This window comes from Cricetulus griseus, chromosome 5, assembly GCF_003668045.3.
Source record: "Cricetulus griseus strain 17A/GY chromosome 5, alternate assembly CriGri-PICRH-1.0, whole genome shotgun sequence".
NCBI lineage: Eukaryota > Metazoa > Chordata > Mammalia > Rodentia > Cricetidae > Cricetulus > Cricetulus griseus.
In genome coordinates, this window is record NC_048598.1 from 170509651 (window position 1) to 170581545 (window position 71895).

Below are 71895 nucleotides of genomic sequence, written 5' to 3' on the forward strand. Positions count from 1 at the left end.
AGAATCTCATGTAGTTCAGGCTGATGCTGAGCTGATCTTCATACTTCTGTCTCCCAAGTGTTTGGAGTGCAGGTGTGCCATCATGCTCAGCTGATTAAAAATATTTTTTGATAAATGTGTGGTGGTTATAAAAAGTGTTAACATTAGAGAAAACTGGTTAAATTGTATATGGAACTGTATTTTGTAACTTTTCTGTGAGGAACTATTCTTTTTTTTGGGGGGGTGGGTTTTGGAGACAGGGTTTCTCTGTGTAGCTTTGGAAGCCTATCCTGGCACTCGATCTGGAGACCAGGCTGGCCTTGAACTCACAGAGATCCGCCTGCTTCTGCCTCCCGAGTGCTGGGATTAAAGGCGTGCGCCACCGGCTCGGAACTATTCTTTAAAATTAAAAGTTTATGGGGCTGAGAGATGGCTCTGTGGTTAAAAGCACTTATTGCTCTCATAGAGGGTTGGGGTTTGGTTACCAGCTTCCACATGGTGGTTCACAACCATCTGTAACTTCAGTTCCAAACGATCTGACACCCTTTTATGACTTCCATGGGTACCAAGCATGCACATGGTGTACATGCATTCATTCAGGCAAAACACTCATACAAACAAAATAAATCTGAAAGAAATAACAAATTTAAAAAATTGAGAGTTTTTTTTAAAGGCTTTAGTTTAATTATTTTGAGATTTACCAAGCTGCCTCAGTTAGGGCTTGTATTGCTGGCACAATGACCAAAATCAACTTTGAGAGGAAAAGGTTTAATTCACTTACAGTTCTACAGTATAGTTCATCATTGAAGGAAGTCCAGGGCAAGACCTCAAACAGGGCAGAAACCCAGCTCCCTCTCCCTCCCCTTCTTCCCTGCTCCACACTGACCCCCTATCCCATCCCCTCTCTGCTTCCCAGGAAGGGTGAAACCTTCCATGGGGGATCTTCAAAGTCTGTCATATCATTTGGAGCAGGGCCTAGCCCCTCCCCTGTGTGTCTAGGCTGAGAGTATCCTTCTATGTGGAATGGGTTCCCAAAGTCCATTCGTATACTAGGGGTAAATAATGATCCACTACCAGAGGCCCCATAGACTGCCCAGGCCTCCTAACTGACACTCACATTCAGGGGGTCTGGATCAGTCCTATACTGGTTTCCCAGCTATCAGTCTGGGGTCCATGAGCTCCCCCTTGTTCAGGTCAGCTGTTTTTGTGGGTTTCACCAGCCTGGTCTTGACCCCTTTGCTCATCACTCCTTCCTCTCTGCAACTGGATTCCAGAAGTTCAGCTCAGTGTTTAGCTGTGGGTGTGAGCTTCTGCTTCCATCAGCAACTGGATGAAGATTCTAGAATGGCATATAAGGTAGTCATCAACCTCATTATCGGGGAAGGGTATTTAAGGTAGCCTCTCCACTATTGCTTAGATTGTTAGTTGGGGTCATCCTTGTAGATTGCTGGACATTTCCCTAGTGCCAGATTTCTCTTTAAACCTATAATAGCTTCCTCTATTAAGGTATCTCTTTTCTTGCTCTCTTCTATTCTTCCCCTGACTCAATCTTCCTGCTCCCTCATGTCCTCCTCTCCCCTCCTCTTCCCTCCTTCTTTTTCTCCTAACTCCCTCTCCCCTCCCCTCTTGCTCCCAACTAGCTCTGGAGATCTTGTTCCCTTCCCCTTCTCTGGGGGACCATGTATTGTCTCTCTTAAGGTCCTCCTTGTTTCCTAGCTTCTCTGGCAGTGTGGATTGTAAGCTGGTAATCCTTTGCTCTATTTCTAAAACAGTGGTGTACATCTTTAATTCCAGAACTTGGGAGGCAGAGGCAGGAGGATCTCTGTGACTTCGATGCCAGCCTGGTCTATACATCCTGAGTTTGAGGAGAGTTGCCAGAACTATGTTGGGAGAGCCTGTCTCACTCTCCACCCCAGTCCCCCAAAAGAAAATGCATCATAGGCTTGTCCTTAAGCCAATCCACGTTCTTAATTGAGGTTTCTTTTCCAAATGACTGCACCTGTTGTCAAGCTGACATAAAACTAGCCAGAACACAAGCCCACTAAATCACTTTATTGTATAATTAAATGCACTAAAGGAAAGAAAAACTATTTGTATACACAAACAAAACTCAAGTAGGTTTTGAACTTGGTTCTAAAGCATTCAAAATACTTTTTAGAAAAAAGAAGAAAAGTATTAGTTGGGAATTAGTTACAAAGACTCAGAAATTTTGAGTACCCATCAAGAAAAACAAAAGTATATTCTAGCTACCCAATGATGTGATGTTTGTCTAAAGGTGGCATCTTTTCTGGCTTCTGAGCATCTCTAAATCCCAGTGACACTGTCTGGGAAATGTTCTGTATACAGCATACAGAAAGCAGAACAGTGACAAGTTATTTAGCATCTATATAGATCTATGATGCTACTTCAGATAGAGCAATTTGGCATTACAAGCATTATCTCTATATAACTGCCCTAACAAAAAAGAAATGGGCCAGTAGTTAAGTGCTCTTACTGCTCTTTGGGGGACCTAGGTTTGGTTCTCAGCACCCATGTAGCAGCTCACAGCCATCTGTATCCCCAGGTCCAGGGGATCTAACTTTTGACACACTCTTCTGGTCTCCACAGGCTCCTGAACACATGTAGTACATGTACACTAATGCAGGCTCATACACATACAAATAAATGAAAGAAATAAATACATCCTTTTCAAAAATTAAAATGAAAAGGAATACACCATGCCAAGAGTTCCTGGTCTTCTCCTCTGGTTTGAGGAAATGACCAGAATTGCAGCCATTGTAGAGTCACCAGCATCTTGAACAATTACACTTTCATTGAAATGCTACTGCTCAAACACTCTTGTTGTGGGAGCAGCTATCTTCTTAACTACTCAGATATAATTAATTGTCTGTGCCAGCCACTGTCAACTCCGTTCCAGGCAGCAGCACCAAACCATATGTGACTGAAGGCTTATGCTGCATTGTGGTTCTGTTCAGTCAGACCCTGCAAATGAGCCCTGACAAGTGACCGGATGATTCTGCTCACCTTAAGTTGTCTCTATATTAAAACTAATGGCACAGGGCCAATAAAGAGACCTCTACAATTCAATGATTACAATCTAACATCTAGATTAAATCTACATCTCCTGGGAAGCTGTAATAAGATCTTCCACTGGTAAGTTTGTACGAGCAGGAGAAAAAGAAGACAAAAGTAGGAGAGAGGAAATATAATTACAGCTCACAAGTTGATTAAGGCCCAGCCTATCTTAATTCCTGAGATAGGAAGGGAAAAAAAAAAAACCATCAAACAACAGCTACAATTTAAAAAAAAAAAGCAAGGGGGGGGGGTAGTGGAGGCACACGCCTTTAGTCCCCCAAAACAAAAAGCAAACAACAACAAAAAACCAGAGAACTGTAAAACCTGACTTGCTGATTTACACAATAAATTTAAAAAATTAGCTGAGGATGGTGATGTACACCTTTAATCCCAGCACTTAGGAGGCAGAGACAGGTGGATCTCTGCATTCAAGGCTATCCAGAGCAACACAGTGAGATCCTGACTCAAAAAAAAAAAAAAAAAAAAAAAAAAAAAAAAAAAAAAGAAAAAGAAAAAGGACCAAGGTCTGACTATGTTACCCTGGCTGGACTTCAACTCCTGAACTCAAATGATATCTTCTTCCTAACCCTGAATAGCTGGGACTAAGACAGATAAGACAGATACAGAAACCCACTACACTACATGTACAATATGTTCATTAAGTTTATATCTAAGATATTCCTTCTGATGGTCATTTTCCTAAAAATTAAAATAAATATTGTGAATGGGGCAATTTGGCTCCCTTGATCAAAATAACTGTCTGTTTTATAACCAACAGGACTACTGTCATGCCAGCGTTGACTGGCCATCTTGAATAGCCCATGGACCCCTTGACTCAATTATGCAAAGACTGTAGCAGATTGCACTGGTTCTTGGGGGCACAGCACCAGCCAGGGCTGTTTGAAATAGTTTATATCAAATTTTTTGTGACTTCAAGTCTCAGTGATCAGTCCTACAATCATTCCCACCATGACCAGACAGGGAGCTAAGAAACAAATCTATGATTGTCCTAAAGTGATGGGTATTCATTATTTAAAACAAGCAGGTGTGGTTTGTCCAGATAACTGGTTGTAATTGGAGGACATAGTTCTCAGGCTGTGTAAGAAGGACATTCAGGCCCACTCAGTGAGTTAGTGAGTCAGAAATGCTGCAGTGTGTTAATTCCCCCATACAACTGCTCTCAAGCGGCCTTGATGACTTTCAGCAGTGCAGGGTAAGATGGTGACACACAGGGAAAAAGCAGAGACAGAAGTAGTGGTTGCAAAATGACCCCAGCAGCAGTGCCAGGTACCCTGTGTCTAATAAGGTGGCAGAGGTACGAAGCTCTAGTGGTCCAGATGGTGACTGAGTCATTGAAGGGGATAGATAGCCAGGTAAGTCACAGCCAAAGCAGCTGAAAAGTTCAAAACATATCAAACAGGAAGAAGAAAGGCAGTGAAAGTAGAAAAAGGGAGGACCAGAGTAAAGAATAAAATGTAAGAGCCAGAGAAGAGAAGGAGTAGGCCCTGCTTACAAGAGTTCCAGAGGGCTGTTAGGTCTTCAGGGCTAAAGGTCTCACCCTGGGTCAAAGGGCAGCTGCCAGTTGAGAAACTCAGCTCTCTGGATTTACAAACTTAACACTTACAGGGTTAAATTCTGAGGACTGCAACACTAGAAGGTGCCACTTGCTGTTGCTTCTGCTGCTTAACATCAAGAGAAACAAATGCTGCAATGGACCAACCCCTCACCTGCTCCCTGCCTACAAGAATACAGTCAAACGAACCTTTGCCAACTGGTGACAGAACTAAAGGAATGAACCATGGGGTGCAAATTATTTTGGACCACTCAGCACCATTAAGGTACATCATTCTGAAATTGCATTGAGTCTACTTTGAATATTTTTTATATGAAGTTAAAGCTACATAATCCACTCCTCGGTGCCTATCCTGCAGGCCTCCGCAGAAAAAACTTAAAAAAAAAAAAAAGGCTTAAGGAAAAATGGGGACTGGAATACCCAGAAATAAAAGCAAGGGAGGAGAAAGTGTTAGCTTGGCAGCAAATGTCCACTAATAGTGGTTAGTTCTGATGGAATAATTCAATGACATTTAGTACATACAGGGAAGCACCTGGAAGCCGGTCCTTGGATCCTCTCGTCGCAGGCAAGGCTCTTTCTTTCTTTGCTGTTGGTTACCATGCTTGAGAACAGGCCACCATCCCAGCTCTCTAAAACTCACGGTATTGAGGAAGCCAGACAAGAGAAGACTAGGTTGGCCTCCCATTCAGGGGGAAAGAGGCAGTGTTACCTAAGGCAAATCATGAAAGAGGAGTTAACTTGAAAACAAAACAAAACAACAATGCGGGCCTAGACAGACCGGAATAGTAGATTCTGATACCTGGCAAGCCATGACTTCTTCAAACAGAGGTCTTTCTCCTACTCTGACTCCAACAACTCTTATCTGCATAACTGTTGGGTGAAACATCCTTTCAAGAACCCTTCCATAAGGCAGGTTCGCCGGCGGTCTGCTGTTTTGCCATAACTTGTTTTAAGGGTTCTTAACAGGAGCTGTGAAGTGCGGCGTTATCTGGTTCATGCTTCATAAACTGGTCCAAAAGCTGAGAGCGCGCAGAAGCGCAGTGAGACGGAGGCGGATTGCTCAACCACGCAAGGACATAGCAACAAGAACGCCGCTGGAGCGGCGGTTCGAGCTGCGCAGGCGCAGATGTTCCCCTCACCCCGCCCCCCGCGCGCTCGCGAAGACCGAAGCGAGGCTGGGCCTAGGCCGCGCGTGCGCTGTGGAGAAGGCGCTAGGGGCTGGGTTTCAGGGCAGGGGCGCGACGCAGGCATGGCTTCAAATGTTTACTTAGCTCGCCAGCGGTTCAGCCGGATGAGCCAGGTGCGGCCGGGGGAGGGCCAGCGCTTCCCAGCCGCCTCTCAGCCTCGTCTTCAGTGGCTCGCCCTCTCAGTCTCCTCAGTGACGCTCAACCGCCCCCGGGCCCGCCCCGCCCCAGGCCCCGCCCCACCCAGGTCCGGCTTGGCGCCCGCGGCCCCGCCTTCCCGTCCTCGCCGCCCAGCCAGCCGCTCCGGTAGCGCCGCTCCCCTCCTCCGCCCCGCTTCCTGACTCTTCTCCCTCCTTTCCTCAGAGGATGTCCGCCTTCCAGATCAACCTCAGCCCGCTCAAGGAGCCGCTCGGCTTCATCAAGGTCCTGGAGTGGGTGAGTGCGGCGGGCGACACGGACCCGGCCTGGCCCGGCCCGGCCCGGCGCGGCGCGAGGCGCCCTGCGCGGGGCGGAGATGGCGGCCGCCGAGCCGTGCGAACGGCTCTCTTTTCTCTCAGGCGCCACCGCCAGCCGCAAAGGAAGACAGGACTTCCTGCTGAGGTCCAACCGAAACCGAGCGCCCGGAGCTCGGGGCCCTCGGCGGGCGAGCCGACCTGCGCTGGCCCTGCGCTGGCGTTCGGGTTAAAAATAGCGTGGGTCAGGGACGCGGAGCAAGGCCCGCGCCCGGAACGCATCCCCGCGCCCGGCCCATTTAATACCCTGCGGACGTGGAGATTGTTTGTAGTTAACTTCTAGCGACATCCTGCTTGGGAAGTGAGCTTTCAGCCCTTTCCTGGCAAGCAGTCATTAACATCAAAGGAGACTTAGTGGTTCGACCTTGGCACTTGAAGTTAGTTTACCCAGCGCTGCGATTTCCCTTCACACTTCGCGGCCCACTGTCGTTCGGTGCTGGTTTAAGAATGTTAAGCGCTTGGCGTCTATTTGCCCACTGTGCATTCAGTAGGTTGTGCTTTTATAGCCAGTAACGTTTAACTCCACCATTGATTTTGACAATGGAAAAGAACGTGCCAGTTTCCTGCATGTGTTTTAATGTAGAGCTTCAAGTTTTCCGATGATGCGCTTGTTTTTCTACTTGCACTGTATGTCTCCAGTTTTATGGAAACTGGAATGGTGCTGGTTTCTTGCAAGTGTCGAAAGACACGTGACTTTTTTGTACAAACCTGTTTATAAGAAAGTTAATATTTTAATTCCAAAAGTAAAAATTATACGAGAGAAATCAAATTTAAATGTAAAAAAACCCACATTTAGTCTCATTGAAGGTTTAATTCAGTTTTAATAATTTAGATTTTTCACTTAAATGAAGAGGCAATGTTTTTTGTTGTATTTTGAAATTATCCTTAGGTTTCTTAAGGAATTTCTAGTTTCAGTTTGAAGGCTTTGAATAACCCAGGCAGTAATTTTGTAGTAAGACTATATTGTGTTAATGGTGTGAATATTTACCTAACAAATATTTGAGTGGGTATATTCCAGCACTGTGCTAAGCGCCAGCAAACAGGCATGAATAAATGATCTTTTTCCTCATGATCATTCAGGGATGGAGTGGAGTATACACAAAGACGCCATATGGTAAATTCCGTATCAAAGATACTTAAGTATAGTAGATGAAACAGGAGGGGATCATTGGGGAGAACTTTAAAGATTTAAAGAACATTTGAAGGAGGAATACTCAATCACTTCAGTGGGGGATATGGATTGGCTTTCTAGGCAAAAAAGATCTCATGTTCAGTAGGAGGAAAAGTTGAAGCAGTGTAGAGTTGTGTAAGTACTTGGTTGGAACATGGACATATTGGGCAAAAGTGCGGTTCTAGATGATTATGACAAGTAGATTTCAAAGCCCTGGCTCCTTCTAAGGTTAGACTTGAAAAACTGGTCTTTTGTGTACAAGATATCGACTGTTGGGTTGTATATGGAATAGTGTCCAGTGAAGCTACGACTTGAGGCAAATCATTGGATTTGTTAACAGTGTAAAAATGGCCAGACATGGATAGAGATCTGCTGCTTTAGAACTTATGTGTGCCTAAAATCAGTTGTTGTGAGGATGGAGATGTCTACAAGTTAGAATATATATAGAAGTAACAGTCTTGTGATGACTAGCATATTTCTGGCTTGGCTTGATAACAGCCTTTATTGTCCAAGTCCTTAAGAGGAAGAAGTCCTTAAGAGAAAGAGGACAATATTTGGATGGTTAATAAGGATATATTATTGGTAATCCCTTCAAATTGCAGTGTCCTCTATATAGGCAGTGGTGTATGTGAACCTGACTATTTAGAATACAAGTCAGCAAAGAAAGGAATGGTTAGGATGATGCAGAGAAACATCTTGACATCACTGTTAGAATTTCAAGTAAAGAATGCTCAATAATGTCAGGTGCCATGGATAACTTACGTAAAATAAGAGCCAAACCATGTCCCTTGTTTTTGGTGGTCAGGAGACTCTTGATGGCATTAGCAGGAGTAGTTTCAGTAAAATCAGAAACCACCAATGTAGGCTAGGTGGGTGGTTGTCTGGTAAGGTAATGGATTCAGTATTTAGGGACACATGAGAGAGTTGGTGTATTAGAAAGAAATATGAGCCGGGCAGTGGTGGCGCATGCCTTTAATCCCAGCACTTCAGAGGCAGAGGCAGGCGGATCTCTGTGAGTTCGAGGCCAGCCTGGTCTACAAAGCTACACAGAGAAATCCTGTCTCAAAAAACAAACAAAAAAAAAAAAGAAAAAGAAAGAAAACTGAAAACTAGTTTCAGTTGCTACTCATTTGTTTAAGTACTTTCTTTAGTGTCAGCCATTATAATTTGATATGCAACAAAAATCTTTGTGTTTTCCACTTCTGTTAAACGACTATTAAGGTTCAGGACTCAAGGTTTAAATATTTTTCCTGTTTCATCAAACACTTTTTTCTTTTAGCATTTTGAGGCAGTGTTTCTCTGCGTAGCCCTGAGTGCCCTGGAACTCACTCTGTAGACCAGGCTGGCCTCAAACTCAAAGACCTGCCTGCCTCTGCCTCCTGAGTGTTGGGATTAAAGGTGTGTGACACCACTGCCTGCGCACCAGACATTTCTTTTTCCTTTCTTTTTCTTTCTTTTTCTTTCTTTTTTCTTTTTGTATTTTGTTTTTCAAGACAGGGTTTCTCTGTATGGCTTTGGAGCCTATCCTGAAACTCACTCTGTAGACCAGGCTGACCTCAAACTCACAGAGATCTACCTGTCTCTGCCTCCCGAGTGCTGGGATCAAAGGCGTGTGCCACAGACATTTCTTAAGTGAACCTTTTTTCCCCCCAAGCTGCTAATACTGCTGATTTTTACTAAAGCCAGCAGTTTTACCCATCAGTCTATTTGCTTAATCAGTGCAAGTGTCAACATACTAGACTAAATAAAGTAATTTGACCTTTTGTAGGTTTCTGGATGAGACTTGGAAACTCAAGGGGTCTGCAAGCTGAGGTTAATGTTGTACTATAAGAAAAACATTGTTGGGAATCAGAAACAGAATAGAGTAAAAGCCTCTGTGGGTGTGACGTAGATATGAGCACTTCAAAGGTAGGCAGGGAGACTCGGGAATTGGCTCGGTGGGGGAAGTGCTTGCTGCAGAAACTGAGGACCTGAGTTTAGATGCCCATCAGGCATACATCAGTAATCTTGGTTCTGTGGGAAGGAGACAGGTGGGGCTCACTGGCCAGCCGATCCAGCAGAAATAAGTTCCAGGTTAAGTGAGAACAACAGAAGATGCTTCCCATTGGCCTGTGGCCCCAACGTGGGCACACACAAGTTAGTGCACACACTTAAGAAAAAGCAAAACCACCTAACAACTAAGGCCTGGCCAGTCTCCCTGCTGGGGAAGGGGGGCATACTTAAGCTTGTATCAAATACCCTGAAATGTACGAAGAAAACCAATTTTTATTTAACTCAAATTTTCTCAGTGGCTACTAGTGCTACTAGTTCTCCATAGTAAAACAGACTCATGTCAACCCAGCCAACCAAATCAACAATGAAGATGCTGATTTACTCCAAAGGTCATGTAAGTAATTGAAAAGTCTGAGAATTATTATTTATCACATGTGGTCAGAGGATGGTGTGCAGGAGTTGGGTCTCTTTCTTTCATGTGGATCTGGCGATGGAATTCATCATGAGGCTTAGTGGCCACCATCTTAAGCAGCTGAACCACTGGCCCTGAAAATGATTTTAAAGTAAATATGTTTATATTCCTTGGGGATTTACAGCTCTGTACTCAACCAAACATGTTTAAGAGTAAAGATGACACAAAATGCTTTCAACATAATGACTAAGATTCAGATAAGACTTCTAGCTATTTCAGCTATGTCTGGGAAATCTACATCCTGAAGGACTATGGAACTGTTAGCAGAGGCTTATGTGGTTGTGCTGTAGAAGTGGAGAGAGGGGAAAAGAAGCACTTTGATACTGATTTCATTGCTCATTCCATGATAGTAACTTGAAATGTCAGTGCTCTAAACATTTCAATTGATTCTTTCAAAATACTAGGCATGAAGAATTTAATTTAAGTAGATAACTTTGGTTTAATGGTGACATTAAATAGCAGTGAAGATCCTATTAACTAGAAGTGCTTTATTTCAGCACCCATAAATTAGGATGAATTCCACCATTTCCCAGTAGAATTCTGAGAATAAGATATATGGGTAGGAGATAATATTGTGACTCTGGCTATAGGATAGATAATTTACTGAAAATACCAGGTGTCCCCAAGTTTTTCCTGCATGAACTTTTATCAGTGTAAACATTTTTGCACAAAGTCCCTTTCTTCATCTGTAATTTGGGTGTACATTTTAATGTTAGTGCTTTAAGGGATATTGTACATTGAGAGAAAATTTACATATATTTTGTTTTCTTTAGCTTGATTTTTGAGGTAGGGTCTCATGTAGCCCAGGCTGGTCTCAGACTTGCTTTGTAGCCAAGGCTGGCCTTGAACTCCTTGAATTCCAATACCTGAATGCTGGAATTTTACATATATACCATCATACCCGGCTCATATCTTTAAATTCTCATTTATGTTATATTGCAATAATTTCCTTTTCTCCTAACTTCTAATTTGATAAAGAAGAATCTTTTTATCTTACATTGTGGCTTCCAGTCCTCTTTTGTACATGAATGCATTATCAATCAATATATCTTAGCAGACAGGTTCAAACTACTGATTCATTTTGTAAGGTTCGTTTGGTTACACTGTTTTATTCCATTGACCTGTCTAGACGGGGATAGGCACACTGGAATATATAGACACTAAAAATGAGAAAATAAGTGAGGTTATTTCTCTGGTCTTCCAGGTGTGGGATTCAGAACATTGTTAGTCTGCTGCATCCACATTTGACCTTCTTAACATACAGGCCCAGCAATAACCTTCTCATTCAGTCAAAAACTATATGAATAGGAGTTTAAATGTTTTAGAAAATTCCATGTTTGTGCTTTCATTCTTCTTGGGTAGCTGGTAATGGGCAAGGAATTAGTGACATTTATTATAGACTGCAGTGCGGGCTGTCATGTTCATAGAACACCCAGGTAAAGTGAAGGAATACAACAAACTGTTTAAAAGGAAAAAATAGTATTATTACCAAGTTTAATGTGCATCCTTTAGATTCAGACTTGGGGGAGAGGCAGTCTGGAAAGCGCGTGTCCTGTTGTGAATGTCACTTCTGTTCTGTATGATTGCTTCTCTATGAGAGTGTGATTCTGATGTTGCATTATTATGCTCAGGAATAGTAGGAAACCCAGTTTTTATGTGCAGCATCCGACTTTAATGATAAATTCACATTTTAAAAATAAATACTGAAAGAATTATACAAATCTACTCATAGATCAGGTTTTACTGGTGGGCAGCTAGTATATAACTTACTGTTTTGGTGGGATTTTGTTTGTTTTGTTTTTTGTTATACAGCGCCAGTTGGCCTGGAACTTGTGCAGCTAAGACTGGCCTCAAACTCAAATCCACCTTCCTAAGTGCTGGAATTAAAGTTGTGTGCCCCAACTTCTAGCTAGTATATAGCTTCTAATCTTGACCAGACATTCTGTACAAAAATAAAATAAAATAATAGAGAGTGTGTGAGTTGCTTATATGGTTACTCAAAAAATTATTTTAGGTATTTCAGTTATTATAAATGTGTGCCTTGTTGTTTTATTTCTGGGTAAGATGAATATAAGAATTGCTAGCATGAAAGCAACACTTGATAGGACAATACAATACTCCTAATTTCTGTATTAAGAAACTAAGGGTGTTTTGTTTTGTTTTTGTTATGTAACAAAATACACAGAAAATGCTAGTGGTAGAGTTAATTTGGAATGGATTAATGTCTGTAGCAGTCCAGGAGAATAATGGTTGAAATAGGTGAAGCTTTAAAAAAGAAATGGGGGGGGGGCAACAACTAAGACGTAAATGCTGGTGTGTTTCAGAAATAGTAAAAACTACAATGGTGATTGCAGTACCTGGCAACATAGTTCAGCTAAATCTAGAAAGAAAAAGTTGTGGCTGCATTAGCCATGCCATTTATGCCAAATTTGGCAAGCATTTTGTTTGTTTTTTAAATACAGACTTGAAAAGCATTGGAGGACTTCCTTTAAACCAGATTACATGATCAGATTGCTATTTCAGATTAGTGTGACATCATCTCTAAAGTAACTTTGTCCAAAAAACAAAACAAAAACATACAAGTTACAGAGTAATTTAATGTTGAATTAGCCATAAAGGTGGAATTAATCCAGTGTATCATCTTTGTTTTTTCTTTTTGTTGTTGAAACAGTCTTGTGACCGAGAAGTTCCTGTGTAGCCGAGGATAACCTTGACCTTCTGATTCCCCCCTTAACCCCCAAAATGCTAGAATTACAGGAATGCACCACTACATTCAGTTTATGCAGTACTGGGGATTAAAGCCAGGGTTAGTGCATGCTGGGCAAACTCCTGATCTTGTGTCACCTTGCTACACAAGCTAGAGTCATCTGAGTGGAGTGATTGATGGAGGGACCAGCCCATGGTGGATGGTACTGTAAGAAGGCAGGCTGAGCAATCCATGGGGAGCACACCAGTAAACAGCACTTCTCCAGTATCTCTGCATCAGCTCCTGCCTCTAAGATCCTTTTCTCTTTGAGTTCCTATCCTGACTTCCTTTGATGATAAACAGCAGTGTGGAAGTATACACCGAATAATCCCTTTTCTCCCCAACTTGCTTTTTAGTCGTGGTGTTTTGGTGCAGCAATGAAAACTCGGAACTAAGATAACAACTGACTCCATTCCCAGCCCCAGTGTATATATTTTTATATTAAATCTTTGAATCTGTGGTGTATTTTACACTTACAGTGTGTCATAGTTTAGATGGCAACATTCACAGTTCAGCAGGCAACATTCACAGTTCAGCAACCATTGGTGACTATTTTATTGGCTGCTGTAGCTTTAGAGCCCTCATAATGGAAGATTGGAATGAGATAAGAAACAGGAAGTTTGTTGAGTGAGTCCAGTGAGAACCGGTAAGGGCCTAAACAGTATGCAGCTAAAAAAAAAAAAAAAAGTGGTTCTAGACTAGATAGCACATAGGAAGTGGAGACAGAAAGATGCAGTTATGTGAGCTGAAGGCCAGCTTCATCTACAGAGTGAGACTTTATCTTTAAAAACTTTTTTAAAGTTTTACATTCTGTATAATATTACGCAACCTGATTTTTTTTTAATTTGGTATTAGGTTTCTGCAGCACCTGTATTGATGTCACTAGCTATAGTTCTTGTATTTTTTCCTCTGGTTTGTTTGTTTGTTTGTTTGTTTGTTTGTTTGAATGAGGAGCTGGAGAGATGGCTCAGCTATTAAGAGAACTTGTTCTTAAAAAGGACCGGGTTTGAGGGCACTGCAAGAGGGCAGGGTAGTAACTAGAGTATCTCTTCTGATATGTAACTTTTCATTGTAAGAACATACTGCTACAATCAGTTTTCCTGTTGCTTTTCCCTCCCACAGTGTTGCTGTGAACAGTCATAGAGAAGTCTCAGTACATGAGAAAGGGTCTCCTCTTAGATCATTGAATTATTGGCTCCTTTGCTGTGGACAGTCATAGAGAAGTCTCAGTGCATGAGATCTTTGAACTATTGGCTTCTTTGCAAGCATTTTACAGGCCATTTCACCTACTTTGTAGTTTGTGCTATATTCAAAAGCTGACTTCTGATTTTAAATTTTCTTCTGTAGTTGAAATTGACTATCTTTTAAAAAGTATTAAATTCTACATGGTCACAGATTTTCTTTTTTAAAAGCTTTTTCATTTAACTTGTGGCTCATTTGAAGGATGTACTGAGTAGCCATTTACCAGTTTTCTATTACTATATAGTAAACTGCCCCAGCATAGCAATTAAAACAGCAAATATTTATTATCTCACCTTTCTGTGTCAGCTATTCGATGGGGTTGTACTAATCTCACAGCCTCCAGCTCCCTCATGACTGCCAGCCTCCATGGCTCCACTTCTAAACTCGGTCATGTGGTTGTAGGCAGGTCTTGGTCCCGTGCCCTTTTCAGTCTCTAAAATGTGCCTGAGAGGGTTGCGGGTATAGTGGTGGAGCACTTGACCTAGCACGCTCAAGTCTTGGGTTCCATCCCTAGCATGTGGCATGGGAGACACTCATGCTGGATATAGCGGCTCACACCTGTGCCTCCAATGCTCAAGGAAGATCACCGTGAGCTCCAGGCCACCCTGGGCTAGACTATGAGACCCTTTCTCAAAAGCAAACAGCACAAAAGTTGTCTGAGCTTCTGGAAGTAGTCAGAATACAAAAGAAACATAACTTGGGGGTGGGAGAGTTGTTTACTTGTTTTAGTAAACTTGTTTAGTTTACTTGTATCTCAGCTGGCCAAGAACTCACTGTGTAGCCAAAGGTGTCCTTCGATTTATGGTCCTCCTGCCTCTGCCTCCCAAGTGATGGTATCACAGGTATGCCCCCTTGTGTTTCAGTGTTGGGGATCAAGCCCAGGGTTTCTTTGCATGGTAGGCAAGCTATATCTACAGGCTAGAAATACCAGTCCTATTATGAAGTAATCTTAGAAGGAACCTGTGTCTTCCACTATATTCACTACTTGGTATAGTTAAAACTCTTGATGGAAATTATGCCATCTGGATATAACTTGTGGTCACCACAGTCCTTTCTCAGTGATGTGCAGTGGCAACTCTGTCACTTAAAAATTTGCCAGACTTGCCAGGTGATGGTGGTGCATGCCTTTAATCCCAGCACAGAGACAGGAGGATCTCTGAGTTTGAGGCCAACCTGGTCTACACAGCAAGTTCCAGGATAGGCTCCAAACATACAGAGAAACCCTGCCTTAAAAAACAATAAATGAGTGAATGAATGAATGAATGAATGAATGAAAACTAACTTAAGGTTAGACTCAGTTCTTGCTTTTTCTCCTACTGTATACATTCTGAGAGACTATTCATATTCCTTGGTACCTATGGAATCTTAACAGATCTCAAACTGTATGTAGACATTGCCTCAGGTTCTTCAGGTCTTGTGTGTGTGTGTGTGTGTGTGTGTGTGTGTGTGTGTGTGTGTGTGTATTTCTTTGGAGAAACCTTTGATTATTATGATACTGATTATGTCCTGTAAAACTCAATAACCCAGGATGACTCATGAGAAGCAATGTCTAGTGTGTTAGTTTTCCATTATTTAACAATATAATGAGAGTAATCCACCTAAAACAAGAAACTGTTTTAGATTCACAGTTTCAGTGGTTTTGGTCCATGGTTGCCTATCTCAGTCACAGTATAACAACTTTACTTGAGAACAACCCAGAAGCAGAAAGAAACAGATAGGGCCAGGTTCCAAATATTTCTTTGAAAAGAGTGACTTTCCTTTTAGTAAGGCCCCACTTCCTAAAGGTTCTCCCACTTCTCATCATGCCATAGGCTGGCAGCATGTCCTGGTATCTAGGGAACACTCAGCCTAACTGTAGCATCCCATATTTAACACTGTAGGCTTTGATATGAATTGTCCACAGAAATGTTTCTACTGCTTGATGTGTGTAGCTTTCAGCAGAGAGACTCACATCGCTTTAGTTTTCTATTCTAGGGAAGAACAAATGGTAAGAATGGTACCTAGGCAATCTTAAATGTGAGGAAGGAGAATTAGAACAATGTACATAGAGTTAGTGTTAGAGGTGGGCTGTAAAGGAGGACTGTCTACAAAGATTACATGCCGGAGTGAACATGTGTTACAGGCAGAGGAAATAGCCAATGAAGAACCTGAAGGAGTTGTTGTAGTGACCAGGCAGCAGATATGTAATGTGTAGAAAGTTAAGGTAAAGGAAAAAAAAGTAGCAATGTATGAGAAGTTAGATATAAAGTAAAGGTTATTTGAGAACTGAGCTATTTGAGGGCTTTGAGCAGAGGGAATGCATTCTGCCTTCTGTGTGGGTTTAAGCTGCAGGGCTGTTATATAGGTAGTGCACTGAAGCTCGGGCAAAGAAGGAATCAGGAATAGAGGCCCTTAGTGCAGAATCCAGCCAAGAGGTGATGTGACAGTCATTTAGATTAGGAGGAGGTGGTAAGTAGATTCCACATGTATTTTGAAAATAAGAACTGTTGACATTTACTGAATTATTGATTTTTCAGATATGATAGCACCCAAAACAAAGCATTTTTGTTGTGGAAAAATTTAGAAGACAAAAAGAAATTAAATCTTGTATCTTGTGTTGCACTGAAAATTTCTGGGTTTTACCCTCTTTGGGTGTAGATATGGAAACATATATAGTGTATATATGAACAGAGTCTATGTGTAATGAGCATGTTGCTGTGTTATTAAAAAGTCTATTTTAGTAATTAAAAGTTTATTCTGTTGTATAAACAAATTCTAGTTTATGTGACTCTCTGGCAATACTTATGATGCTTCTGGGTTTGTCTGTTACAAATATAATTTAAGGAAGCATTATTATATTTTTAAGCATATGCTTAGTCACGAAAACAATTTCGAACTACTTTTTGAAACCAAGAAACACATGGAAGGAATGTATCATAAGTTAATGAAGTAGGGTAGAACCTCTTCCTGTATAACCTCTTGTTCACTGGTGACCTGAGCCCAAAGCAAAAATACCTTCTATTTACTCCTGTTTATAATTTGATAAAGATTTCTTTGCTCTTTTTTGTTGTTTGTTTTGAGGCAGTGTCTCTATTATCTCTGGCTGTCCTAGAACTCTTTTGAGTCTGTGTAGACCAGACTGGCCTTGAACGTAAAGCAATCCAGTGCCTCTGCCACCATGCCCAGCAAGTTTTCTCTGAATTTCATATTGTATGGGTTAGTGTATTCTATATTATACTTGGGAAAACAGAATGACATTTGTACATTTTTTAATGTTTTTAATGTATGGCTAGCAATTTCTAGAACACTTGTGAGCCAACTTTAATGATCTGTGTACTTTAATGACCTTTGTTTGGGTGCAGTAATGCTTTTTTTCTTTTTCTTTTTTTTCTTTTTTTCTCCTCATTTTATGTAGTTTGCTTCCATCTTTGCTTTTGCCACCTGTGGCGGATTTAAGGGCAAAACAGAAATTCAAGTGAATTGTCCTCCTAAAGTTGGTGACAATAAGACAGTTACAGCTACTTTTGGTTATCCATTCAGGTGAGTTGTTTTTAATTATTGAACAACTAACTGTTATTAACTTCATATTTAGTCACTAGGGTTTCTAACAACTAGCCTGGACACAGGGGCAGAGGCCTGTACTCTGAGCAGTCACAACACTTGGGAAGTCAAGGCAGGATGATGTTCTGAAACAATTTGTAGAGCAGACCCTTCCTCAACTCTCACATGCATCATGCATGCACTTAGACATAGTCTCCAGCGTTTCCTCCTGGAAGGTGGTAGAATAGTTTAGATTTGCATCTTCACTTGTGAGTTTTACTCAGACTATGGTATAGACCAGTGCCTGTCTGCAGACTTTTTTCTGGTGTCTGATGGAGAAAATGTACAAAGGGGAGTATATTCATTACTTCCTAGTTGCTGAGACCAAATCCCTGACAGAAATGAGAGAGTGAAGAATTGCTTCAGCCCACAGTTTCGTGAGGCAATACCATGTTAAATTGGCCTCACGAACTTGGGTAGAAAATCATGGTAGTGAAAATTTGTGGCAAAGGTGGTTCTTCAACTCATGATGAAGCAAGCCTCTAGCAAAGCCCCTTTCTAATGTTTCCAGAACCTGCCATAATAGTGTCACTGGGAGCCAAGGATTCATTACATGAGCTTATGTGAGATATTTCATATTAAAATCGTAACAGAAAGGCCAGGTGTGGCGTTACATGCCTTTTATCTCAGCACTCAGGAAGCAGAAGCAGGTTGGGTCTCAATGGGTTTGAGGACTGCCACAGTCTACATAACAAGTTCCAGGATAGCCAGGACAACAGAGAGAGGAGAGAGAGGGAAAGGGAGAGGGGAGGGAGAGGATACCAAATGGCAGCCGAAAGCAAATATTTAGAAACTTACGGTACTATGACATTGTCTTGACATTCTGTCAAGAAATGGAGGAAATGGAACTGTTCTATTAATGAGCTACTCTACTAACAAGAAGCAAACTTAATTTATCAAGATACACATTTCTCATATTTCTGCAGTTACTGAACAAATAGTATTTTATGTCATTTTAAGACATACAAAGGTATACTTGTTTCTCAGTTATAAGACCATATTTATTTTATTTTTAAAGGAAAATAAGCAGTAGCAAGCGTCTTCTGTTCTAAAGTCTATTGACGTATATCTATGTCCAAAATAGGAATCCTCTGCTTAGCTTTGCTTGACTTGATCTCTCAAAGACTCCATTTTCTGTCCAGTAAATTGGAAATATAATCTCTTTTTTTTAAAGATTTTATTTATTATGTGTACAACATTCTGCTTCCATGTATATCTGCACACCAGAAGAGAGCACCAGATCTCATAACGGATGGTTGTGAGCCACCATGTGGTTGCTGGGAATTGAACTCAGGACCTCAGGAAGAACAGTCAGTGCTCTTAACCTCTGAGCTATCTCTCCAGCCTGGAAATATAATCTCTTAAGGATGTTTGATAATTAAAAACTTTTTGAGGCAAGATTTCACTGTGTAGCCCTGGTTGGTCGGGAACTTGTTGTGTAGACCAGGCTGGTCCAAGAACTCCTAGAGCTCTGCCTTTCTTTTCCTGAGTGCTAGGACTAAAGACCTGCTCTACTGTGCTCTGCAAATAAAATATTACATTAAAGGTCTGAATATCCTGAGAGCTTACTAATCATCAAAGCTTTTTTATCGCTTATCCATTCATTTTGTTACAGTAGTCATCATCTTTAATTAATGACAGTTGGGTTTATAATTTACAAATGGGTAAGTGTAAGGCAATGTGACTTTTGCTTTAGCAGCTAATTAATCAAGGGTTAAAATAGGAATCATGGGGCTGGAGAGATGGCTCAGCAGTTAAGAGCAGTAGCTGCTCTTTCTGAAGACCTAGGTTCAATTCCCAGCACCCACACATGGCTCACAATTGTCTGAACTCTAGTTCTAGAGGATCTGATGCCTTCCTCTGGCCTCTGCAGACATGAGGCATACAGGTGGCTCACAGACACTGATGCAGGCAAAACATCCACACATAAATTAAAAATTAAAACTGGATCTCCAGGTTGGTTGAAAGTATCTTTAAAAGAAAAAAAAAAAAAAAAAAAAAGGAAGAAGGGTATCATCGTTAACTGGTTCTCCTAGAACTAGTGACAAACATCCGCCTCCTAGAGTAGAAATGGGAGTGGTAAAAGACTTTTTTATTTTCCCTTCTAATAAGATATGTTTATATTGCAGGAAGATAATGTCTAAATGTTAAAACTGTTTGACTCCATTTACATTCAACCTGTCATAAACCTATTACTGAATAAATTTATGGGTATATATAGTATAAAATTTTACCTTTTTAAAAAAGAAAACATTTTTAGTGTATCTGGGGAATAAATTTTGAAATGTCAGTATTCTGCTAAAGTATTTCTCTGTTAGAGTCCAGTGATCCATTTATTGATTTAGGTCTTCTTTTAATAGGTTGAATCATGCATTCTTTCATCCGCCTCCAGATGTCAATGTGTGTGATGTGAAGTGGGAAGACCACGTCCTCATAGGTGACTACTCTTCTTCCGCACAGTTCTACGTCACATTTGCAGTCTTTGTGTTCTTGTACTGCATTGCTGCCCTTCTGCTCTATGTGGGTTACACCAACCTCTACCGGGATAGCCGAAAACTTCCCATGATCGTAAGTCATCATTCTATATCTCTATACGAAGACAATGTCTGTAAGTGTAAGCAAAGTTATGTTTGTAAGTAAATAGAGGATTTCCTACTAGAAATCCAAATTACTCACATAAGTGTGTTTGACATAGGAGGGCTTTCTTCAGTTACTAAGTTTAATCCAGTTTTCATAACCTGTTTAATACTTCAGAGAGTTGATCTTGTTTTTTTATAAACCTGGAAACCCTCGAATATTTGATAAATTGTTAATTTTTTTTTTTTTTCTTCGAGACAGGGTTTCTCTGTGTAGCTTTGGAGCCTATCCTGGCACTCGCTCTGGAAACCAGGCTGGCCTCGAACTCACAGAGATCCACCTGCCTCTGCCTCCCGAGTGCTGGGATTAAAGGTGTGGGCCACCAACACCTGGCTGAGGAATTGTTAAATTTTAAGGAGCCAAAGGTTAAGAAATTATTATCTTTAATTTAAAAAATCGCGGGTCATACTAGTCTCATTTCTACTTGTTACCTTTTTTCTCTTTCCTCAAAACTCCTTTTATGCCACTACCATTTTTTAGTGAGCTTAGTTTTCTTTATCAGCAAAGTATGGCCCAAATATCAAGTCTGACTTTTTTAAATAGAATGTTGTTTAGCTCTACCGACTCTTTATGCATTTTACAGCTGCTTTTATGCTAAACTCTGACCCAGATAAGTCTTACATTCCTTATCACTGGTATCAGCAAGTTACATTTGATCTTTTGAGATGCCAACAAATGATTTGGATTTGAAATCCTGATACCTTTCTTAGAGCTTCAGATTCTACTGATCTAGAAAGAAAATAATCTTTGAGATTAAGGGACTACATGTCCTTCCTGGATTATCAGTGGCAAGACCAGAGAAAGCCATGGTTTTATGTTCCACCTCCACTACAAAGTAGTAACTTAAAGTCAGTGGTGGTGTGGAGGTTCTTCTGATGCTAGTCATGTGTGTCTATGAAAAAGCACTGACATCTTCAAAGAATTGTGAATTTACCTTAAAGAGAAGGCTGATTTAATATGAAGGAACTGTTAATATAAGTTATATTTACCAATTTATTTTTAACTTTTGCTGCTTGGATCATAAGAATGTAAATGGTGAGTAAAGAACAAAAAAATTTTTATCATGTATGTTTCCTTTTTCATGTGTCTGGAAAAATATAGAAACCTAGTTTTCATAAAGTATTTCTGACTATTACATTTTTAAAGTGTTTATTCATTACAAATTAAGAATCTATAGCTTTGAATATTTCAAGCTTTGCCTTAAAAAATCACTAGTTTGATCATACTGATAATATTTTTTTAATTTGTTTGTTTGCTTATTTGTTTTGTTCTGCTTTTCAAGACAGGGTTTCTCTGTGTAGTTGTGGCTGTCCTGGAACTTGCTCCTTAGAACAGACAGGCCTCAGACTCAAAGAGATCCACCTGCCTCTGCTTCCCAAGTGCTGGGGAAAATTCTTTGGTTTTTTTTTTTTTTTTTTTTGTGTGTGTGTGTGTGTGTGTGTGTGTGTGTGTGTGTGTGTTTTGCATTTTGTCGTTATACCAACAAATTCCTTTTTACTAAATAAAACAATGATCCCTTTCTTGTTTTTTATCTAATAATTTAAAAATTATTACACTTAGGTCAGTATTAAGATATAGTTTGTAGCTGGGAAGTGTTAACGGCACGCCTTTAATCCCAACACTTGGGAGGCAGAGACAGGTGGATCAATGTGAGTTCAAGGCCACCCTGGTCTACAAAGTGAGTTCCAGGCAGGGCAGTCAGGACTGTTACACAGAGAAACCCTGTCTCGAGAAAAAAAATAATAAATAAATAAAAGTTTATAGAGAGCTTTCTTTATGATAAACTAAAACAATCTAGTTGTATAGCATTTAGGATAACTAGCTGAAGATAACCTTGAACCTTCTGGTCCTTCTGCCTCTGTAAAATGTGTTTCTTTTTTATAAAAGTAAAATCTAGGAGCTAGAGAAATGGCTCAACAGTTAAGAGCATGTACTGTTCTTCTAGAGGGCCTGAGTTCAGTTTCCAGCAACCATGTTAGGAGGCTCACACTTATCCATAGCTCCAGCTCCAGTGGGATCTAGTACCCTCTATTGGCCTCCCCTACTCTCCCTAGACACACACACTTTAAAGTAATAAAAGTAAATTTTTATGTACTCAAATTTTAAATATAACATTGACTTTTAGGAACTGTTGATTAACAAGGATAAGTTTGCTGTTAATTAACTTTATTCTCAATTTTGTACTAAAGTGTTTTAAGTATTTCAGTTTTAGATTTTTCAGACTAGGTTTTTTTTTATATAGTACTTTTTTGGTTTTTCTTTTTTTTTTTTTTCAATATTTACAGTCCTCTTTATTTAATACAACAAACACATAACGTACAAAAAGAAACAGAAAACACTCATGTAAAAGACCCTGTCACAAAGGATCAACAGGAAACATCTATTCTGAATCAAATAAGGCTCTTATTTCAAAATGGTTTTTTGTTTTTTTGGTTTTTCAAGACAGGGCTTTCTCTGTGTAGCTTTGGAGCCTATCCTGGCACTCGCTCTGGAAACCAGGCTGGCCTTGAACTCACAGATATCCGCCTGCCTCTGCCTCCTGAGTGCTGGGATTAAAGGCGTGTGTCACCAACACTCGGCTATATAGTACTTTTTGTGTTAAGTAGCAGATGATTTAATGGTGCAACAAATCAGGAGTACCAAAAGTAAAACACAGAAAAAAAGGATTTCCAAATTCTAAAATCTTTTGTGCATCATAATTTTACTTATTGGTTGGAGCCCAGAAGCTCCAGGTAGCCGCATTGCATGCCTCTATGTAGAACAGTTCACATAGACTGCTGTATGACTAGAGTCTAAGAGGACCAGTATAATTTAAAGGAACCACAGTAATCTCTTTCACACATTTCTTCCATCAGAGTTTATTTTGTACACCATATTTAGAAAAGTTCTGGCTTTTGAAATATGTGAATCTGTGCTTTAATCTAATTATAAGCAAAATAGGTTTAAAGAGCATAACCTGAGGACTGGGAAGAGGGCTGAGCTCACATGGAAGTACAGATGCACAACCCCAGGACTTCAGGGTATGGAGCTCACTGACCAGGCAGTCTAGCCAAATTCAGTGAGAAGCCCTGTCAGAGAATAGAGGACAGCTGTGGCAGACACTCAGACACCATGTATATGCACATATACAAAAAATAAGCATAACCAGAAGAAAAGTAGATGTTTTAGCCAAGAATTCAAAAAGAAGAAAATAACTGAAAATTAAGAAATTTGGCATGTTTTGGTCAAAGCTATAACTTTAACATTGAGGGAATTTTTTTAGTGTGACATTTTATTAGGTTTCCAAAAAGCAAAAAGTTCTTAGGAAATGTCTATTTGCAGCAAAAGTAGAGCAGAGGAGAGTGTTCCCATGATGCACAGAATGTCAACTACAGTATTTTTTCTGATGGACACATTTTAGAAGGACCAGGAGCAATGGAGGGCTCAAATGCAAATACCCATGCTTGGTCCTTTTTGTTTGTTTGTTTTGTTTTTGTCCTCTAAAGACAAATACTTATTCACTGTATGACTATGGTAAGATAACTAAAATCTTTCAAATTTGTAACATTTATTTCTGTATGTGTGCATGTGAGTACCGTGTGTGTGTGCATGTGAGTACACATGTGTGTGCATGCACAGGCAGTGGTGCACACGTGAAGGTCAGAGGACAACAGGTCTGTTGTTTTCTTCCACTTTATCTGTTGTGCCTGCAAGGGTCTGTTGTTTTCTTCCACTTTATCTGTTGTGCCAGCTCCCTGGTCCACGATAACTAAAATTTAATTTCATTGCTTTTTAAAACATTTCTTCAGTGATAAGATTTCTGGGTTTGGATTAACTGGTTTGGGGCTAACTTTGCTGTTGGTGTACATGAGCTAATGCTTTGATGTAGCTAGCCTATATGCTTAGAGGACTGTCAGAGCTATAAAGTTGGTGTCATTCCTTTTTAGTTCATTTATTCACAGGAAGACCAAATAAGGTGAGACTTAATATAAGCTTCACACTACACAGATTCATACAAAGTGTGTAGGTCTTTGTGACCAGTCCAATGGACAATATTTTAGTTTTCCAGCAGAAAAGATTAGGTAAGGGGATTTTTCTTTCTTTCTTTGTCTTGTTATTTCTATAAGAAAATATCCAAAATATTAAAACCTTCATGTTTATTTTTGGAAATTAATAATTAACAGGATTTAGTAGGAAACTAATGAGGTTCAAAAGGTACTCTTACATCTTTTTGTTAATAAACTGAATGTTGATTAAATTTTTGTAGTAATTTTTTATTTTTTTGAAATCATAATTACATCATTTCTCCTCTTCCCTTTCCTCCCTCCACCTCTCCCATTTGCCCCCTCTCTCTCTCAAATTCGTGGCCTCTTTTTCTCTGATTGTTATTATATTTTTCCTAAATACATAAAGAGAACTTGCTCATTTCATCTAATGTTGCTTGTATGTGGATAATTTCAGGACTGACCACTTGGTATTGGATAACCAACCAGGTGTCTCTTCATTGGGAAGACTGTTTCTCCTACTGTGAGCATCCTTAGTTGTCTGTAACTCTCTGTCTATGCTTGAGACCTCCTGAGCTCTTCTCCTTCCATAATCATTTGTCTATTGGTGTCATCCTTGTTCAAATCTTTAGGCAGCCATGTTGAAAGACTTCATGGGTGTAGTTTCTCTGACATTTCTAGGAGGCATGCTCTCACAGCAAACCTCCTGTTCCTCTGGCTCTTACAGTCTTTCTGTCTCCTCTTCTGCAGATCCATGAGCCTTGGATGCAAGAGCTTTGTTATAGATGGATTGGTTGTGCTTTTCTGTGATGGCCTCTCCCTGTTGTAAAGAAAAGTTGCCTTATCTGTGGGTATAGAGGTAGACATGTAGAACATAGTTAGGGATTGTGCTGGTTTATTTAGTAAAGTGGCAGTTGTAGGTTTCCTTCAAGATCCATGATTTCGCTAGCTCTGGATAGTTGTCCAGGCTTCCTGTACCAGGCATGATTTCCCTCTTGTTGAGGAGGCCTTACATACAATTAAATAGTTGTTGGTTTCTGCCATGGTGTGCATGGCATGGTCACTGTGATTCATAGGCATCGTAGCTGAATAGGACTATTGGTTGTTCCCTCCCTTGAAAGTGGAGCCTTCTGGTATCATGAAAGCTAGTCCTCAGGGAGGAGGCTTTCAGGTCAGATCCTCTGCTCCTCTTGCTCAGGTCCTCTGGGTTCTGTGTCAGAAATGCACAGTGTATTCAGCAATAGGAACTTACCTTGCATCTCTAGGGGCAGCCATGGGCAAGAGCAATAGCCTGTAAAGTTTGGGGGGGGATCTCTTGGACAATGCTGACCACAACACGTAGGCCTGGTGTTGGGGTTTCTGTTAGCAGTGGCTCTTGGCTCTTGAGGGGAACATTGTTGGCCTAGATGGGAAATTTTCATTTAAAGTGTGTGTGTGTGTGTGTGTGTGTGTGTACACTTATGTATTGTGTGTAATTTTATGTAGTTAGATAATAATATGGTTCCGTATAACCAGATATCCTTGTTATTTAGCTTTCTCCCTTCCCTAACTAAAGCCCCCATAATTTTTTAAATTTTGTATGTATAGGTATTTTGCTGGCATGTGTCTGTGCACCAGATGCATGTAGGGCCCACAGAGACTAGAAGAGGGTGTCAGATCCCCAGAAACTGGAATAATAGGAAGTTAGGAGCCACCATATAGGTGCTGGGAATTGAACTTGGGTCCTCTAGAATAGCCAGTGCTCTTAACCATTGAGCCATTTCTTCGGCCCCTAGTGAATATTCTTAAAATTCATAGTCATGAACTTGGTTGTGTTTTTTTTGGAGTGGGGGCGTTGTTGTTCTTGTTGTTGTTTGTTGTTAACCACTTCGTTAATCCATCTTTTTATCTGAACATAGGAGGAAGTAGGGTGACAAGGGAGTTTATATTAGAATGTCAATAATTGAAGTAATGGTGGGAGTGAAATGGCAGCTAAAAGAGAAAGATGGTAGGGTTGGTTTATAGATCTAAGCTGGGCCAAAGACTTTTGCAATTGGCATGCTCAAGAAAGATTATGGGAAGAAAAACTCTGACCTGGTGGTGTACACCTTTAATTCCTAGCACTTTAATTCCCACGAAGCAGAGGCAGTTGGTTTTTTGAGAGTTCAAGGCCAGCCTGGTTTACATATCCAGTTCCAGGTCAGCCAATGCTACATTGTAAGACTGTGTCTCAGAAAAACAAAGCAAAAAGATTGTGGAGAAATGCACTTATTGTTGACAATAGGGTAAAGTATGACTCTCAGAGTATGGCTAAGATTATGGTGACAATTTAGAAAACTTTGCCTTTTTACATGAAAAGTCGACTTTGGGGCTAAAGAGATGGCTCGGTGGATGAAAGCACTTATGAAAACCAGAGGATCTGAGTAAAATTTGGGCATGGACATGTGTGCCTGTAATTTCAGTGTTAGGTGCAGAGATGATAGGTAGATCCTGGGGCTTGCTGGCTACACAGCCTGTCTGAAATGGTGAGCCTCAGCTTCGGTGAAGGACCCTGTCTCAAAAGATAGGGTAGAGAACAACAGAGAAGATAGTTAACCTACTTTCTGTTCTCTATGTATGCACGTAGGCACGCACACATATACCAAATTTAAAATTGTTTTAAGAAGGAACATCCAGCCATTCTTGCAAGAAGATTGCCTCAAAAATAAATAAAATTTTAAGTTGTGGTCTTTTAAGGAGATGATTAAGTCTTACTGTATCTCTGGCATGGTACTAGAAACAGTAAACACCAATGGTGTTTAGACAGAATCCTAATATTGCTTAGGATTCTTAGGAAAAGTGCTGCTTTTAAATTGATTGCTCACTACCTGGTGTTTGTTTTTGCCCTAGGACTTTATTATTACTCTTGTTGCCACTTTTTTATGGTTGGTGAGTTCCTCGGCCTGGGCTAAAGCTCTTACAGATATTAAAATAGCTACCGGACACAGTATTATTGGCCAACTTGAGCCTTGTCGGTTAACAGGAGTGTCATGTCACTTTGGTTCTGTGACTAGTATGGGATCCCTCAATGTATCTGTGGTAAGTATCCTATGCTTGCAAAGTTTCATTTACTAAAACATTTAAAAAAGTAACTTTCAATAATCAATAAATTGATTCTTATTTTACTGAGCTACTTGGGTTCTAATCAGGACACACACACGCGCACACACACACACACACACACACACACACACACACACACACGCACGCACGCACGCACGCACACGTGGATCGTATGACATGTAACCAAGATTAAAGGACACTAATAATGATAACTTTTATTGAAGTGGTGTATTTGAAGGTACTCAGCCACTCTGAGAGGAATATGAAAAGCAGTGTTGTTAGCGTTGTTGTACTGCTGAGAAACATGTTTTATACCTCTAAGGAGGCACAGCTTTTGAACCAGATCTGACTTTGTACCTGTTCTCTTAAGTCTGGTTTACTTAGAGTACATAAAATTAAAGTTTCTTAAATCTGTAAAATTTAGTATATGTGATTCATGAAATACTTTTCTACTATTTCATCAAACTGAAGTTGTCAATAATGTTGAATATATTCTATTTTGGAAGGTGTTTTCCAGGAAATACTTTTCAATAAGATAAAGTCAGTATTGCTTTATAAAGCAGTTTACCCACATTCTTGATAATAACCCATAATGTAAAAGTCAGTCCTTGGACTTTTTATCGACAGGCAGTACTGTGATTGGGACAATTTCAGAAAAATGCTGTGTGCACTTACACAAAAAAACGTAAAGCATTTGCTGTTTAGTCACATAGTTCCTCAGCTTCTACCCCATTCTTCCTTCATAAGTCACCATCACTGATTGATAAAAAGGACCTTGTTAAATGAAGGGGGTAGGTTTGTCTAGTCCTGTGTGTTGATCATAGCAGGGTGTAAAATAAAACCCTGGAATAGCAGAGGGAAGGAGATAAGGTTCAAACCATTCCAAATGGAAGAAAAGTGAAAACCTTGAGAGATGCAGACTCAGCTTCCTATTGACCTTCTTTACCCTGAGTACCAAAGTCTAAATTCAAAGTAATAAAGGAGTTACCACTTTTCTCAAATGTAATTCTATGTGCAGAAGTAAAGGTTTTCAATTTTTGTTGTTTTATGTTACAGATTTAGAGGGTTAGCATGTTGGGTATAGTAAGTCATTATACATCCAAAAGTTGTACAATGGACTGTATGTGTAGACTTTTTTTAATTCTACTTTGTAGTTTAAAGCAAACATTAGATTTTTATATTTGTTTCCCTCTTTCATAGATCTTTGGCTTTCTGAATATGATACTTTGGGGAGGAAATGCTTGGTTTGTGTACAAGGAGACCAGCTTGCATAGTCCATCAAATGCGTCAGCTTCCCACAGCCAAGGAGGCATCCCAACCCCTTCTGGAATGTAATTAAGTGGGGAATATACTGTATGAATGTGTGCTATACTGTGCCTTGTTGCCAACATCTTGAGAAGCATTATTGTTTCTAATAAAAAGTAATGGCTTTTTCAGTAAATTGGTGGGTTTAAAATTTTGCTGCTTTTCTATATAAAACTTGCTTTTTCTAGAAACATGAGATGTAAATGTGTTTTTACATGTAAGTTTGAACATTCAGGATCCTGTTATGAGATGATACTTATTTTTAAATCAACAGTAATTTCACTAAGTTACCTTCTAAAATGTTTACACCTTAAGCCTTACCATAAACCTTCATTCAGAAAAGTTATGTCATATCATAATATAGGAAGAATGAGTTTGGAATATACACTACTGTTTGCTTCTATGCATCATATCCTTAAGGCTTGGCTTGTTTTAAGAAAACCTTGATTGCATAAATTGTATTTAGAAAAAAATTAGTACAAATTTTATATCTGAATATTGTTCATGTTAAAAGTTTTTGAATTGAGAAGACTGGGTATATATTTTGTTTCTCTTTTTCTAAATGACCTGCTGTACTTATTAGGTATACTAAAATTGTCTTAGGAGCAAGGACTTGAAAATTGTAACATGTGTAGAGTTAACTCTACACTTCTGTTGCCTGAGGTGTATTCATTATTTCTGGTGGTTTCTTGGGCTTGCTATGTTAGAAACCACGGTTCCCACAATAGCTTTATAGATGTGGGCATTCTCAATGATGCTTCTTTGCTATCCTTGTTCATGCTAAGAAAAAGCTACCTTTTTTCTTCCAGACCCTGTTTAGAGGGTTACTAAAAATTAAGGTTGCTTTTTACTTTTGAAACATTTAACATTATTTAGTCAATGAAGTTGCTTCTCCTGAGTTTAACATTGATATTGTGAAAATAAATGCAGTTCAGATTTCCTATTTCTTAATATTCATTCGTACTTCACAAAAGGATGACTAAGGAATTATGCTCATAAAGGAACCCAGTAAGCTGTACTGTGTGTGTGTGCTGTCCATATGCACACATTTGGGTATGTTCAGACTACAGTGCTTTTTGTTCCTCGGCTTTTGTCGTACAGGGATCCAGATTTCCTATTCTCACAAGATGATGTTTGTATGCGGAGCACATCTTGAGATAGTGCCTTATTTTTATTGCTTTATTCATGGTGAAGTGTCTGTGTAAGAATGTATGTTTAATACAGCAAACAATAAAGAAGTTAAATACAGAGTGCCCAGTTGTTATGTCACAGTAAAGTCTCCCCCTGAAGGTGTGAGCATCACAGAATGGAACTGGTTTTCAAAGCAGGAGGTAGAATTCCAATAGTGTTTTAGTGTTTCATTCTCATTAGAAAACATTTAAACTCTTAGATTGTTTTTCTGGTAAAAGTTTTCTAATTGATCACTCAAATAACAAAGATTACTGATTGAGAAGTTACAGTTTCTGCAGCTGCTTATACAGCACACTGAGAACACTGCTTGTCTTGCATACATGAGGGTTTTAATCCCCTGCACTACACATAACCCAGCTGTGGCAGCCCAAGCCTCTAATCTCAGCACTCCAGTTAAGGTCATCCTTGGCTACCTGGGGAGTCAAAGGCCAGGCTAAAATGTGTGAGTCAGGTCCATTCATTTGCTCATTTCTCTCTCTCTCTCTCTCTCTCTCTCTCTCTCTCTCTCTCTCTCTCTCTCCCCTCTCTCTCTCTCTCCCCCTTCCTGTCTGTCTGTCTGTCTCTGTCTCTCTTTGTGTGTGTATGCCTCTGTCTCTCATCTATCTCTTCTTACCTCCTGCTTCCCTTCCTCCTGCTCTTCCCACCCCCACCCCCGGGAGCCAAACTGCGTGGGCTTGAATCTAGCCTTGGCCATTCACTAGCTGGCTAACAAGATGAAGTACCCTTTCTACCTCTGTATCTGAAAACATGGAAATGTGTACTGACCTTGGGCTGGAGAGATGGCTTAGGGGTTAGGAGCACTGGCTGCTCTTTCAGAGGACTGGTTTCAATTCTCAGCACCCACATGACAACTAGTAGCCAACTATAACTTCAAGGGGATCCAATGTCATTTTCTGGCTTCCACAGGCACTTGCCATGTACACAGACATACACACGCAGGCAAAACACTCATATACATCTTTTTTTTTTTTTTTTTTTAGTGGACTTCAAAAAGTATATGAAAAAAAGGAAATGGCAATGAAACCATGTTCATTCAGTACATCATAAGTTCTTTGTAAATGTTAGCTATGTCTAAGACTGTTAGACATAGGAGGTTGGAGAAGCAGGAAGAACTTCAATCATACAAACCTCTTCCTTTGTAGTGTTTACAGTTTGATTTAACTAGTCCAAGTGTTTGACTGTTTGTTTTTCTGTTGGTAGTAGATATTGATAAGGTAAGGTAAGGTCTATTGAAATTAGAGTGAACTTGGAAAGGGCTCCTATGATCCCCTCCCCTCCACACTGCTTTTCAGTGAACATTACAGAGACAATTCTTAGGACAAACTCAGTAGAAGCTCTCACTTCCCAGAGATAGGCTGCAGATAGCTGTTTAGAAACAGACTCATTGCCAGTGTGTGTGTGGGGTGGGGGGGTGTGATTTTAATTTCACATGAACAAAGATCATTTTCAGTCTGTAAAAGGTAAGGGCAGCAGTACATGATATTTTATGTTTTGGGCATAATTATAAGTTTTTATATAATATTTCCAAAAGAAGGTAAATGTATAAAGTCATATATAAGTTTCTTTATATGCACCAGACTTTTAAAAGAAAAAAAATATTAAAGAAGAGCCTTTTCCCTACTGAGATACAGTTGATACAGAAAGGTCAGGAATGAATATTCTTACCAATACTTGATGCTGCCAGGAAGTGAGAATTTCTTCCTGTGGATGTAATCAGTGCCCCATGTCATCTTAGTAGTAACTCCATGGCATTTACATAGGCTGCACTTTACTTTTCCCATCTGTGCCTTGTATTTTTACTGGGTTTTTGTCATATGAGTTTGTTCATTTCGATGGTATGTAACTATCTTCCTCGTGGTTTTGGCCATAGTGAAATCATGTATTCTTGTATACATTTTAGGATCAGCTTGTCAAGTTCCTAAACACCTTTGTAGGGTTGCATCTGTAAAGAATTGCATTGGATTTATAAATCCATTTGTGGAGAACTGTCAAGTTTATAATGCCATGATTTTGTATTTATAAGCATGGTATGTTTCTGCACTTACTATATCTAATATGCTTTTCAATAAAGTTTTTTTTGTTGTTGTTTTCCATGTAAAGACAAAATTATACTTAGCCTCAGAAATGTTCACGCTATTTACATAATTAGATTGTGTTCTGAATTGAGTTGCAATTGTTTGTTGCTGTTATTCATAAACACATGTGTATTTTTACCTACTCATTAATAGAAGTTGGCAGGTTTTCACACTTTGAATTTTTCTTAGAGAATTAAATTTTATTTATTTTGTTTTTTTTTTCTTTTTATTATTATTATTAATTCAAGTTAGGGAACAGGCTTGTTTCACATGTAAGACCCCTCTCCCTCTCCCTCCCCTCACCCCCATTCCTTCTCCCCCACTTCCAACCTACCCCCCACCCCATCCACCCACCACTCCCCAGGCAGGGTAGGGCCCCCAACAGGGGCTCCACCAAGTCCACCAAATCTTCCTGTGCTGGGCCTAGGCCCCTCTTGAATTTTTAATATGTAAATTTTTCTGGTATTTAACATATTATGTTTGGAAGTTAGACTAGACATTCTAATGGTATTGTCAAAATATTTTAAAAGTAGAAAATATATTTACTGATGGGAGATGTTTATATGCATATATGTTTCTCTTATTGGTTGATGAATAAAACACTGGTCAATAGAGGCAGGAAGATAGACAGGGTTAGGAGACTAGGAGAATGCTGGAAAAAGGAAGGCAGAGAGAGGCTGCAGGGAGATGCCCTGTAGAAACTGAAGATAGAAAGTGCTAGGTGTTCTCCAGTAAGATAAGGCCATGTAGAAATGCATAGATTAATAGTTATGGGTTAATAATTAAGACAGAACTAACCAATAAGAAGCCCTAGCCATTGGCTAATAGTTTATAATTTAATATAGCGTCTGTGTGCTTTTTGGGGGCTGAAGAGCGACAGGACCTGGAGGGACAGAAACCTCCATCTTCAATTTACCTGACACTGATAACTATTTCTGTGCAGCACTTGTCACCACATACTTATACTGTTGTATATTGGTTCTGTAGTAACATAAACTCTGATTAGCATCAATTGTTTCTTTGTATAATTGATCCCTCAGTGGGAAATACTAGATGGATTAAACTGGTCACAGTAAGAATGGTCGTATGAGTTTCTTATGTTGAAATTTGTTTGGCTTTTCTTGGATAAGAATAGCATTTAGAGCCAGGCAGTGGGGCACACACCTTTAATCTTAGCACTTCAGAGGCAGAGGCAGGTATAATCTTAGAGTTCAAGGCCAGCCTGGTCTACAAAGTAAGTTACAGGACGGCCAAGGTTATACAAAGAAACCCTGTCTGGAAAAACAAAAAAAGAATGGCATTTATAGTTGATAAATAAACATGTCTGAGGTACACAATTTAATATAGAAATGCATCTGGTGAAGCTCATCACATCTAGATAATGAACCAATATCAGTTACTGCTTAGAGTGTCCCCTACCCTTCCGACCTATGCACTCCAGCCACTGTTGTCACTGGGTATTTTCTAGTATTTTATGTAAATGAGTTCATCTTAATACGCAATATGTTTTTTTTATTTCTGAGTGATCTGTGTTTGAATTTCCACAACTTGCCTATGTGCCTATTGTTGGTGAATAGGCTGCTGGAACTTTGGGCTAATGACTGTTTATAAACATTCATGAGTCCTTTCCCTAGGAGCAGTGCTACACGCCTACAACCTCAGGACTTGGGAGGCTAAGGCAGAAGGATCGTGAGTTGGAAGAAAGACCGGACTACATAATGAAACCATACTTAAAAGGGGAAAACACCAAAATGACAAAAAAAAAAAAAAAAAAAATGTTAGCGATGGCACACAATTTAGACACCACATTCAGGAGGCAGAAGAAAGCAGATCTTGCTGAATTCAAGTCCATCCTGGTCTACATAGTGAGTTCAAGATCAGCCAGGGCTACATAGTATGCCAGCTAGCTGTCACAATCCAGAAGCTTCAGAGAGGAGGAGCCTCAACTGAGCAAATGTTTTTATAAGATCTAGTCCTAAGTCACTAATTTTCTTAATTAGAGATTGATGGGGAGGGCCCAGTCTTTTGTGGTTGGGGCCACCCCTGGGCTGATGGTCCTGGGTTCTATAAAAAAAAATAGACTGAGTAAGCTATGGGGAGTAAGCCAGTAAGCAGCACTCCTCCATGGCTCTATATCAGCTCCTGTCTACAGGTTTCTGTCCTGCTTGAGTTTGAGTTCCTGTCCTGACTTCTTTGATGATGAACAGTGATATGGAAGTATAAACCAAATAGATCCTTTCTCCCTAACTTGCTTTTTGGTCATGGTGTTTTATCACAGCAATAAAAACTAACTAGGACACATAGTGAGACCCTGTCTCAAACAATTTTTTTTTTAAAAAAGCTGTGTACATACTATAATATCTACCTGGACAGGGTGCATATCTGTCATTCCATCATTTAGGAAGTAGATGTAGACAGTAGTTTCTGTCCCACGTCCCAAATAAACACATGGAGGCTCAATGGATCAGGCTTCTTATTGGCTAGGTCTCTCTTAATTATTAAACCATTTCTATCCTGTGTATCTCCAAATGGTCTTGGCTTAATGGTGTTGTCCAGACATCTGGCTCCCTTGACAGTTATTTGGCATCTCGCCTGAGACTCACTCTCTGCCTTCCTCTTCCCAGCTTTCTCCTAGTCTGGTAACCCTGCCTCTATTTCCTGCCTGACTATTGGCCAAAACAGCTTTATTCATCAACCAGTAAGAGAAACATATTCACAGCATACAGAAGGACATCCCCCATTAGGTAGAGGCAAGGGAATTGGGTTAAAGTTACATACCAACTTCCCAATCTCTCTCTCTCTCCCTCTCTCTCTCTCTCTCTCTCTCTCTCTCTCTCTCTCTCTCTCTCTCTCTCCACCCCCTTTCCCTCCTCCCTCCATCCCTCCCTCCCTTCCTCCATTCCTGCTTCTCTCTATCATACAAACACACAAATAGGGCTGGAGAGGTGGCTCAGCAGTTAAGAACATCTCTGTTTCCAGCATCTGAATAAGCCATCTAGTCCCGTTGCAATGCCCTGATTCTGGCTTCTATGGGCACTACACATGCATACATGTGGACATACATACATGTGGACACAACACATCTGTAATTTTTTTAATATTTTAAAAGGAAAGGCTACTAGTAAACAGTTGGATCATATGATAGTGACATTTGAACTTGAGAAGCTGCCAAAGTGGTTGTATCTGAGACTAGTTTCTTTACATCAATAGGTAGCATGGTCAGAATTTGGACTTGGAGATGTTTTAGTAAGTGTGTGGTAGTGCCATTGTGATTCTAATTCTGAAAGTAAATCTATTGGATTTTTCTTCTTTTTTGTTTTTTTTTTTTTTGATTTTTGGTTTTGGTTTTTTGGAGACAGGGTTTCTCGCTGTGGAGCTTATCTGGCACTTGCTCTATATACCAGGCTGGCCTGGTACTCACAGAGATCCTCCTGCCTCTGCCTCCCTAGTGCTGGGATTAAAGGTGTGTACCACTTCAGCCTCATTTTGTCTTTCAAACAACAGATTTAATTGTTTTGAGCTGGGAACTTTTAATTTAATCATATTTTCCTATAGGTTTATTTTTGATGTGCCTATAAAATCTTGAATAATCCAAGCTCTCAGATCTCTCTTGGAGTTGACAGTTTGAGTTTTACATCCAGGAATCTACATGTTAATAAGTTCCACAAACAGCTTGCATGCCTTCAAGCTTGAGAACCAGCAGTGTCTGTTGATAAAAGGTGCCACAGAGATCCTTTACTTTGGGATCTTTTACTTAACAGTTAGCGGGCTCTGCTAGCTAACCAAAAGAAGTCATATGTTGGCTGTATACCAACATAGAGGTATTCTGAACAGTTTTATACCGCTTACTGAAGCAATTTAACTGCCTCAGTCATTTTGCAGTGCTTACTGGTCACTATCAGAACTTGAGATCTCAGAATGTGACTAGTGTCTCAATTTCTGACCCGTCTAGTCCCTGTGGTCTACATTACACTTCATTCCCCTGCTTCCAGGCTGCTTCACCCAATCGTCCCTGAAGTTTTTCAGCTGACATTTCCCCCTGCAACTGTTGACTGATTCCTTATTTCTCTCTGCCTCTTCTCATCATCTCTCACTTGCTCCTCTACCTAGTAAATAGCCAAGAGTAAGTTGGGCAGTGTAATGCTCTGTTCACCTCCACACTTATCTTATAGTAAAAGCCCAGCCAGCCGTCATTGTGTCAGCCCCGATCTATGTGAAGGCTGCTGAGCCCTGCTGTGCCATTCTGTGATTCTGCCAGGGCTCCTTAGAAGTCCTGTGGCAGCTCTTACCCATTCTTCACCATGAACCCGAATGGGAAGAATTACAAACTGAATTAAAACAGGAATTTGTTGTCTCACAGGTTTGAAGCCAAGAGATTAAAACCTGTATTCTTCTGAATTAAAGGTGTCGGGGAGCTCACACGCCCCTCAGAGAATGAGGAAGAGTCCCTGTGTCTTTTTCAAGTGGTTACTGGCTTCCAGGGCTAGCAGCCACTCCCTCCCATTCTCTACCACTCTTCCCTTCACCTTATGTGTATGTACAGATCTCCCTTTGTTCACCTGGGTTATGGTTTCTTCGGACAGGGTCTTGCTACTTAGACCAGACAAGCCTGAAATGTAGTGTGTAGCTCAGGCTTCCTTTCAACATGGTCTTCCTGTTGAGCCTCCTGGGTGCTGAGCTTACAGGCCTGTATTGCCATGCCCAGCTTACCTTGGCCTTTTTGTTATAAGTATTAACTATAATGATGTAATTTCCATTTATTCCCTTTCTCTTAAAGACAATTTTGAAGGCATCATAGACTACTGGATAGACACTTCATCACATCCACAGAGATTATTTCCAAAAAAGGTAGCATTTGAAAGTTCCTAGGGTAAAAAATTGTCATTTTAAGGGTGACCAAATGTCCTAATTGTACTATTCAAATACTTTTGTTGTGGAATATATATATGTGTGTGTGTGTGTGTATGTATGTATGTATGTATGTATGTATGTATGTATGTATAGCAGAGGACTCAGTCTGAAGTCTTGCTGCTCCTACAGAGACCTGAATTAGGCTCCCAGCATCCATTGTGGACAGCTCAAAACCCTGCACTTCACTCCAGGTGCAGGGGGTTCAACATCCTCTTCTGACCTCTATGGGCACACACATGTGACACGTGTACACACACACACACACACACACACACACACACACACACACACACAGGGAGGGGGAAGGGTGCACGTGTGCAAGTAAGTAAAATCTTTAAAAATACACGAGAACATTCATGTACAGTTCTCGGGCTGACATTGCCTGTTCTGAGTAGTGTCTTCTCTTCCCTTGTCGTTTTTTTGTTTTTTGGGGTTTTGTTTTGTTTTGTTTTGTTTTACTGCCTTAACACATCAGTGGATGTTGACTTCTGAAATTTATCTTTAAAAATTTTATTTGCTGTTTTTAAAAATATATGTTGGTAGATTTAGCTGTACTGTTGGTCCTCACAGATGGTGTTTCATTATAAATATGTGTCTTCATGTATCTGTCCTATTGACAGTATCTGAGATGTTGGAAACTTCTGCTGCTATGAAGCAATGCGCTGGGGATGCTGAGCTATAGAAACATTAAGGTTGCCAAACAGGTTCTCAAAATAGTTATGACAGTGCACTTCTTCTCAGCTGGATGAGGGGAGTCATTATTTCCTGGCTTGATTTTGCTAATTTGGTGAATATGAGATGTCTCATGCTGGTTTTTTCTTGATTATGACTGAGTGAATGAGCTCAAACATTGTCTTTTTTTCCCCTTTTCTTTTTCAGCCTAGAGTTTGAAACCAGGGTTATAAGCATACTAGGCAAGTCATTTGCACCCCTGCCTTACACATCTTGCTCAGTTTCTTTCTGTAGAATCACTGTTTTTTTGTTGTTTTTTCCTACTGTAACTAGGCAGTAAACTCAGTGACTTGTTCTTCTAGATTTATCTGAATATTTATATTTATTCATATCTCTGTCGTCTGCCCCCAGACTCATGCCATAAGCCAAGAAGTGTTTGCCCTTATTTACAACTCTGGGATACTTTATTTATGATTGGGATATTTTTGTTCCTTGAAGTATGTAATGGGACTCACTAGTCTACTGCAGCCTGAAATTCTCTCTGTGGGAAAGTAGCTTCTGGACAGCTGCTGCATTCTTAAGCCGCACTTTGCAGATATTCCTGCATGGCGAGTATTCACACTTACTAGAATGGAGTTCCTGTCTCTTAATTGTATTCTGGTATCTGCAGCTATGTTCCTTTCATTTCTACCATTTCATCTTTATTAGTTCTTCTGGTATGCTTTTTCTCCCTCTTTTTTGAAATGTTACTTAGCACATTTTTTTGCAACTTGTCTTTTCCTATTAACATGTATGTTCGAGATTTTTAAATTGCCAAAACTTTCACTTTATCCCACAAGTTTGGTGCCATGCTTTATCATAGTTCAAAATGTAGTTTCCTGTTATAATTCTTTAATCTTACGTGGATAAAAGTGTTTCAGATAAGAGTGTTTGCCTGTGTGTATGTATGTGTACCAATTGTGTGATATTCTCATAAAGGCCTGGAACTACAGTTACAAATGGCTATGAGCCACCATGTAGGTGCTAGGAACTGAATGTAGGTCCTTGGTAAAAGCAGCAAGTGTTCTAAACTTCTGAGACAACTACTCAGCCACCCATTGTTTTTTCTTTATCACAATTCTGCAATCAAGTAGTAATGTTTCCAAGCTTATGGGACTACTGAAGTAACGATGTTGTGATCTCTGCAATATCCAGTCTCCTGAAATTCTGTGAGTTTTGGGGAGACTAGTTATAAGTCACAATTTTAACAACTGTTACATACCACATGGCATAACCATCAATGACCACACCTATGACAGAGCACATAGTCTAGGTGTACAGTGTCACACACAGTTCAGATTTGTTTAAGTATGTTCTGATGTTTGCATAATGAAGAGATTGTCTTCCAGTGCATCTCTCTGAAAAGGTCCCTGCCGTTAAGTGACTCATACCTTGTATTTCATGAGTATGGATGAGAATACTCAAGCCCCTCAATCTATTTGCAGGGTATAGCAGGTTACTGATTTTGTGGTTTAAATCTTTTAAATTTGTGATAAAGTGCTTATAAGGTGAGGATACTATAAGTTAATAACACTGAGAACAAGATTCCTCACTTTGGCGTTTGCCTCAGTTTCTTAAATCTGGAGCAGAGGTCTATATCTTTAGTAAGATTTGAGGGGCTTGGGGTAATGTCCTGGTAACTTCTTTTTCTCCTGTCTGTTTAGATTTTTGGTTAGAGTCCCAAGGGTCTCTGAGAAATATCCACTTTAATTCTATTTTCTCTCTAGAAATTGGATAAATCCAAGTCATTGATTTGTTGCTGAATCTATCAACTGGGTTTTGGTAAGTTTTCATTTCTGAAATTTCCATTGCTTTCCCAATATTTTCTATTTTGTTTTCTGAGACTCTGTTTTCCCTTTGCTTGAAGCATAATTAATATCTTAGCAAGCATGTTATATGATTGGTTTGCTGTAATAGTTTAGTAGACATGTTACATGATTGGTTTGCTATAATAGCTTAGTAGGCATGTTACATGATTGGTTTGCCAGGCTCACTAGATAACTCTGACATCAGAAGCACTGTGTCATCTATTGTGATTTTCCTTTGGTGGAAGGTCAAACTGCCCAATTGCTGCCATGCTCCCTGCCATGGTGGTCATAGACTCACCCCCTGAAACTGTAAACAAGCCACCAATTCAGTGCTTTCTTGTGTTAGTTGCCTTCATCTTTGTGTCTCTTTACAGAGTTAGGGAGTTTGAGACCCCCTAGGAAAAGACCATGTACTCACTCCAGGTTAAATTAGTTAAATTTATTTATTCTGCTGGCAGTCAGCAACCTTTGAGCCAAATTAGAACCTGTCACATGAAGAGGGGTGAGGGAAGGAGTTTTAAGACCATGAGTATCGGTCCGTGGTAGCTTGCCATGGCAATGGGCAGTGGCGATGTGGTCTCAGAACAGGAGGATTCGGTGCTGTTCCGGCGTGGCACAGGCCACAGTGATGATTCTGGCATCTGCATTGATCAAAGCTAGAAGAAAACCTGCTAAGAAGAATAAAAACCAAAAGAAGAATGCCACAACTCCCTTGAAACAGTGGAAAGTTGGTGACAAATGTTCTGCCGTTTGGTCAGAAGACGGCTGTATTTATCCAGCTACCATTACTTCCATTGATTTTAAAAGAGAAACCTGTGTTGTAGTTTATACTGGATATGGAAACAGAGAGGAGCAAAGTCTATCTGATCTGCTTTCCCCAACCTGAGAAGTAGCTAATAATATAGAACAGAGCACTCAAGAGAATGAAAATCAGGCTTCAACAGACGACAGTGAAAACTCCTCCAGATCTCTCAGAAGTAAACCACACGGCAAGTCCAAAGCTGCTCCATGGAACTCATTTCTTCCTCCCCCACCCCCAATGCCAGGGTCAGGATTGGGACCAGGAAAGCCAGGTCTCAGATTCAATGGCCCACCACCGCCACCTCCCCTCTTCTTGCCAAGTTGGATGCTTACGTTTCCTTCCGGACTACCAATAATTCCTCCACCCCCTCCCATATCCCCAGATTGTCTGGATGGCACTGATGCCCTTGGAAGTATGTTGATCTCTTGGTACATGAGTGGCTATCATACAGGCTATTACATGGGTTTCAGACAAAATAAAAAAGAAGGAAAGTGCTCACATACAAATTAAGCAGTTCAGATTTCTCCCAAGGAGATGGTGTGTTAGTGTCCCTGGTCGATATGAACAGAAGTCTCACCGTCATCTTATGGACTCTAAGCTGAGTGGGGTCATCACCAGTGTTTTCCCGTGCTGGGGTCCATGCCTAACTCACCAGTGGGGTGTGTTTAGAACACGATCACTGACCGAACGGTGGAAATGTGTGTGTATGGAAGTCAGTCTGCCAAAACTGTGGCTGAGAACAGCTGTAGAATTGTAACTTTCTTAGTATGTTGAGATTTTTATTAATGCCTTTACAAATAAAAGAAAGTCCTTTTTGGAAAAAAAAAAAAAAAAAAGACCATGAGTATCTGCACAAGCAAGCCAAGAGCTGTTCTGCTCTGCTAAGATTATGTAGTCAAGGTAACCTAAAATAGTCCTCGAATGTCTGCAAAAGCAGATTACAGAAGCCAAAAAAAAAAAAAAAAAAAAAAAAAAAGCAGTAACAACTAAATGGTCACAAGTGTTCACAAGTGTACATGTTTAGGCAGGGGTCAAGGAGTAGAAGTTATCTTTCAGGGGCTAGAGTCAGCAACAAAGGGCTAGAGGTACCAAAATGGATGCTGAGCATAAGATAGGGCTTCATTAGTCATTAAGACATCAATAAGAAGTAAGACACCGGGGTTCCTCCATCTATACATACATACATACATACATATATACATACATACATACATACATACATATTGACTTTTTCCCCCTCAGCAGAAGAAGTAAGAAGTATAGTTTCTCTGACTTTTGGGGACAAGTCCTCCCTCTTCTTGCTGAGTCAAGTTTCTGCCAAGCTGTATACTCAGCAAGCAGAGGAAGACTTGGTAAAGAAAGTGTGTCTTTGTCTCTCAGTCTTTGTTTCCCCCTGCTCAGCATAAAGCTACTAGAAAAACCATCTAAGTGTAGAAACAGTTTTGACACAAAATTTCCTTTTCCAGGAAAAAAGAAGGAAAGTGCTCACATACAAATTAAGCAGTTCAGATTAACCAAGGAGATGGTGTGTTGGTGTCCCTGGTCGATATGAACAGAAGTCTCACCGTCATCTTATGGACTCTAAGCTGAGTGGGGTCATCACCAGTGTTTTCCCGTGCTGGGGTCCATGCCTAACTCACCAGTTATTTCAAATGGCAAAATAGTCTATGTGTAGTTTCATTTTAAATGAGAAGCTGTCTTCATGCTCCTAGCTTTATGCAATACATAAGTTTAAATCGAGTGCAGAAAGTCAGTGTTGGCCTGGCAGCCACATGATCCCCAAAGCAGAAGTCCATCCAGACTCCCAATCCAACCCCATTTAGCCTGCCCATTTAGGCCACACACCACACCCTGAATCAGAACACGGAATGTCTCTACGCTGTCTCTGGGAGAGAGCGAGAAGCAGACTGTAATGTGACAACTCTCAGTTGTAGAACCTAGCTTCTCTATCCTCTTTGTCAAACACCCTATGCGGACCTAAACTGTGATGTGAAACTTTCTGTCACCCCAAAATGTAATGTGAAAAATAAAAGACCCAGAGACAGATACTGGGGTTCAAGATGAAGATCAGGGAAGCAAAGCAGCGGGCCACTAGCTCTCAGAACTTCTAGCTCAGACTGAAAGGGCTGATCCACACACGAGTTCTTCACCAAGTCTCAAACTGCTGCCTGTCCTCAGTGTGACCAGAGAATGAGTCCCTCATACTGACTACTAGCTCCTGTCTTTTATACCCCTCTAGTGCTGGGATTAAAGATGTGAGTTATAATTCTCTTTTAGACTGATTCAATCTTGTGTAGATCTGAGTGGCCTTGGACTCAGAGATCTGTCTACCTTTTAATCCCTAGTCCTAAGATTAAAGGTTTGTACCACCACCTCCTAGCTTCTGACTGCTGGGATTAAAGGTGTGTATCACCACTGCCTGATCTCTATAGCTTAAGGCTGATCTCTATAGCCTGAGGCTGACTTTGCTTTTTGAATCCTCAAGCAAGCTTTAATAAATCATAAATAATATATCACTACACCAAAAAGCTATAAAATCAGTATGACAATTTCTCAGGAAAATGGGAATCAGTCTACCTCAAGATCCAGCAATTCCACCCTTGGGCATATACACAAAGAATGTGTATTCATACAATAAGGACATATGTTCAACTGTGTTCATGGCAGCATTATTTGTAATAGCCAGAACTTGGAAGCAACCTAGAAGAATGGATAGAGGAAATATGGTACATTTACACAATGGAATACTACTCAGCAGAAAAAAACAATGGAATCTTGAAATTCGCAGGCAAATGGATAGAACTAGAAGAAATCATCCTGAGTGAGGTAACCCAGTCACAAAAAGACAAAAATGGTATGTACTCACTCATATGATTTTTAGACATAGAGCAAAGGATTACCAGTCTACAAATCCACACCACCAGAGGAGCTAGAATACCAGGAGGACCCCAAGAGAAGATTGCATAGTTCCTCAAAGAACAGGAGGGGGACAAGAACCCCTGACCAAAGTGGGAGCATGGTGAGGGGGAAGGAGGTGGGAAAGGAAGAAGGGGAGGGGGAGGAGAACAAGAGGACTGAGGCAGGTGAGGAATAGAGGAGGGCAAGAAAGGAGATGCCTGAAAGAGGGAGACAGTACAGATATGGAGAGAGGTCTGGCACGGGGGAAATGTTAGGGGATCCACAGGGATGACCCCAACTAAGAATCTAGGCAGTGGTGGCAAGGATGCCATTGATGCCCTTCCCCTATAATGAGATTGGTGTCTACCCTGGTAAAGCAGAAACAGTCACCTACAGCTAAACACTGAGCCATACTCCTGGAATCCAGTTGCGGAAAGGGAGGAGGGGTGAGCAAAGGAGCCAAGATGGTGCTGGAGAAACCCTCAGAAACAGTTGATCTGACCTAGTGAGAGCGTGGAGACCCTAGTCATAAAGCTGGGGAAACAGCATTGGACCCAACCAAGCCCTCTGAATGTGGGTGCCAGCTAGGAGGCCAAGACAGTCTATGGGACCTCTTACAGTAGAGCCAGTGATTATCCCTAAGACACAAATGGACGTTGGGAGCCCATTCCCTATGCAGGGATATTATTGTAGCCCAGATACAGCAAGGAGGGCCTGGGCCCTCCCCCAAATGATATGATGGACTTTGAAGGTCCCCCGTGGAGAACCTCACTATCCCTTGGGAGGAGTTGGAGATGGATTGGGGGGTTTGGTGGAGAACAGGGGAGGATGAGGGAATTGGGGGATGGATATGTAAATATGAGTGCCTCTAAAGTAAAAACAAAAACAAAAACAGACCTTTCCTTGGGTGATTGGTCTGAGATCCCTGACAGAGGTGCAGTGAGATATTCTGTAAAGGCTGGTCACCTTGCTCCATCCCTCTTTATCGCCCCATCTCTCATCCTCCGAATGAAGGATCTCTCTTAAGTTTTAAAAGGAAGCTGCTCCCTTCTAAGGCCCCCTTAAGTTTAGGTCTTTCTATATTAATTATATTGCTCCCATCCCACCTTGAGGCCTCTCATCAAAGGGAAGTGTGTCGGCCTCCTCTGCAAGCCAACAGTTGTTACTGTGTGTGCATGTGTGTGAGTGTGTGTGTGTGTATGTGAGTGTGTGTATGTGAGCGAGTGTGTGAGTGAGTGTGTGTGTGTCTGTGTGTGTCTGTGTATGTGTGTGTATCCACACACACGGACCATGTTCCTTCTAACACACTATAAATTTTAAATTAGCAAGGAAGACTTTATTTCTTTTCCAATAACAGAAAGTTGTTTGTATCATATTAGCCAAATGCCTTACTGTTTTGAAAAAAAAATAAATGAAGAAGTCCCCCCAGGCATTTATACCCTCCTCACATGGTGGGTCCAGAGGTTGACTCTGTCATCTCCTCTGAGACAGTGAGTGCTGATAGAACTAGGAGTGAGAACCACTGTGTTTGTTTGAAAATGTTGGTTATTATCCTTAGGAAGGGCAATTTCAATGGGATTTTAGGGACAGTGTCCTAATTAGAGTAGCACAAGAAAGAATAATTGGGTGAGGGTAATGTGAGCACATGTGGATGATTCTTCAGGAACACTCTGCTGTGGGGGAGCAGGGACCTGGAGTGGAGCATTTTGTTTTGTAAGCTGAAAACAATTGATGGAAAAACCTTGCTGATAGGGGAGGAAAGGCGGGAGCCCTAAACCTGAGGGAGAGCACATGTCATCCTTATATGAGGACACTGTTTCTGTATGTCTGTGCACATCTGTGTGCCTTTGTGTGGGGGAAACGGCATGTGTATGTGAATGTGAAGACTAGATGGTTGATGCCCTGTGTCTTCCTCAGGTACTGTCCACACTGAAACTGAAGTTCACTGATTCTTTTCGGCTGTCTGGACAGCAAGCCCCTAAGACCCTTCCAGTCTCTGCTTCCCTCAGCTGGCATTACAATCATACTCTAGTGCACCCGGCATTTTTACATGAGTGTGGGGGTAGAACTGAGATCCTCATGCCTAATCAGCTGTCTCACCAGCTCTGCCAAAAACAGAATTTTTAAAGACGTTAGATTAAGTAGAAAAGAATGTTTTCTTTAGTTGCAACTGTGTTCTAACAATGAGCAAGATCGCCTCATGAGAATGAGTAGGAGGGGGCAATATACATGGCAGGAGGACAGGAGAAGCACGATGTTCACATTAAAAGGCTCTGCTAAGCATGGTGGATACTTGTAATCCCAGCACATGGGAGGTGGAGGCGTCAGGATCTGAAGTCCAATGTCAGTAGGCTATAGCAAGGCCCTGTCTCAAAAAGCAAACGACTGGGAAGGAGCTTGCTTAGAGCCATTGTGCTGGTCTTGAGAAGAGGATTGTTCTAGCTAATACAACAGGACAAGAAAAAAAAAAAACATGCAAAAGGAGAAACTAAGATATTGGTATTAGTAGATAACAAGTGTCCAAGTAGGAGATTCAAGATGAGCTTTAAACACCGGAAGTAACTTAGAAAGTGGGATGGAAGATAAATGTACCAAACTACACAAGCAATTATTATAAAAGATTTCAAGACAGGTTGTGGACTAGAAGCCACCACTGTGAGAGCCAGCAAAGAAGTCAGATGAGAAGAAAACAGACTATCCCAAGGGGAAAAGGAAGGAAGGGCTTTAGAAATGAAAAGTTAGTGATAGAGCAGCTGAATGCAAAACTACACACTGAAACATAAGCCAAGCTAGGCACAGCCCCAGCCATGCAGCTCCCTGGGTGGTGGGGAGCAGAAGACTTGTCTGAAAGTTGCAGGTTCCGTTCAGCCAGAAGTGAGGAAGGGTCCCATAGCACCTCTCCGTGATTCAGACAACAGTGGCCAGGCACCATTTTAATAGAGAATCTATTGTGTAAAAGTGAGCTACCCTGGGGACCAGACAATAGGGAACAACCACAGCAGGGAGATGGAACTTAATGTGCCAGAGCCCCAGGCTGAGAGTCAGGCATGGGCCTGTGTAGAGAGCAGGGATGGGAGGACTGAAGAGGCGGGCGTTGCAGGTGCTGAAAAACTGGACAATGTAGGCAATGGGAGGCTCTGCTTGGGCAATGAAGTACACAGGGAATGCGAGCAGACTCCTCAGCTCAAGGAGGTCCGAGTGGGATAAATGGAGCTCCTAGCTGCCATTCATTGCTATGAAGTCTGAGCTCTGAAGCCCCAGTGGAATGAATCACCCACAGCCATGACTGCATCTCTATAGCAGGCTGGCCAGCACTCAGGAGGCATTGGAAATCACAGAGGCAGGTCTTCTACCTACACAGATCCAGATCTGTGGTCTCTTTCCCACATCCAGTCACTAGCAAGACACCTCCCTCCATATAGCACACACACTATATATGATCTGGGGAGTCTCAGGAGGGTGGGTGTCTTAGTCACTTCAATTGCTGTAAAGAGACACCACAACCATGGCAAGTTTTACCATTTAACTGGGGGCTGGCTTACAGTTTCAGAGGTTTAGTCCATTATCTTCATGGCTAGGAGCATGACAGCACCTAGGCAGACATGATGCTGGAGAGGTAGCTGAGAGAGATACCCTGATCCACAGGCATTGGGAAGAGAGAGTCACTGGATCTGATTTGGGCTTTTGAAACCTCAAAGACCATCCCCAGTGACACACTTCCTCCAATAAGACCACACCTACTCCAACAAGGCCAGACCTCCTAATCCTTCTCAAGTAGAGCCATTCCCTGACATTTGAGCATTCCAATCTATGATCCTATTGGAGCCATTCCTAGTCAGACTACCATGGTGGGATAATCTGCCTGGCCCACAGACTGCAAAGCCAGGTGTGGTCAAGAGGATACTCTGACATACAAAGAGAAACAACTACTAAAAACAGTTCTGACAGATACTGAGCACCTGTCCCGTGCAGGTTCAACACCAGCATCAATAAGAGGAAAGACACTTAGCAGCTTGTGTTAAAGCAATCTGTCAAGAAAATATCACAATTTAAGTATATACACTAAATGTTGGAGCTTGCAACTTTATAAATCAACAATTAGTGGCATAGAAGATCATGCAGATTTAACACAATAGTAGTGAGTGACTTGAATATTCTAATGATATACTTCAGGGTCTCAAATACAAAAGCAGACAGCAAAAATTAATGCAAATTAGAGCAGAGGGCTGGAGAGTTGGCTCAGCGGTTAAAAAGCATTGCTTGCTTGTCGGGGCATGTCCTGCATATATGTTTCTCTTATTGGTTGATGAATAAAACACTGTCTGACCGATAGGAGCAGGGAGATAGGCGGGACTAGGAGACAAGGAAAATTCTGGGAAAGGTAGGCAGAGGGACACCGGACACCATTGAGGGACCGGGATAGGATGTGCCAGGCATTTTCCGGAAAGATAAGGCCATGTAGAAATACATAGATTAGTAGTTATGGGTTAATAATTAAGATAGAGCTAGCCAATAAGAAGCCCTTGGCACTGGCCAACAATTTAATAATTAATATAGCATCTATGTGTTTATTTGGGACTAAGAAGGCTGGTGGGACCTGGCGGGACAAGAAACCACCAGTCACAGTTGCTCTTGCAGAAGACCTAAGTTTGAGTTCCAGTACCCACATGGTGGCTCACCACCATTTATAACTCCAGTTCTAAGGGATACAATGCCATCTTCTAGTCTCTGTGGGAACCAGGCACACACTTTGTGCACAGATACAGATATAGGAAAAATACCCATTCATATAAAATAATAAAATATTTTACAAAATTTAAATCAGGTCAGAAAATTATTAAGTGGAAACTAAGAATCAAAGAAAAAGTTATTTGAAAAAAGAAGTAAGACAAACAAGCCCTAAAAGAAAAGAAAAAGAAAGATCCAAACTAATAAAATTGCATAAGGGAAAAAAAGGGGGGATTACAGAAGGTTCCAATGAAATTCAGAGGGTCACTAGGAAGTGTTTTGAAGAGGTCACTGGGGAGTATTTTGAAAACATTTCAAAAACGTAGAAAATCTAGAAGAAATGGATAAATGTCTAGATACATATGACCTCCCAAAATTAAAACAGGATGTTAACAAGCAACAAGATGCAAACAGTAATAAAAACTCTCTAACAATGAATAATCCAGGACTGGATAGATCTGTTGTCAAATGCTATTAAACCATTAAAGAAAGGAAAGCTCCTCTTACTGTCCCATAAAGTAGAAAGGGAAGGAGATGGCCAAATTCATTCTACAAAGCTGGTATTCCCAGAATACCAGAACTAGAGAAGGACACAACAAATAAAACTGTTGATCAATTTCCTTGATAAACAGACACAAATATTCTGGGTAAAATTCTTACAAACTGGGGCTGAAGAGATGGCTCAGAGGTTAAGAGCATTGACTGTTCTTCCAGAAATCCTGAAACCACATGGTGACTCACAACCACCTGTAGTGAGATCTGATGTCCTCTTATGGTGTGCAGGCAAACATGCAGACAGAATACTATATATATAATAAATAAATAAATCTTTAAAAAATAAATTCTTGCAAACGAAATTCAAGAAGGCATTAAGAAAATTATATGTCACAACCAAGTAGTTTCCATTCCAGAGAAGCACAGATGATTCAAAATATGTAAATCAATAAGTGTATTATAGCACAAAATAGACTCGAGGACAGAAATCACATGATCATCTCAATAGTTGCAGAAAAGACCTTCAATGATGTTTGCTAAAAAGCTCTGAGGAAACCAGGAAGGAATAGAAATAATACATCTCAGAATTATAAGCCTGGGTAGGCAAACCTATAGCTGACACTATACTTAACAGGAGGAAACCAAAGGCATTTTCTCTGCACAGGGATGAGACAAATAATTCAGTGTAGAATTTGAAGTATTAGTTAGAGTAGTAAGCTGGCGTGAGGAAAAAAGTCACCAATAGTCTTACCCGGCTGTGAACCCTGAGCTACAATGACAGGTATGACAAGATATGCCCATGGGTACAATGGTGGCATGTGTTACAGGGGTATACGACTGCTTTTTTTTTTTATTGAATTTAAAGACCACTCCACAGATGGAAACTCATGCTTTCTAAGGCACATGGTTGGGGAGTTCAAAGACCCCAGAATGACTTACTACTATTATGTTATTAAATGAACATAATATCAAACTTCCCTCTTAATTTGTATCTCTCTTCCCATAGATTAGTGCATTTCTCAGACCTCATCACAGAAGGTTCTTTGTGCAGTGGACAATGGATAATACAGATACTCATAACTGATTAAAGTGCAGAGAATAAGTGTCAGTAGGGCATCTGCATCTCCTCCACTATAGTTCAGGGACCATCTCTCTAGAAGGGATGGAAAGATTTTCAGAGCCAGAGGTCAGGGAGCACCAGAGAGAAAGTGTCTTCTGGACCCGACAGGGCCACTGCAGCCATGAACTCCAAGCAGCTGAGGTTGCCTGCACAAGACCAGCACAATAGCTTGTGTGTCCCTTATCTAAAATGCCTAGGACCAAGTGGTTTGAATTTCAATATTTTGAATAGATAAGATGGTCAAGGCACGCCTCTTTGAAAAGGTGAACACTTCAAGAGAGTAGAAGGGTGTTTGTTTGGTTTGCACTTTATCTAAAAGGGGAGTGTCACGGCAGAGGGAAAGGCAAGGCAAAGGTGCAGAGTGCGAGCACATTCATGAGATCATTCAGGGGGCAGGGCCACAAGAGTGTTAAACAATATGGCGTGTATTTAAAAGACTAGGCCTGAAGCCATGGTGGGAATCCAATTGAAGAGTGCTTCTGCCTTGAGTGATGGAGCCAAAGTCCTAGTCAAACAGCAGGCCCAGCTGTCTGGAAGCAAAGCTGAATATGTAGCAGGGGAACTAAAGTTGAGGGAAAAAACTGAAGTCTGTGAAGTCAAGTTAGAACCCATGAGAACCTAGATACACACCTTAGAACCTACTGAGCTCCTGTGCTCCCCCCTCAATTGCACATGAGAGCTTTAGGTGCCATCTATGCCCTTCATTGCGGAGCTCCATGTACCAGGCTCAGATATAGGGAAGATGAAAGCAATCTGGCAGCAGCTGCCCCATATCCACAGAGGGACCAACACATCACCAGCAACCTATGTGACCTGCTGCAGAGCATGGCTTCCTTAAGTGGCCTACATGGCATCCTAACAACCTTTTTTATTGGTACATTCCAAATCTCACACCCTATTCGTTAAAGAACAGTACCAAGATTGAGAGCCAGGAAGAATTCTGGGAAATGTAGTTCAAGCTTATCCAAACTGACATACCTTAAAATCAGGAGTGGCAAAGATATCATTGTAGGCAGGTAGGGGTGAGTTTGGGACTGAGTGGTAAGGGGTGACTGGAGAGTATGTTCTAAATAATTCATATCTGAGCATGAACTGTGCCTAAAAACAACTCACTAGATGTAGTGCTGAATAGTGATATATTTATGCTTTATTAAAGCTTGTCTGAAGATTCGAAAAGCAAAGTTAACCACAAGCCAGAGAAGCCAGGCACATACCTTTAATTCCAGCAGCCAGAAGCTAGGAGGTGATGGTACATACCTTTAATCCTAGGACTCATATTTAAGAGGTAGATGGATCTCTGTGAGTCCAAGGCCACCCAGAGCCACTCTTGTGTAGAAAGAGTGAATCAATCAGTCTAAAAGAGAATTATAGATCACACCTTTAATCCCAGCATTAGAGAAGTGTATCAAACAGAAGCAAGGTCTCAGAGAGGCATTGGTTCTCCAGCCATGCTGAGGAGAGGCAGCAGTCTGAGACTTGGTGAAGAGTTCATGCATGGATCAGCCCTTTCAGCCTGAGAGAGAATGACAGGCTACTTTGCTTTCTGATATTTGGCTTGAAGTTTGAACCCCAATATTAGTCTCCAGGTTATTTATTTTTCATGTTACAGTGCTGTAGTTGTCCAGGCTGAAGAAGTTTGGGTAGAGGAGTAGCAAACAACATTGGTGATTAAAATGTTAACAAATGTCAGAATTTCCCTTTGGACTTTGGTGTCTAACTGAAAATAAGCAACCAGTGATTTGATCCTAAAATGGGAGCTGGAAGGGAGCATGGCCTGAAATAGGACCTTGAGTTTAGGAAATGAGTCTAATCTATGAGTTAAGGCAGTTTCTCTGCCCCCTTTTTTGTAATGTCACTGCTTTTATAATTTCATGAGAAGGCCTAAGGCACTGTGTCTTACAGACATCTAATAGAGACTTGTCTAATGGCCTAGCTTGGTGTCAGGATAGCATCAGCAAGACATGGTATTGCTCAATGACCACTGTGTGTTTCCTAGAATTACTTGCAGCTATGTGTGGCTTTCTGACTAAGTGAAGGCCTCCTTGGTTCTGGGATTACAAGTGAGTGTCACCATGGTTCCTCTTCAATGTGGGTTCAGGGAACGGAAGTCAGATTCTTTCACTGGATAGGCAAATGCTTTACAAGGACATCTTCTCATCTGCAGTGAGTTCACTTTTTAAATGTTAGAAATTATTTTGTTTGTTTGAGAGAGCCCTACCTGGCCCAGACCTTGTGCCCTCCTGCCTCAGCCTCCTGAGAATTGAGGTCATGGGCATGTGCCATCTACCCAGCTTGTAAATTCATGTTTTAAAAGCAGTGGGTATCAAGCACCAATGTAGAAGGAAGGAGGCTGATGTGAGACAGACAGGTCAGGACAGAGCCAAGGCTCTTGCCTTTCCTCAGGTGAGGTAAAATGGTACTGACGGTCTGCTTCTTATTGTTGAACGACTAATGGGCTGTGCACATCCAGAATGCTCATCAATGGTGTTCTGCACACTTCAGTGCATTTCCTAAAAAGCATATGTGCATGAAAACTGTAAAAGAATTTCCCTTAATCCCACTACCCACACACAACAAACAGCTCAAACATCTCAGCTAAGGACCTGGAATACACTTCCATGGCTTTCCAATCAAATGCGAAGTGTTGCAGTTCTCCTCAACAAATTTTCAAGTGAGTCCTCTGACACTCTCAGCAGTCAAGGCCAGGAGAAAGGGTTAGAAAACCTTGGCTCTGAACTTGAGGGAAAGAAACAACAATAAAAATGTGTCATGTAAGCCCCTAAATATGGGTTTCCATTTATTTTAAAATCAAACTACACAATGCTCATTTAAATCCCAGGGGTAGGGAGTATTGCAGAGTAAACATTTATCTAAGTGCTAACATTTGTTAGAGCACGTTTATACTGTCATGTTTTATGTTTCTTCTGTGTGATTGCTTACCAAAGTTTTCTTTATATTAGACACTCTTCATTTCCCACACCAAAACATAGGACACAGTTTTAATTTAGAAAGAGTAAAATAAATAAAGTAGGGTTTGGTTTTGTTTGGGGTTCTTGGTGTTTAAGACAGTCTCCATTTTTAGTCCAGACTGTCCCAGAATTCAGGATCCTCCTTCCTCAGATTCTTAAGCATGACAGCATGGTTCATGGAAGTGTTTTTAAAGCAACATCCCTAGACAGGCTCCTGCACAATGCTCACCACCTCATGGATACAACGTCATAGTAGTCACTGGTCACTGTCAAAAGTAAGTGACCACACATAAAATTCCAAAGAAAACAGCCTTCTGACCTCAGGATCAGCAGTCCATGTCAAGGTCATGGGTAGCAGCAACAGGAGGCCAGCCACCAGGTGCACACAGTAGACCTACCTCCACTCTCTGGCTCTTGGAGCATGGGCTCACTGTAAAGAGCACAAGGTTCTGATAGAAAACCCTCAATCAAATATGATGTGTTTAATGTCAACTCCCTGATCAGGAATGTGACTCCAGATGTGAAAGTTTGTTCTCGTGATGAAAAGGAAGAACCCAGTCCATTTTGCAGAAGCCTGTTTTAGGATGATTTGCTTTGTGTGGTGATCACTAGAAAATGTGGTAAAGACTGCAGCCCACTGAAATACTAAATCACCTAGTCAGTGAAGGACTGAACATGTCTCTGAAATGGCTGATGGACTGGTGCAGATTACTTCACATTATCATTTCAAAAGCTCTTCATATTTATTTCTGGTTGAACACCCTCTCAGGCTGCCACTCCCCAAGTGTCAACTGGAAATCTTTCTGCCCTACAGCTGCTCTGAAGAGTAAGTTAATGACATATGAACAAACCCTTACATGCCTCAGGAGCCCTGTTAGAACTGTGAATTGCAAACAGTATTTGCAAGTGAGCTGGCTGGGCTCTGTGCCTGTTTTCTGGAAGGCAGTACACCCCTGAAGTCCAGCTCCAGGCTCCCCTGGAGGGCCTCTGGCTGTCACCCACGATGCAGGAAGAAGTGGCTCTGAAAATCTTAATCTTGTGTTTTGTTTTGTTTTGTTTTTTTCCGAGAAGTAAGAGGAAGATCTGAAATAGGCCTGGCAGCTTGATTGGGGTTGGCTGATTCTGCCAACAATATGTAAAATGTGTTTTTCAAGGATAAGAAGTTTGGGCCCTAGACAAACAAAGCTCCTGTCTGCCATCAGCAAGAAGATACAAGATCTCTGTGACCCCACTATGCTGTTTACCTTTGTTCTTAAACAGGAGTCTGCCTTCCGCAGACCCAGGGCTGCTCTCCCTTTAACAGAACCCCATTGCCTGCTGGGTGTGACCATGCCAACCTCCAGTGAGGTGAGACTCCACAAGGCTTCCATTCTTGGCAGCTAAGCTTTCATTGTTGCTTAAGAGGTGAGTGCAAATACTCTTGTTTTAAACATCTATGCAGGCAGTTTCCAAAGAGGTCAGAAAAATCTGTGCATGCCTCAGTGTCTCTGGTCAAGAGCTCTTTGGTAGACCATGGCATTTGTTTGTTATGCAAAGCTCCGTCCTTAGATACCAGCTCACTGAACCACCCAGAATGTCCTCGCAGGGATGCCCAATGCACCATGCTTCCTGTTTTCTGTACAGTCGGCACAGCAGTGCTCAAAGCATTGAGGCGTGACAGGGGACAGTACTGGCAGCCTGGCTGGTGACTTTCCTCTTGACTAACCTCATATCTCTTCCCAGGTATCCTAGGAAAATGATGCTCTCAGGTAGCTAAGCCAGCAATCTGAACTCCTTGTCTAACAGTGTCAGGCAAATGTTAGGGGAAGCTGGGATGGGCCTCTCTACTCGTCCCCAGGACACGGAAGGCTCAGCTAAAATAGAGACAGAAAGGGATAATAAGTCACATCTGGTCAGCCAGTCCAGCTTTTCAAACTGGGGTACACATGTTTGGGAGGGCAATGAGGGTGGGTTGAGCCTAAGAAGAGGAGCTACAGAAGAAAACCAGCAAAATCTCCTTAGTTCCCCCCATTAGTAAATGAAATGCCTGGGTTTTTCTTGTTTGTTTGTTTTTAGACTTTAAGTGTAAGTAAGTTAAGCAGTCCCCTTGCCACTATGACAAACCTTCCTTTTCTGAGGTGGGTCTGGCTAAGCCCACACTGTACACTAGCTAGCCATTAGTGCCCCTTTAGTCCGAATGTATTCTGTCCCTGGTTCCATGCACATGGGTGAAGCTCCTGATGCACAGCCGATGAGAAAGACATGACACCCTCCTGGGGAGCCCTCAGTGCAGCTGAAGGAACAAGTCAACCTTTTTATGTGCGACTGCTGGGGGCTGGTGAGGGAAGCTGGCTGTAACTGAGGTAGTGGACCAGAGAGCTCGGTAAGGATGGTATTCATTCTCTGAGCCCTTGTGTGACCTGACCATATTCCTACCTGCCCAGCGTCCGGTCCCCACTGCTTCCCTGCCAGATGCAAGACTTAGGGCTGCATTCACTATCCCTCCCAGAGCCTGATGCTCTCAAGCCAGAGTTTGGGACATGCCCTACCTTGGGCTGGAATTGAGTAATGTCATCTTAACTCCAGACAGATACTGCTGACCCCTGGGCTTCAGAAATGGCTTTGTGATCCAGGAGTAGAGAGAGGAGCAGTATGTCGACTGCCTCCTGTCTGGAATCCTGCCCACTAGTCATGGTGAGCAGGCCTGGTGGAATTCTGGGCTTGTTCTCAGCAGAGACCCGGAATGGATTTTGGTTGTTGCTTTTTGGTGTTTGGAGCACTCAGGAAGTCTCATCCACCTCAGGAAATGTTCCCCAGGGTCTCACCACCCCTGCTCGGACACCCTCGCTTCTCATTCCTTGCTACACAATGCCTGACAGAATGTATACTCCTCCCACAGCTAGCCTGGCTCCTCAATAGAGCAGCCCTTCTTCTCAGGCCCAATGACACATTGTTTTGTGAATTTGAATCTTAAGAGGCTCTGCCTCATACTTGTTTGCTTTTCTCCATATGCTGTGTTCATTCCAAGACCAGTATTTGTTTTTCTAATGAAAACTTGAAGCTCACTGGCTTCCTTCCTCCAAGGGCTGCAGCCATTCAGCCCTCCTGGCAAAACTAGAGCAGGAGCCAGGCCTCTGCAGCACTCTGCCCTCACTGCTTCCTCTGCCTGTAGGGCACCAGGCCATCCTGGGAAGGGTCTGAGTCTGTCTGAATGCAGGTGAATAAGTCTCCTTATCGTCTCATAGCTGTTTCCAGGAGACAAGAGTTTCCTGAGTAAGAAGAAAGAATGACAGCGGTTTGCCAGGCGTTGGTGGTGCATGCCTTTAATCCCAGCACTTAGCACTCAGGTGGATCTCTGTGAGTTCGAGGCCAGCCTGCTCTCCAGAGTGAGTGCCGGGATAGGCTCCAAAGCTACACAGAGAAACCCTGTCTCAAAAAAAAACAAAAAACAAAAAACAATAACAGCGGTTTAATAGCCCTTTGCTCTCTGCCACAGCTTAAGAGGTCAGCCCTGCCATCCATCTGTTGACTTCTCTGTCCCCTCACCAGGCCCTGAGCAGATTCTGTAGGGTAGGGCTTGCTTCTGCTGCTATGAAGGCCTCAGCCAACATCAGAGGTCTATAAATGTTATCATTTGGACAACCATCTTTAACCTGTGTGGTCTCAAGTCTCTTTATTATTTATTTATTTATTTACTTTTATTTTTGTAGACTGGGTCTTACATTGTAATTCTGGGTGGCCTAGATTTTGATATATAGACTCAGCTGGCCTCAAACTCAGAGATCTGCCTGCCACTGCCTCCTGAGTGATGGGATTAAAAGTGTGTGGCCTAAATATCTTATTTAGATGTCATCTGTCTTCTTGAATTGCAGTGTTGGACAGCCTGGGCTCAGAAAGCAGTATTAAACCGCTGTTATTCTTGCTGTTGTTCTTTCTTCTTACTCAGGAACCTCTGTCTCCTGGAAACAGCCATGAGACGATAGACGGACTTATTCACCTGCATACAGGCGGACTCAGACCCTTCCCAGGATGGCCTGGTGCCCTACAGGCAGAGGAAGCAGTGAGGGCAGAGTGCTGCAGAGGCCTGGCTCCTGCTCTAGTTTTGCCAGGAGGGCTGAATGGCTGCAGCACATGCGAGGCCTGGGAGATAGCCAGCGACTTCCTACTCGTTAGATTGCTCTCCCTTAGCCCATCCCACGCAACATAACAAAACACCTGTGTCACTTTTGTGCTTTTCACTTATACCACGTGTGTTTTCATGTGTCTGTTGTCTCTATTTCCCCATATGATGGTTAATTCCATCAGAGACTGCTATAATTCCCTACTTAGAACAGAACCCATCGAAGCAGGTGAGGCAGCAGGACAGATAAGCATGGTTTGCACCTGGCCACAGACAGTGTCAGCCCTGATTGGTGTGTAGGCCAATCCTTCAGGGTCCTAAAAGATCAGCCATATTAGTGGTGGGTGAGTGAACCATTAGAGTCTGGCAGATAGGGAAGGGCTGGGGTAATCAGGAAAAATGGTATAATCTGTATAGGTCATTAGAGCAGAAGTGAATTCATGTTAAAGCTATGAAGAATGTTGGCTAAGGGCTGGCAAAGTGGCTCATCAGGTAAGTGGACTGAGATCAGTCCCTGGAAATCAAATGGTTTAAAGAAGAGAACCAATTCCCTCAAGTGGACCTGACCTCCACACATGCGCATAAATTATTTATGTTCATATACATGTATATACATATAAATATTAAAGGATGCTTACTGACAAGGTCTGATGATTGATGGGGTGTGCAACACAGTGGAGGTGGGTCACAGATGGCTATTTTGTTGATTAGCAGAAAATGGGAACATATTTGGAGGTAGCATGTTTAATAGGGGAACTTAGGCTTAAACTACCTGTAAAGACGTGAAGGCTATTCTCTGATACGTGTTGCTTGACACAAATCCAAGGAAAAGAGGTCAATTGCTGGAGACAGAGCCTGAGTGTGCATCATCAGAAGTGTATTTCAGTCCTGTGATTCACAGAACCCCAAAGAGGTTATGGGGCTCTGGCTGTCATTTCAGTGGTCAGATGCAGTGGTGGCTTGAATGAAAATACCCCCATAGGTCTCCAGGGAATGGCATTATTAAGAGGTGTGGCTTTTTGGAGTGGGGATGGCTTTGTTGAAGGAAGTGGGTTTGGGGATGGGCTTTGAGATCTCAGAAGCTCACATATCTCTTCATGTTGCCTGTGGATCAAGATCTAGAACTCTCAGCTACCTCTCCAGCACTATGTTTGCCTGCATGCCAGCCTGTTTCCCATCATGATAATGGGCTAAGCCTCTGAACCTGTAAGTGAGCCCCAATTAAATGTTTTCCTTTATAGGAGTTGGTGTGGTCATTGTGTCTCTTCACAGCAATAGAACACTAAGACAGCTGCAGGTCAAAGAGGCTCCATTTCACTTTTGTTTTTTTTACAGTTCCCTCTAAAATATTTTTTCTATTTATTTGTTTATTCATTTTTGTTGGTGTTCTATTGGTTTATGTACTCCTGGATGGCCTGAAGCTTGCTATATAGACTGGCCTGGCCTCAAATTCACAGAAATCTACCTGCTTCAACTTCCTGAGTGCTGGGATTAAAGGTTAGCGCTCTACTATGCCAGCCACCTTTTAAAATATTTTTAAACTTTAAACTTTCATGCAGTAAAATGTGTACTTTTGAGCATGTGTTTCTGTGGATGCCTATGCATATAGCCACATAAATACCATCCAAATCAAGATACTGAGCATCCAACCCAGAAGGTTCTGTGCCCCTTCCAAGTTCTCACCCAGGGTAAGCACTACTCTGCATCTTCATCTAGGTTCTTCTGGTTCTTGAGTTTCATGTAAACAGGACCATACTGCATACAGTTGTTTGCTTTTTGTTTTGCTTTTTGTATGCTTTCTAACTTCTCTTTCTATTGTGAGCGTCACACTGCTGTGAGTCTTAAGAATTTTCTTTCTTTAATAGCTATGATCTCCCTTTGTATAAACATACCATAGTTTTTCTATTTCCTGTTGATGGGCATGTGGTTGTTTTATCTAAAACTGCACCCAACTTTCTCATACGTTTTTGTGTCTACTCACTTCGTGTGCATGCATGCATGCATGTGGGGTGTGTGTGTGTGTGTGTGTGTGTGTGTGTGTGTGTGTGTGTGTTCGAGTGTGCAGTTATACATTCGTGTGTAGGGTGTACATGTGTATGTGGTATGTGAGAGGTGAGTGTGTGTGTGTGTGTGTGTGTGTGTGTGTGTGTGTGTGTGTGTACAAGATATGTGTCTTAGTTAAAATCTATCATTGTGTGTGTGTGCAAGGTATGTGTCTTAGTTGAAGTTACGTTACTGTGAAGAGACGTCATGACCATGGCAACTCTTATAAAGGAAAACATTTCATTGGGGCTGGCTTACTATTCAAAGGTCTAGTCCATTATCATCACATTGGGAAGCATGGCAGCGTGCAGGCAGACATGTGAGGGAAAAGGAGCCAAGAGTTCTACATCTGGATTCATAGGCAGCAGGAAGAGACACTGAGATACAGGCCTGACTTGAGCATCTGAAATCTCAAAGCCCATTCCCAGTGCTACACTTCCTCCAACAAGACGAGGCCATACATCTTAATCCTTTCAAACAATGCCACTCCCTAGGAGCCTATGGGGCCAATTTTATTCAAACTACCACGTGTGTATGGAGTGAATGTGCCACAGAGCATCTGTGGCGTCACAGGGCAACTCTGTGGGGTCAGTTCTCTCCTCCACCTTTATGTGGGTTCCAGGGATTGAACTCAGGTCATCAGGCTTTCATGGCAAATGCCTTTGCTCAGTGAGTCATATTATTAAGGGAAAGCCTTGATGAAGCCCTAGTACTGTAACTGCTCTTGGCCTGTAGTAAGTAGTCTTGAGGCTGGCAAGGCCAAGGAGCACCATACAGGAACTCAGTTGCCCCACCCCAGATGACGTCATATTACCTCTGTCATTTATGCTTTATTGGAGAAAAGATTTGAGGGAAAAGATACAAGGGATTTTAGACAATCATTTAGTTTTTTCTTTTCCTTCTTCTTTCTTCCTTTTTGATTTGTTTTTTCTAAACGTGGTATCTCTATTTAACAGTCCAGCTGTCCTAGAACTCATTATGTAGACCAGGCTGCCTCAGATTCACAGAGCTGTGCCTGCCTCTGCCTCCTAAAGGCATGCTCCATCACACTCAACAAGTAGGTGTAGGAGTGCTAACCTTTTTCCTTTCATACACTTTTTTTCTTTGAGACAGAGTTCCAAACTGTAGCCTAGGCTGGCCTCAAAATCCATAGCTATCCTCCTGCCTCAGCCTCCTATGTGCTGGCACGATGGATAAGTGCCACCATCACAGCTTTTATTCATTAATTAGTTTATTTTTATTTATTTATTTTTATGTTGCATTGGTGTTTTACCTGTATGTGTGTCTGTGTGAGGGTGTCAGATCTTGGAGTCAGAGACAGTTGTGAGCTACCATGTGAGTTCTGGCAATTGAACCCTGGTTCTCTGGAAGAACAGCCAGTGATCTTAAGCCCTGAGCCATCTCTCCAGCCCTCAACAAACACAGCTTTGAGCTATCGTTTTCAGGTGCTGACTGTCCTGTAATTGACTGGGTAGACCAGACTGGACTTGACCTTTCCATCTCAGGAGTTTGTATTCTTAACAAGGAAAGAGGTGAGATAGGATATTAATACAGGAAACCATCAATATATTTGAGAAATGACATTGAGCCACATGTGAAGAAAGTGACTTTCCTACACATCTGTGGAAAACATTTTCACTTCCATGTGACCATTATTCATCCTGTTAAACATCATTTCCCAGAATTCAAATGAAGGAGAGAGAAAGACTCCCCTAATTCCTGCAAAGAACTCTACTCATGTTTCCCTTTTTAGTCTTTTCCGAAATGAGTCTCATCTCCATGGCAACGTTGCTGGTAAATATTCAGTTTCCTAATGCTAGACTCCTCCTCAGGCATCAACGGCTTCAAAAGAGCAAATTGTCATTGATTAGGAAATTGCTATGTGCTGGGTACTACCTAAGACAGTTAATAGTCATTTTACCTTAACCTGTGCATAGGGACATGTATCAGAAGTACAGAGAGCTGGATAGCCCACCCAAAGGCACACAGCAGAGCTAGAACTGACTTCATGTACTATTGGCCCTTTGGCCTAGTGCTAAGTATGTCTGAGCTGCAGCTTATGGCAAGGGCTGAAGAACATAGTCCAGCTTGAGGCCAAAACCGGAGGGTTTGGAGCAGGTAACCACACACCCACCTCCTGATACAGCATCCCCATTCCCCTAGCTATATGCAGAATTCACTCCTGGCCAGTGTGGTTTCATGCATTCTAACTTCAGAGGGTGGCTGACCAATCAGTCTCCCTGCCAGCTTGGATTAAGAGAAAAACCTCCATAGTCATAGAGAATCGTTTAGGAAAACAAGAGGCTTAGCCAGCCGTGGTAGCCAATGCCAATAATCTTAGCACTCAAGAAGCTGAAGCAGGAGAATCCTGAGTGTGAGACCAAACTGGGCTATACAGAGTCCTTATCTCAAAGAAAGAAAAAAGAAAATACGTATGTAAACAAATATTTTCTGTTTTACACGAAACGGTCTGCAGTTAGCATGGGGCAGTATAAGATTGAGGGAAGCAGTTCAGAGGAAAGAGTAAGCATGATGATTCCAGAAAGAAATCCACTTATCCTGAACACTGGCTTTCAAGTATTAACAGGAAGCCTCGGAGGTGGGGGGGGGTAGGCTAGGGGACGAGGGCAAAGGTAAAGAAGGTGTCCCTCCACTGGCATCAAACTCAGCTCTTAGACATAACTCAGTGCACTTGAGTGAAGCTGTCTTTAAGCTGTTGTTGGCTGCTCTCATCTTAAGTGAGCTCAAGGCATTATGGCTGGTAGAACCCTTTCCTGGAACCTGACATTAGATTCTGAATCCTTGGAGGTGTTCAGGAACACAGTTTGCTTTCTCTGCCAATTAAAGAATTGGAAGGTGGGAAAAAGTTTGAAAGTCAAACAAAGCCTACATTTATTTTAAGCAAAGTAACATAGAAGCCAACTCCTTGTGAAAGAAAGGGATAGAGTCCAAAGCTGGAGTCCTGCTGCGGGGACGGGGTTGCCAGATTATACCTGGATATCAGGATCCCCTTTGGGGGTTCTTAGTCTCATGAAAGGACTCAAACAGACATTCTGGAATAACATCATTAGTGTTTAAAAGTTAACCCCCAGGGCAGGCAGGCAGTGAATGGAGGCAGCTACCCAGAATGAGAAGAGAAGGGAAAACGCCATACTGTTTCAGTTACACTGGTATGGAGGTCAGACACATTGGACAGGGAGGAAGGCTTTAGGGAAAGTAAGGAAGCCCAAAGAAAGGCTGACATTAAAAACTAGCAAACAAAAACCAAGATACAGAGCAAAGCAAAAGAAAGGTTGCTAGAAAGGTGGGCAGATCATGGCTGCCCAGTGGCAACTGTCCTAATGGGAGGGAATTCTGGGAAAGAAAGTACAGAATCTCATTAATTATTCCACCTATCCATTTAGCAAGGTTTAAAATGAACCTGCCTTCCTATGGGTAGCCCCTTGGCTGGGTGATTGACCTGTCTAACCCAATTCACTTGTTTCTGTCTTGAGTAGCTTGCAATGTTGGGTCTCCACTAAGGCCAGAGATTTCATCCTCTTGACCAGAATGAACTAGTTTTCTTTTGATGGTATGTCAGACAGACAAGAAGTTGCTGTGGTTGAAGGTCCTGGCAGGTGGTAACTGCAGAGAAGGAATGCAGGAGTAGAACTACACTGGTAGGCTCAGCAGGGATGACCCCGGGGACAGGGGCTCCCAGGAGGACATGCCTTTCAGTCCAGTGAAGAGTGGGTATGGTACATGTCCAGTAAGCTCTGGGAGCCCTAGGCAGTGTTGTCTTTCACAGAAAGGACAAGAAGGATGCTGGCCTGCTGAAGTGTGGAAGCTGCAAGGGGGCTGAAAGCAGCCAGTATGCTTGCCGTGGGTGGACCACACAGATGCTGGAGGGAGAGAAGCAGCCTGGGCTCTGAGCCCTGCTCAGCTCATACCTGATTGGGGGCAGGGGATGGGTAGGAAGAGCCAAGGTGAAAGAGTCAAGTTTTGAATGAGCTAAATAACCTCTTCAATATGAGCACAAGCCAGTGACACAGGACACTCTGATCACTGAAGAGCCGATATGCAGTGTGACTCACATAGTCCCTCTGGTCCAGCTAAGCTGACATTTTTGGCCAAAGTAGTTGCGAGGCCATCAGAATGCTCATTGATCTTACTCCAGACCCCCACACTGGCCTTAGATTTCGGTGAAAGAACTGGAGGTCCCAGCTTCCCTGATCATATACTCTCTGAATGTGCTCCAATTCCGAAAGCCCAGGACCTTGCCTCCCAGGCCCCTCATTCTATCACTGCCCCAGCATAGGACCAGGGCATGTAATTAGGAGGTATAGATGACCTTTGTAATGAGCCTTGTCAGGGACTGTGATGTGAGGCCCAACAAATCCAGGTTCCAATGTAAGTCATGCTGCTGCCTGCCATCTGCCAGGCTGAGATAGATGCTGGGTCTCTCTAAGGCTCAGCTTTCGTGTATATAAAGTATGGCTAATTCTTCATAAAGCTGATGGGAGGATTAAACAGTGGCATATGGCAAGCAAGAGGGGACCCACCAAATGTGAGTTCCCTTTATCCAAGCAACTGAAGTCCCTAATCACTCCTTCCCAGAAGAGAAGTCAGTGGAGCCTGTCAGGGGAGGGACCCTGTTAGTTTCAGAGCCACATCTGCCACTGTGGAGGGTGAGTGACACATCTGCTGGGTTCCATACTTGTCCTGGGGATAGCCTTATGCTGCAGGGGGATGTTTGCTGTTTGAGCACAGCACAGCATAAGCCCTGGATCTACAGCCCAATCCTGATGACCCATCAGGCTGTTTTGCAGGCCTCCTATTAATCTTAAGAATGCATCGCTATCATAGAAGAAAGACATCTACGGTGTGCTAACTTGTTCTCATGAGCAGGAGTTTCACCCAAACAAGCTCTGTGATGTCCTACTCTGGTAGGATTTGAGGATTTGGTTACTGCAAGGTCACCACACACCTTGGAGTCCCCTTAGGGTTTACAGGACATGCTTAGGGACATTACTTCTGTGATTCTCACTAAAATCCCAGAGGCAGGAAAAGAGCCCTTAGCTTGATTTTATAGGCAGAGACATTGGGTCTCAGAGAGGTTGGGCAACTCTCCTGAGGTCACAAGCTTACTGGTGTCTTGGGATTCTTCCACTTTAAGCCGGGAAGAAGCAAGCACCATTGTTTGTCACATGGAGCTTCGGCAATGTGTTCTGCACCTGCATTTAGCTTCCTGTCACTGTTGGCACAAAAGGGACATGGGAATACCACTCCTGGATCATGCTGTAAACTCTACTCTGGGGAAGCAAGATGCAAGGGCTGCTGGGGAAGGTGTCCCCCTGCCCTCTGAGACATTCAGTCTTCCTTAGTACATGCACATTTGCCTTGGGCCCTGCTTCTTGAAGTCCTGGTCCAGAAACCTCTAGAAGCACCTCTGACCCTATGACTCAGTCAGGCAAGGCCCCAAGTCTGTTCAGGGAAGCCCTGTGACCCTCACGCCTAACTGGGTCCTAACTGGTCTAAAAATCCACCACCATCTTTTGACAGGACCAAGCCATTTAGTTGAACCAGGAAAGGCAAAACCTCAGCAGAGGGCAGTGGCCACTTCAGACCCACCAAGACTTATTCCATCACCCTGTGAAAGAGGTATTTCTGTAAAGCTACACCATGACCACAGCAACTCCTATCAAATCAAAGAAAGTATTTCCTTGGGGCTGACTTACAGTTTCAGAGGTTTAGTCTACTATAGTCATGGTAGTAAATGTGGCAGACATGGTGTTGGAGAAGGATTGGAGAATTCTACATCTTGATCTCCAGGCAGCAGGAAAAGAGAGAGAAGGACTCTGGACGTGGCATGGGCTTTCGAAACCACAAATCTCTCCCAGAGACACATTTCTTCCAACAAGGCCATACCTCCTAATCCTTTTAATCTGTTCAAATAATACAACTTCCTGGTGACTAAGCATTCGAATATATGAGTCTATGGGCCATTCTTATTCAAACCACTGTACTTCTAATACTATGAAATGGTGATTAAACTTTAATTTAAACTTAAATATGAGTTTTAGTGGGGCATGGAGACTAAGCATGGAGATTCCCATCTGGTTTTGCATTCAATCCAATTCCATTTCTTAGGAGATAGTGGTGATGGCAGGTCTCTGCACCTCTTCGTAAGAAGAACAAAACAGTGCACTTTGAACAAGTTGTCACATAGCTGCACCATTTGTGTCCAGTGTTAGTAAGTGTTCAGTAAATTGTGTTATTTTCACAGCTATGGGCATTCTAACACTTAGGCATTCTCCACAAAACCCCCTATTGTCATTACTTTCATTTCTTGGCCTCAACTGGAATGCAGTCTCCAGGAGTACAGGGCTGCAATGCTGACTTGCTCACTGATGTGTCTGCCTTTCCTACAAGGCTGTCTGGTGTATGATAAGTGTAATGGAGTCTTATATTAATTTACAGTGCTGCTGGCCAATTGACTAGGATTTCTTATATGCTACCTAAGTCTTAAATTATCATAAATCTATATATTTTATAAGACTTATCTTATTGAGGACACCTTCTGCTGGCGTCCTCTTCCTGAGATTACATGGTGGCTCCAGAGGAGAGAGCAAGAGGAAGAGCAAGAGGACAACTTCCTGTTTGTCCCTGCTTATATATGAGTCTGCCTGCTATGTCACTTCCTGCCTGTATCACAAGACTTCTTTTTACTACATTTCCCAGAATCCTCTTCGACTCCTAGTCCTAACTATCTTGCTTCCTCATTGGCCAACAGTACTTTATTTATCAACAATAAGAGAGACATATACACAGAAGGACTTTCCCCATCAGGTAAGAGCTTGGTTTGCAGAATGAAAGAGAGAAAAAAAAGGAGGACTGACAACCCAAGGAGTAAAATCTGTGGTTGGCTGGAGCAGCATGGAGACCTGCCCAGCCAGCCATTATATAAAGTTCAAGATAACAATAGTAGCCTCAGCTATAAAACAGGTTGGGACATGAGGTAGGGAGAGCAAATTCAAACCAGGAAAGCAGTGCAATAAGGACACAGGTTGTGCCTGGGTGGTGCCTCAGTAACCACATTGTGCAAAGGGTTCAGCAGTTCCTAAGTGAATTGAGCCAGAAAGTGATTCCCAAGCCCCATTGTTCAGCACTCATTCTCTTTCAGACACAAAATGGCACAGAAATTTCTGGTTTTTCCAAGCATGGCTTCCCTTACTTCAGGGTGTGCTTTCTGCTATGCATGTAGGTGCTTCAAGGCAACTCAAGATAGGCAACTCAAGATAGGTAAACTCCAAAGGAAAGGTGCCCACAGTTACTAAGGCAGCCTGTATCTGTACTGTGCCTTGTTGTGTGGGGGCTGCCCACAAAGGGAAGTGTAGCTTTGTCATCGTCAAAAGGAAGCCAAGAACCTGACTTGACCTAGAAGATGCCAATTGCATCTCACTCAGCCTTGAGCAGTAAGTAGAATTTCATATTTGAAATGATCCTTACAGCTCAGCTGGCCAGTTGTGACTGGAAGAACAGCAGAGGAAGACTGTGGAGGGCTATAGCAAAAGATGACCTATTGGTTGGAACAGAAAGGAAAGGCTCTGGGCAGAGTTCTGGAGGAAGGATAAGGCAAGGGCTCTGTAGAGCCCAGGCTAGGCATGGGCGATGCTGGGGGAGATAGGTTCAGCCTGGGGATAGCCTCGACTCAGGAGATGGGCCTTGTAGTGCTTGTTTTCATTTTTCTGAGTACCAACACCTTCCTGTATCCACTGCCCCCATGCTCTTCTATCTGTAAAACACCCATTCACTTTTTTTTTCTTTTCGTTTTGGGGTTTTGGAAGTTTTTTTTCCCCCCAACTCTTTCAACTCCATCAGGATTACATGAATACATGTATTCTTGATTTTAGGTCTTTTATCATTTGTATATTATGCATACCTTTTTATCCTAGTTCATGGCTTATCTTTTAGGTTTATTTACAGTATCTGCAATGAACCAACTTTATAAATTTTTGAAAAATTTTTAATTTAGTTTTTAACATTCCAATCTCAGTTTCTCCTCCCTCCTCTCCTCCCACTCCCCCTACTCTCCCTCACCTCCCATCTGCTCCTTGGAGAGGCTGTGGCCTCCCCTAGGAAATCTACTAAGTCTGTCCCATCTAGTTGAGACAGGACCAAGACACCTCTCCACTCCCACAATCCTGTGTCTAAGATGAGCAAGATGGGCTCCACTAAGTCAGTTTGTGCTTTAGTGTTAGATCTTGGGCCCACTGCAGTTGCCTCATATATTGTCCCAGTCACACCACTGTCACTTATATTAAGGGAGTCTAGTTCAGTTATATGCAGATTCCCCATTTGTCAGACCTGAGTCAGTGATCACTAGCTCAGAACAGCTGATTCTGTGGGTTTCACCATCATGGTCTTGACTCCTTTGTTCATATTATCACTCCTCCCTCACTCCCTCAATGAGTACATACTATATTTGTCTTTCTGGTTTTGGGTTACCTCACTTAGGATGGTTTTTCTTAGTTCTGTCCATTTGCCTGTGAATTTTAGGATGTCATTGTTTCTCAGTGCTGAGTAGTACTCCATTGTATAAATATACCACATTTTCTTTATTCATTCTTCAGTTGAGTGGCATCTAGGCTATTTTCAGGATCTGGCTATTACAAATAATGTTGCTATGAACATAATTGAGCAACTGTCCTTGTGGTGTGAATGTGACTCCTTTGGGTATATGCCCAACAGTGGTATTGCAGGGTCTTGAGATAGGTTGATCCCTAATTTTCTGAGAAATAGCCATACTGATTTCCACAGTGGCTGTACAAGTTTGCACTCCCACTAGCAATGGAGGAGTGCTCCCCTTTCTCCACATTCTCTTCAGCATAAGCTGTCATTGGTGTTTTTGATCGTAGCCATTCTGATTGGTGTAAGATGGAATCTCAGAGTGGTTTTGATTTGCATTTCCCTGATGACTAAGGATGTTGAGCAGTTCCTTAAGTGTTGTCCCACCATTTAAGATTGTTCTGTTGAGAATTCTTTGTTTAGATCTGTACCCCATTTTTTAATTGGATTATTTGTTCTTTTGATGTCTTATTGAGTTCTTTGTATATTTTGGAGATCATCCCTCTGTCAGATGTGGGGTTGGTGAAGTTTTTTCCCATTCTGTAGGGAGTTGTTTTGTCTTGTTAACCATGTTCTTTGCTTTACAGAAACTTCTCAGTTGTGTTTGTGTCGGGGGTAGATGGGGCTGAGGGTTCAGTGATCAATGTAGTAGCGGGATATCTTCAACCAAGAAATGACAGTGGATGCTTATTGGGACACGGGAGCTCTTTTCCAGAGGAACGTCTTGCGATAGTTTCTGGAAGCTACTGCTGGAAATTGCTGCTGTCATTTCGCCTGGTGATCACTCCTCACTCCTGGGCTGAAGCTGGGGCATCTCTCTGACAGTGCTCCGGGGTCTGGGGCTCATGGCTCCCTTTATGCTGCTTGGGGCCTGAAGCTCAGGCCTACCTCTGACACTGCTCCCAAGTGTCCAAGTTTCTAAATTTTAATATAGGTGAAATTATAAGTATTCGATGAGTTGTGATTTGTTGAGACAGGATCTTTCTGTCTGTCCTGGAACTCACTATGTAGACCAGGCTGGCTTCAGACTCAGAGCTCTGCCTGCCTTTGCCTCCTGAGTGCAAGTAATGGGGTTGGTGAATATGACTGAAGTGCAATATATACATACATATATATATATATATATATATATATATATATATATATTTAATTAAAATTAGGAAAAGAAAAGAAACTCCCAACCCACAGTCAAAGAAGCACTTAATTTCATTTTCTCTGGATGGATGGCCACCCACAAGGCTGCTGCTGGTTAGGGATCTGTGTTCCAAGACAGGAACAGGCAGTCCCTAAACATGCCACATTGTTGCCCCGGATGTTATCAGGACTGTAGAAGGGCTGTACACAGCTGTAGGACCATTTTCTGTAAGATGGAGTAAGTTTCCACTTAGCCTGGCTTCAAGTCCCCAGCTCCAAGCAGCCACTACCAGCAAGAACAACCCCAGCTTCGGCTCTGCATTCAAGGTGCCAGTGAATGTAAGGCCACAGGCCTCCATGAGGAGGTGGAGGCAACCCACCTTGAAGAAATCTCAGAGCCCAGCTGCCATATCAGATGGTACATCCTGTGAATACAGTGGCTGACACACAGCTGTTCTCCACATGCCAGGATCTGCCAGGGACCAAACACCCAGCTCATGACAAACCCTCCTGTCAAGATCACAAAGCAGGCCATTGTGACATTGTGTTAGCCTGTGTCTCCCAGGGTAGATCTCCAAACCAAGAAGGCCAGCCCAGAACATTGTGGACAAAGGAGCCACAGTTGGGCTGGGCTTGAAAGGGAATCCACTTGGAGAACTGAAGCTCTCTCTCCAGCCATCAGGTCCACACCACTTCTCATGAGAGGCAGGGTCAGAGTTCTGCAGCAGCATAAACTAGATAGCTCTGAGTGTCAGGCCTGCTCCCAGGCAGTTTCCAGACACCTGTCCTAGCCTGAATTTCCTGTTCTGCCTCTCAAGGCTGCCAGAGGACACTTGATAAATATTCAGATGCTCTGTACTTTGAGCCAGATCTGGGGGACATTCTTAAGCCTTAACCAAAGAGAAATCGGGTCACCTTCAAAGGAAACCCATACTTCAGTCATGTCTTCCTCTGGCAGTCTAATTTTTAAGGACCATAGGGGAAGGGGATGGAGGATGGCCCAGCTCAGGTCTAACCATCTGAGCTGGGTAGTGCTTGGGTTATAAATGCAGGTCTCCAGAAAGAAGGTGTGTGTGGCAAGGATGGGGCCAGGGCCGGTGAGGCAGCTGGAGTATGGGGAATTGAAGGGACTTACTGCATTTAATGGGTATTTTCAAACACCAATAGCAAGAAGGATTGTTTAGGGAGGCTTTTTTTGGTATATTTTATTTAGAAGGAAAATTTGCATTGTCTCTCATCAAAGACGTCAGCCTTGGTCTCTTTCTGGGTTCTACTTGGCCAGCCCCACACTCTCACTTCTGCCTTCCTGCTGTGTCTTGGCCCACCTCAGCTTCCTGCTCACCATGTATTTCCCTTCCCTAGAGACCACCAAACTTCTCCACGCTGTTCTGTTTCCCTCCCACCACAGGCAGTGGTTCTAACCACTTTAAATATAAACTTTCCCATTTAGCTCAAAATACTTAAGACTCCATCCCACCCATTATATTAGACTTACCATGGACTCTAGGATATATTGTATTTCTAGTGAACTAATTACATAGTTGTATAGAATATCCAGTGGGTAGAAACTTGCCAGTGAACAAAGTGACCCTGAATTAGGAACTATGTTAAACGCAGCAGTGTCTTATATAGGTGCAGCCATATGATTTGAAAAGCACCAGATCTGGAAGTCAAAGGCATGTCAGCTTCTCAAGGCTGGAGAGAATGTGGGTGCATGTTGGCTGCCCAAAGCACACTCTTCCTGAAGGGCACCAGAGTCTTGGCATACCTGCCAGTGTGCTGTTTCCTTTGGGATTTCCCACTGTGGTAGCTCAGGGCTTTCAGCTCTAGGACCTTAGTGGTCCTGATGTGGCTGTGACCCAGGCTGTCTGCTACTGAGGAAGGCCAAGACCCACCAGAATGAGAACACTGTTTGCAGTCAGCAGGACCTTCCACATTTGAGGGTAGAGGGAATCAAACCCCTGTGAAGGGAAAGCCTTGGAGTCCCCTGTCCCAAAAGACATTTGATAATCAGAGGAGCCCCAGAGTTCCAGCAGTGAGACACAGGCTATGTCATGGATGAAGACGTTTCCAAAGTTGTTCCAGTTCTGACTTCTTTTTTAAAAAATGGAGCTATACATTTTTCTTCACTCCCATACTCCCCTTCCACCCTCCCCCTTCCTTCCCCACATGCTCCCAATTTACTCAGGAGATTTTGTCTTTTCCCCTTTCCTAGGCCAATCCATGTGTGTCTCTCTTTGTTACCTAGGTTCTGTGGGGTTGTGGCCTGTAGGCTGGTTATCCTTTGCTTTATGTCTAATATCCCCTTATGAGTGAATACACATTGTATTTGTCTTTCTGGATCTGGGTTACCTCACTCAGGATGGCTTTTTCTAGTTCTGTCCATTTGCCTGCAAATTTCAAGATGTCATCTCCCCCCCCTCCCCCCCCCCCAGAGTAGTGCTTCATTGTATAAGTGTACCACATTCTTTGGTTGAGGTACATTGATTCCCGGTTCTGGCTATTATTAATAATGTTGCTATGAACATAGCTGAGCAAATGTCCTTGTGGTGTGAGTGTGCATCCTTTGGGTATATGCCCAAGAGTGGTATTGCTGGGTCTTCAGGTAGGTTGATTCCCAATTTTCTGAGAATCCACCATGATTTCCAAAGTGGCTGTACAAGTTTGCACTCCTACCAGCAATGGAGGAGTGTTCCCCTTACTCCACATCCTCTCCAGCATAATCTGTCATTGGATTTTTTTCATCTTGGACATTCTGACAGGTGTAAGATGGAGCCTCAGAATGGTTTTGATTCACATTTCTCTAATGACTTATGTTGAGTGTCTTGGCCATTTGAGATTCCCCTGTTGAAAGTTTTTTGTTTAGGTCTGTATCCCATTTTTTATTAGAGTATTTGTTCTTTTGATATCTAGATTCTTGAGTTCTTTGTATATTTTGAAAATCAGCCCTCTGTCAGATGTGGGGTTGGCAAAGCTCTTTTCCCATTTCATAGGCTGCCATTTTGTCTTGTTGATCACATCCTTTACCTTACAAAAGCTTCTCAGTTTCAGGAGATCCCATTTATTAATTGTTGCTCTCAACAATGCTCAACAATGAGCAACAATGTTATCTTTGGGAAATGGTCTCCTGTGCCAGTGTGTTCAAGGCTACTTTCCACTTTCTCTTCTATGAGGTTCAGTGTGGTTGGTTTTATATTGAGGTCTTTGATCCATTTGGACTTGAGTTTTGTGCATGTGGATCTATCTGCAGTCTTTTACAAGTAGACATCCAGTTATGCCAGCACCATTTGTTGAAGATGCTTTTTTTCCACTTTATAATTTTAGCTTCTTTGTCAAAAATCAGGTGTTCAGAGGTGTGTGGATTGTTATCAGCATCTTCAGTTTGATTCCATTGGTCCACATGTCTGTTTTTATGCCAATACCAAGCTGTCTTTATAAGTATAGCTCTATAGTAGGGTATAGTAGTCAGGTATGGTGATGCCTCAGGAAGACCCTGTATTGTACAGGATTGTCTTAACTCTCCTGGGTTTTTCATTTTTTATATGAAGTTGAGTATTGTCCTTTCAAGGTCTGTGAAGAATTGTACTGGGATTTTGATGGCTATTGCACTGAATCTGTAGATTATGTTTGGTAGGATTGCCATTTTACTATGTGGATCCTACTTATCCAAGAGCAAGGGAGATCTTTACATTTTCTGATGTCTTCTTTAATTTCTTTCTTCAAAGACTTAAAGTTCTGGTCATACAGGTCTTTCACTTGTTTTTGGTTAGAGT

The 71895-nt window shown here is 42.0% G+C and overlaps 1 protein-coding gene, 1 long non-coding RNA gene and 1 pseudogene across 3 annotated transcripts; 2 read left to right on the forward strand and 1 right to left on the reverse strand.

Annotated features, from left to right (window-relative positions):
• Positions 1 to 1258: 1258 nt before the first annotated feature.
• Positions 1259 to 5997, reverse strand: LOC103161872. The gene is made up of 3 exons (XR_003485616.2): positions 5427 to 5997; positions 5150 to 5336; positions 1259 to 1318 (listed from the first exon to the last, which is right to left on the reverse strand). It is a non-coding gene; the product is annotated as an uncharacterized LOC103161872 (long non-coding RNA).
• Positions 5998 to 6072: 75 nt separating this feature from the next.
• Sypl1 (synaptophysin like 1) lies at positions 6073 to 29781 on the forward strand. Of its 2 annotated transcripts, XM_027417012.2 has the most exons (6): positions 6104 to 6246; positions 9783 to 9880; positions 17341 to 17465; positions 19886 to 20093; positions 27014 to 27202; positions 28427 to 29781. In XM_027417012.2, the coding sequence occupies exons 2-6, from the start codon at positions 9824 to 9826 to the stop codon at positions 28559 to 28561; spliced, it is 714 nt and encodes a 237-aa protein (XP_027272813.1). In that variant the 5' UTR covers positions 6104 to 6246; positions 9783 to 9823; the 3' UTR covers positions 28562 to 29781. The 2 variants fall into 2 exon arrangements, with proteins under 2 accessions (XP_027272812.1, XP_027272813.1); XM_027417011.2 differs by lacking the exon at positions 9783 to 9880 and having other exon boundaries at positions 6073 to 6246.
• A 4889-nt stretch (positions 29782 to 34670) lies between these two features.
• On the forward strand, positions 34671 to 40846 carry LOC103161871 (annotated as a pseudogene).
• The last annotated feature ends 31049 nt before the right edge of the window (positions 40847 to 71895 follow it).

What these genes read in the sequence shown, in the direction of transcription:
- Sypl1 (XM_027417011.2), top strand. Translation starts at nt 6,178, where the DNA reads ATGTCCGCCTTCCAGATCAACCTCAGCCCGCTCAAGGAGCCGCTCGGC. An exon ending in ACTTTTGGTTATCCATTCAG is followed by an intron (nt 17,466 to 19,885) that starts GTGAGTTGTTTT and finishes TTCTTTTAATAG; the next exon opens with GTTGAATCATGCATTCTTTC. An exon ending in GATCCCTCAATGTATCTGTG is followed by an intron (nt 27,203 to 28,426) that starts GTAAGTATCCTA and finishes CCTCTTTCATAG; the next exon opens with ATCTTTGGCTTTCTGAATAT.